Source organism: Theobroma umbraticum, unplaced genomic scaffold (assembly GCF_002168275.2).
Source record: "Theobroma umbraticum cultivar Fairchild unplaced genomic scaffold, ASM216827v3 scaffold_95.0, whole genome shotgun sequence".
NCBI classification, from domain to species: domain Eukaryota; kingdom Viridiplantae; phylum Streptophyta; class Magnoliopsida; order Malvales; family Malvaceae; genus Theobroma; species Theobroma umbraticum.
The window spans coordinates 4232322-4300724 of NW_018397257.1; the positions used below are offsets into that span (position 1 = coordinate 4232322).

The 68403-nt window shown below is 32.6% G+C and overlaps 4 protein-coding genes and 2 pseudogenes across 5 annotated transcripts; 3 read left to right on the forward strand and 3 right to left on the reverse strand.

Moving 5' to 3' along the window:
* Positions 1 to 21147: 21147 nt before the first annotated feature.
* Positions 21148 to 22112, forward strand: LOC110412848 (metalloendoproteinase 3-MMP pseudogene; annotated as a pseudogene).
* A 1757-nt stretch (positions 22113 to 23869) lies between these two features.
* On the forward strand, positions 23870 to 24479 carry LOC110412463 (histone H3.2-like; annotated as a pseudogene).
* A 120-nt stretch (positions 24480 to 24599) lies between these two features.
* Positions 24600 to 27700, forward strand: LOC110412462 (G2/mitotic-specific cyclin S13-7-like). Its single transcript, XM_021422996.2, is given in 11 exon segments — positions 24600 to 24940; positions 25493 to 25619; positions 25706 to 25760; positions 25863 to 26186; positions 26297 to 26425; positions 26523 to 26771; positions 26877 to 27038; positions 27168 to 27174; positions 27177 to 27330; positions 27332 to 27346; positions 27441 to 27700. Coding segments are annotated over 11 exon segments (1401 nt in total). The 5' UTR covers positions 24600 to 24903; the 3' UTR covers positions 27583 to 27700.
* A 93-nt stretch (positions 27701 to 27793) lies between these two features.
* Positions 27794 to 42463, reverse strand: LOC110412461 (Transducin/WD40 repeat-like superfamily protein). Of its 2 annotated transcripts, XM_021422994.1 has the most exons (18): positions 42228 to 42463; positions 42040 to 42139; positions 41871 to 41924; positions 41704 to 41756; positions 40669 to 40702; positions 39600 to 39690; positions 38314 to 38405; positions 37319 to 37393; positions 35890 to 35981; positions 34390 to 34519; positions 32799 to 32888; positions 31955 to 32020; positions 31556 to 31647; positions 30452 to 30517; positions 30264 to 30330; positions 29708 to 29796; positions 29198 to 29324; positions 27794 to 28340 (listed from the first exon to the last, which is right to left on the reverse strand). In XM_021422994.1, the coding sequence occupies exons 1-18, from the start codon at positions 42404 to 42406 to the stop codon at positions 28296 to 28298; spliced, it is 1542 nt and encodes a 513-aa protein (XP_021278669.1). In that variant the 5' UTR covers positions 42407 to 42463; the 3' UTR covers positions 27794 to 28295. The 2 variants fall into 2 exon arrangements, with proteins under 2 accessions (XP_021278669.1, XP_021278670.1); XM_021422995.1 differs by lacking the exon at positions 27794 to 28340 and having other exon boundaries at positions 30259 to 30330.
* A 372-nt stretch (positions 42464 to 42835) lies between these two features.
* Positions 42836 to 43522, reverse strand: LOC110412467 (histone H3.2). The gene has a single exon (XM_021422999.2). It carries the CDS (start codon positions 43419 to 43421, stop codon positions 43011 to 43013), a length of 411 nt encoding a protein of 136 aa, XP_021278674.1. The 5' UTR covers positions 43422 to 43522; the 3' UTR covers positions 42836 to 43010.
* Positions 43523 to 47489: 3967 nt separating this feature from the next.
* Positions 47490 to 59078, reverse strand: LOC110412466 (uncharacterized). The gene is made up of 4 exons (XM_021422998.2): positions 58261 to 59078; positions 55874 to 56157; positions 49000 to 49227; positions 47490 to 48361 (listed from the first exon to the last, which is right to left on the reverse strand). The coding sequence occupies exons 1-4, from the start codon at positions 58682 to 58684 to the stop codon at positions 47852 to 47854; spliced, it is 1446 nt and encodes a 481-aa protein (XP_021278673.1). The 5' UTR covers positions 58685 to 59078; the 3' UTR covers positions 47490 to 47851.
* Positions 59079 to 68403: the final 9325 nt, after the last annotated feature.

The following is a 68403-nucleotide window of genomic DNA, read 5'->3' on the forward strand; positions in this document are numbered from 1 at the left end:
GGTCATCATCACTTGACGAATCCTCAACTTATATTATACGTTCATTGGAATTTAATGACATTTCTACTGAAAAGAAGACCAAGCTTCATTTCACATAGAAAAACAAAGTATGTTTCCTTAATTCTCCATATATTTGTAATAAGAAAGGTTTACAAAGAAAGTAGCATTGCCCCCCAAACTTTTCTTAATAAAGAGAAAAGACTTCATTATTCATTATGTTTTAAAATTATTTTTTGCTAATTAAAAGTGACTAATTCTTAGATAAAAATGAGTTTTAGTTGCGTCAGTTTATCAAAATTAAATATAGGTTGAAAATGTAGGTTCATTCATTAGGGGGATCATATTTTGAAACCCAAAATGATTCATGGGGAAGGTATACACTCTTCTGAGTTATGACTCAAAAGATGAGAAAAAACCCAGTTCAATTTTTTTAACCCTAATTTTTTTAAATAAGTTAAAGTTTATATGGTTAATGATCATAAGACAGACAGATACAGTACAATCGTACATATAGTATTTATTGAGAACTTTTTAGTAAAAGATCTTGTCATTTTTATATAACAATTTAGACTTGATTTACTGATTGTTATTGTTTCTTTAAAAAGGATAAAGTTTAAGACCAAATTAGTCTCCACCTTAGAATTCCTAATATATAAGATGCAACAGCAAAAAAATAAAAAATAAAAAATGGCATAATATTTAAAAGGGCCCTTAAACTATTAAAAAAACCTAAATAAATCTTTATACTTTTATTGCATTCAATCAAGTTTTTGTACTTTCATTATGAGCTAGATAAGCTCTTATGTTTTTATTTTGAGTCAAATAAACCCTTATTAATAATGAGTGACTTAGTTAGAATTTTATTTGTTATTCTATATTGCATGGCACTAGCATAGTTTATTAACATATAATAATTGATGATGATATAATATATTAACGTATCATAATTGATTATGACATTACATGCTAATTTTGTAGAGTAACGTGAGCATGTGGCATTTTTCATCATCCACATCAATCCTATGTTTGTACGATATGGATATAAAATGGTAAGTATTATTTTGACTAATGATAATTAGTTAATCATTAGTTATAAAGATTTATTTGATGCAAAATAAAAATATATGGACTAATAAAAAAAGAAAAACTTATTTAAATTTTTTAAAATAGTTTAAGAGCTTATTTGAGCAGTATGCCTAAAAATTTTAATTTGTCATAATATATACTGAAATTGATTGTTTTATTTATTACATAGGGAATAATTTATGTCCAAATTGGTGTTAATATATTTTAGTTATTTTCTTTCTTTAATTCATAAATTATTTCCCTTTTTATTATCTACTTTTACTTTATAGCAATTTTGGAAAAGCAAAAAAACCAAATATGAACAAACGAAAAACAAACTACCAAAGCAAACCTGACTTAGTTTTTGCTTCCAATTTACGGTCAAATTTGACAAAGGCATAGCGAATATGTGTCACTCTCAGGGCTAGACTCATTGTGTCATCGGTCTTTCATGACTATCCAAATTTCTAGAAGGCAACAATACGTGAAAAGCATTTGCTGATGACATTTCAACTCTATTATATAGTCCAAGAATTTCTTGTACATGGACTATCTTTTAATAAAGTAGCCATTAAATCCATCAATTTTCTCTTATTGGTATTCAGACCTAGTGAGGCAATTCGTTTCTTCAAAAGAGGGCGACAGGGGGCCGGAAAATTAAATCGAACAAGAAATAACTGCAAAAATAGAACTCTTTCTTTTGAAATTGATTGGACTTCCTGCATAACAATTAACACAGCTTCCCAGACCATTTTTTTTTTTCCTTTTGATGAAATAAAAAGAATTACAAGGAGAGGGAAACAAATATACATTAGCAAAACTACTTGGATAGGTTGTTTTTTTCGGGGTCATGCGCCTTTCAAAATATAGACATGTGTTGGAAGAGAGGGCAGGAAGTCCATCAAAGGATGTACATACACATACATAATGGTCAATTACCCAATAGGTCCCTCTACTATATTATTTTTGTCAATTTAATCCTTCTACCTCAAAACTGGTTAATTTCGCTCCTCTATTTTGAAATCTTGTGTGATTAAGTCTTTTTCTTTAACACCGCCCAATTTTTCCATTATTGTTGTTGACTTTTCAGAATTTGCTGAGCTGATGTGGCAGACTTTAAAAAAAAATTTTACTCCACATCGTAGGCACTAAATTAAACAAGTTTCAAAAATATCTGCTAATGCTCAATTTTACAATAACTGGTCCAACTTCGAAGTTAATGTTGATAACTATTCAATTTATCTATCTATTTATATGTAAAAAAATTTTATTAATAAAAACCAAATATTTTTTGTTCATTTGAGTTTATATTATCATTCCAAATAAATATTATTGATTATATTTTCAATAACAATAATAAATTAATAATGATAAAATATATCTCATACATTTATAAGAATTTTAATTCCATTGAATTGCTCTCATTAGAAAGTGATTTACTTGACTCAATATTATGTTTTTAATATATATCTAAATTGTACTCATTTTAAATATTGTTATTATTGGAAGATAAATAAAAATTTAATACTAATATATATAAAAGTATGGATATCTACAAAAAACAAGTTGATTATAATTTTTCAATTATAACAATAAATTAATAGTAATGAGATTTATTTGGTGTATAGATATATAAGAATCCAAATGAACTTAAAACAATAAATTAGTAGAAATTAAGATTTATTTGCTTATTCCTTTGAAACAAAGATCTTGCAACAAATGCTAGCAGGAAAAACAACAATAAATTAAGAGCGAAGAATGTATTATGCAAAAGTTGTTTTAATTGTACAAAAGTCTAGCATTATATATATCGTTCATGGAAAATGCATCCAACATTAGGCATATCACCGTATTTAGAACCAAAAAAAAGATTTTAATTTGCTAATAAAATAAATAAACAATGATTAAAGAAACACAAGAATAAAATTAAAAATTAAGGTTTAAATAAGATAACATATGATTAAATGATACTATTCATGAAACAGGTGTTATCGAGGTGCTATTCCTTTCTCGTGCGTAACCATACTCCCAAAACCAACTCAAAACTCACAGACCAGATTATTGTTCTTTAGATGAATCTAAAATTAATTTAGGATATCGTCAAATAGAATAAATTTAGTAGGTGGCAAATCACACCTACATAAAAAAGATCGGTAGTGATTGCTTAAATTTTCATGTCGCACATAACGATAGTAGCCATTTTGTTGCAATACATGGTCAAATGAGCCTTAAGGTAATTGGTTCCATCATACTTCTCAAAGTTTGGCACCTTAAACTTTAATAACATGGTCACATCCAAAACCAAGCAAAGCTTTTTGCATCTAATAATTCATGATTATCTAACCTTTCGAAAGCTTTTATCCTTTCTTCCACATGTTCATTCTTTTCTTGTAACTTCATAACTCTATTTTCCTTATTCATGGATACCATAATGTGCCCTAACTTAGATATCTGGTCTTTCATTTCCATTTGAGCTCATCCAATTTGATCCATCCGAGATGCATGTTCTTTTCCAATTTTTGGTATTGCCACTAACCTTTACAGAAAATGAAAAAATATGATTCGATGGACAACTTAAACCCTATTAAAGATTTTACTCATCTTGATCCTTTTTATAAAGAATGCTTTACTCCCAAAGAGCAATAATTGTTGACAACAACACTAACCTTTCCATCAACAGAATTGATGTGCCCCTTGGTCATGAACGAATAATGAGATATCATGGGATGAAAGAATGCATGAATAGGTGAGCTCGAGGATAAAGTGTGCAGAATGAAATTGCAAGATAACTTATCATAAGGATTGAAAGGATTCCAAAGCATGACTTAATGATTCAATTCTTGAAAGGTCAATTAAACCATGGTAGCAATCTATAACATTCAAAGTGTAATCTTAAAAGACATTTATTTTCACATAATTGATCACAAAAGCAATCTCACAACATCTAAAAGAAATTGAAGACCATCATGGCTAGACATTAAGTGCTTTAGAGCTTTAAATCTCAAAAAGCCTTTATTGAAAAAAATCAAAACCCATTAAAATCAACCATTCATATATCTAGACACCTAATTGCGCTCCCTGTCACCATACTTGACCATTTTTGCCACATCAAACCACTTGGCATCTATTAATTTTTGTACCTGATACTTGAAGGCGTCATAATTTTTTATGGAATGTCTCATAGCTCCACCAAGATAATCACATCTTGTGTTTGAATGGTACCACTTCAAGTATGGAGGTGCAAAGGTTCTAGACGTACCGGGACAATAAGATGATCATACACCAATTGATAAAAAAGTTAGGTAACAAGAGTGGGGTAAAACTATTTTTTCTTTTTGGGTTGTTTTTTAGGGGTGCCTAGGTTAGGAGTAGGGGTGGTTGACAATGGTGTGTATGATTGGGTTTGGGGAACTAGCTAAAAAGGCGATTGATAAAGGGTTGGGTGGACATACGAATTTAGAAACAAATCAATGTTCATGGGTTGAAAAGTTGGTTGAAAAGTGGTAGGTTTGAGATATATGTTTGGTTGCACTCCACTATTTGAAAATTGTGTGGGACCTAGAGATCCTTTCTTAAGCATGAAACACTTTAATTCAATTATCATTGTATTCGACTCATCCATTCAACAACCATATCCTCAAAACTCCAACATCAATAGGGCCTCTTTCTCTACTCCTATGATCCAATCACAAGCTATTAACCAAATAAGCTCACAGGCAGAACCTTTTAACCAAATTATGTAATTTCCTGAGATTCAATCTCCCATCTACTCGGCCCACACATTGAACGACCCATCAAAATGTGGCTTCTAGGATTCATCTTCACCTTCTTCCCCTACTAAGGTTCCAATTTCTTCTGACATTGAAAATTTAAACCCCTATTTAATTTTCCAATAATCAGAAAAAGAAGACCAATACGTGCTCAATCTTTTGAAAAATATTTCAAGGAAAGTTACTTTCTTTGAAGACATCTTAGGAGTTATCAGAGGGGCCATTAAAAGAGGTAGGAATGGGGGTAGGAAATCAAGAAAAAAAGGGGCCAATATCTCTTTATTAGATGGTGATTGTAGAAAAAGAAACTCCCACATTTTGATTGAATCAGAAAAAACTTGGGATATTGGCAAACAAATTAGTTTCTCCCTTTGGTGCTTTGAACAGGATATCTTGAAAAACTTAGAAAGAATGGAGGTTCCTCACTCTTAAAGATTACGCTTAGTATTAGACCTCCATAAGATTTGTTTTTTCATCCTGGTTCTTTTTTCTTTTTTTATCACTTACTTTTCTTTTATGTTTTTACACAAAATACAAGAACCGACAATACCATCCCTCCGTGGTTAAGCAACTGCTTCAGGAATTTTTTTTTTGAGCTCTATTTCAACTTTTAGCATCTTTATCCATTTCACTAGTTTTCTTTGCGGGTTTTTATGGAGGCTTTTTAACCCACCTCACCTAGCAAAGTTTTACTCAATTACTGGTCTCACCCTATTGACTTGTCACTATAAGACTATTATGCAATTACTTTCCTGAAACTCACGTGGAGTTGGTTGTGTCCAAAAACTGAGCACTCTCTGAAAACGAGTTCAGTCCAGCAATGCTGACTTTTTTTTAATCCAGGAAACCAAGTTATTTGATATTTTGAGTAGGCTTATTGAAAGAATTTGGGGCAGTGATGATGTTGACTGATCTTTTAGTCCACATCAAGACGATCAAGGGGCATTTTTTCTTTTTGGGATTCTAAGTCTTTTACTCAATCATCAGTGATTATTAGAAAAAATTTTATCATCCACATTGGCGTCTGGCTTTCTTTCAATCTCCACCATGCTATCATCAATGTTTACGCCTTTTACAACAAGGATGACAAACGATCTTTATGGGAGGACATGCTCTCATTTAAAACCCAACTTTCTTTTGCATGGTGCATTGTCAGTGATTTCAACATGGTAAGGTGCACTGAGGAGAGGCAGGGATGTATCACATCTGGAATAGGTATTGATGATTTTAATGATTTTATTAATTTATCTGAACTTACTGATTTGCCTCTAATTGGTAAGAGATTCACATGGTATGGCACGAATTCAAAACGTAGTCGCTTGGATTGTTTTTTGCACTCATCTGAATAGTTGTTTTATTTTTGTAACCCGTGTTAAAAAAGACTTAAACATTCCCTCTTTGACCACTGCCTCATTCTTTGATTTTCGAAATATGTGAACTGGGGTCCAAGGCCATTCAGATTCATTGATTGTTGGCTCTCAGTGCTTGGTTTCAAAGATATGGTCGCTAAAAAATGGTCCTCTATTCTTGTTAATGGAACTTTTGGTTTTTGTTTGAAGGTCAAGCTGAAAAAGCTTAAATCCCATCTTAAGCATTAGAACAAGGTCTCTTTTGGTAACATTGATGATACTATTAAAGAGCTAGAAAATAAAATAGAGGAATTTGATATTATTTGCAATCTAAGGGATCTCATGGAAAATAAATGCATAGCTAAAAGACAAGTCTCTAGTAGCTATGGTCATCTTTTAGGCAACTCGAATCAATTTGGCACCAAAAGTTGAGAATTCAATGGCTGAGGGAAGGTGATAAAAAAACATGTTTTTTCAGTGCAAGGCCAAGGCCTGCTCTCATCACAACTACATCATAGGAATCACAATTGATGGTTCATGGATCTTTCACCCGGCAGAGGTACGACAAGCTACTTTTGAACACTTTTGAAACTTTTTTACTAGCAATCAATGGTTTCATCTGGGTGTTGATGGCTTTCAATTCAAAAAGATCAACTTTCATGATGCTTAAAACTTGGAGGCTCCAATTACTATGGACGAACTCAAATCAACTATATGGAGTTATGATGGCTCAAAAGCCCTCAGCCCCGACAGATTCAACCTTAACTTCTTTAAGCACTATTGGTCCTTTATTAAATTCGAGTTGTTTGATTTAATCTCTGATTTCATGAATCATGGCAAGCTCGATAAGGGTCTTAACTCATCATTCATTGCATTGATTCCCAAGATCCTAAACCCAATTGCCCTTACAAAGTATAAGCCTATTAGCCTCATCAATTTCCTTTACAAAATCCTTGCCAAGCTGCTAGCCAATAAGCTTAAGATCGTAATATTTAAAATCGTCTGTGATCATCAAAGCGGCTTTGTACAAGGCTACCAAATTACAGATGCATAATGTTGGCCAACAAAGTCATCCATAGCATGAAGCACTTTCTTTACAATGAAAAAAGTATCATCCTCAAACTTGATTTTGAAAAAGCTTTGAATTCTGTTGATTGGAATTATCTGCTCTTTGTTATGCGTGATATTGGATTTGGTTGTAGATGGTGTAATTGGATTTTTGAGTATATCTCCACTATCTGACTCTTTGTGTAAGTCAATGAATCAGCAACCCCTGAGTTCCTCATAAAGCGAAGGCTTCGCCAAGGTGATCCTATTTCTCCACTTCTTATTATCAGTTGAAGCTCTTCACTTATCTCTTGCGAAGGCAGAATCTCTTGGGTTATTTTGGGGCATTTCAATCACATCCTCTGGCCTTTCTCTCTCTCACCTGCAATTTGCAGTTGACACTATCATTTTAATGTGTACCGACACCCAAGGAACTTTTAATCTAAAACAAATCTTACACTGTTTTGAGTTAGCTTCGGGCTTTCATATTAATTTCCAAAAATCTTCTGTTTATCTGGTTGGTATCTCAGATTCTTTGGGTAATAAGCTATCAGTTTTTTTGCATTTCAAAGTAAGCTCTCTCCTTTTTTCATACCTTGGTATTCCAGTTGATGCCAACCCTAAGAAAGCATCTATTTAGGATCAAATCATTAACAGATTCAAGAAAAAGCTTGCTCTATGGCAGAGAAAATACCTATCTCTTAGAGATAGAGTCACACTTATTAATTTTGTACTTAACTCACTACCACTTTGTTATCTTTTAGTCTTCAAAGCGCCTAAAGGTGTTCTTTGAAAATTGGAGCAATTAAGATGATCTTTTTTATGAGGTGGAACATTAGACAAACGAACGATCTCAAAAGTTAAATAGATCACAGTCTGTAAGCCAAAGTGATATAGAGGGCTAGGAATCACCAATCTATCACATAAAAACCTTGCTTTACTAGCCAGGTGGTGGTGGCGTTATGGGACGGACAAAAATGCATTGTGGAGAAGACTGATAATGGAAAAATATGGCATAGGACAACCTCATTAAACACCTTCATCATCCAGCATAGCAAGAATGTTTTTGGTATGGAGGAGTATTATCCAACTACTATCTATTGAAGGGATGCAAAATCTGATTGGTTTTTATGCCTGCCATTGGATTGTAGGTAATGATGAGACTATTTTTTTCTGGTTTGACAAGTAGATTAAAGACATTTCCCTTGCATCTAAATTCCTTAGACTCTTCTCTTTAGCTGTCGACAAAGACATGAAAGTCCTTGACGCTTGTCAGAATGGAGTATGGTCAATCAACTTTAGGCACAAGTTATATAGCTAGGAGAAAAAGGACTTGGACCTGATTTTAAACTCTCTTTCCTCTATTTTGCTTATGCCATTGAGAGACGATAAGCTTGTCTAGATACATGACTCGAAAAGTTCTTTTTTAGTCAAAACTTTTTGTTTTCTACTAGATTCCACAAGTGATTCCAATAGTGTTTAGTTTTGCTTCATTTGAAAATTGGCTATTCCTCTAAAGATCAAATGCTTTCTATGGCTGGCGATCCTCAACTCTATCCCTATGAAAGTTTTCCTCTCTTCATGTGGGGTCCATTTCTTCCCTGACCTGCTCGTTGTGTGTGGTGTGGCCAAGTCGAGGAGTGTTGTTTGCACATCCTTTTTATCTACCCGTTTAGTTAGACAGTTTAGGGATATGTTCTTAAATGATGGGTAATCTCTTATTGCTCTCCCTGTTCTTTATCCTCTTTCATGCAAGCTTGGGAAGGTTGGCCTCTTAGGGACAATCTCTATAAGAGATGGTTGATTGTTTGTGCTACTTCACTATGGTTTCTTTGGCTAGCACGCAATGAGACAGTCTTCAACTCTAAGGTATAGGATGGCCTCCAAATTTTTTTTCCTCATCAAATTACGCTCAATGTTTTGGATACAAGCTTGTGAAGGTGTCGATGCCATTAATGATTTGGGATGGTGGACCGACCTACATCTCTCTTTAAGGAAGATATCGCCATATCACCACCGTGTGGGCATTTGTCCAACCCCCACTGGTGAATTCAAATTTAATGTCGATGGCTCAGCCAAAGGCAAGCCAGGACTTGCTGGTTGTGGTGGCGTCCTTTCAGATTCTGATGGTAATGTAGTTGGCTTATTCTTCTGCCCTCTTGGCTTATATGACTCCAACTTCACAAAGCTAATGACCATCTTAAAGGCTTTAAAACTCTTTGCTTATACTCTTTCCACAATACATATTGGAATGATAACAAAATTGAATATGATTGTTGGTTCCAATAAAAGTAAAGATTGGTAGTTAGACTTTGGAGCTATAATTCATGTATGCAATGACAGAAATTTGTTCAAGACTTACATGGAAGTTAAGAAATCAAAAAATGTTCTAATGGGAAATCATGTTACAAAAATGTTGAAGGAAAAGGGATCGTCGAGCTAAATTTCACTCCTAGATAGAAACTAACATTGCTCAATGTATTTCATATTCCTAAAATTTGGAAGTTTTTGCTAGTTTGTTTACAAAGAAAGGATTTAAAGTTGTAGTAGAATATGACAATGTCATAGTAACCAAAGATGGTATATTTGAAGGAAAATGATACTTTTGTGATGGTATGTGCAAGTTCAACATTGAACATAGATCCCGATTCCATTTACTCACTAGCATTAGTGTTTCTTGTGGAAGGGAATAGAACCAAAGTGTATAAAAAGATACCTATTTTATTAAACATTGAAGATAATTCAACAACATTCAAAGAAATATAATAGAACATGAATAGTATTTAGCAAGAAGCAATAAATGATAAAATAGATTCAATCTTCTCAAATAGAACATGGGATTTGGTTGATCTTCCTCCTGAATTAAAACTCATAAGTTGTAAATGGGTATTAAGAAAGAAATATAACATAGATGATTCGATGTAAATCTTTAAGGCTAGACAAGTTGCTAAAGGGATGACCAAAACCTTTTAGCAACAAGTTTAGCCTTAAAAGTTTAATGCAAAAAGAAAGCATTGATTATTTTGATACTTACACTCCTGTGGCAAGAAAAACATCCATAAGAGCGCTTTTGGCTTTGGCATCCTTTTATAAATTACATGTAGATAGCATTTGGTATGAGGAAAATAGGAGCACATTCTCTGTAATATACTCAATTAAATTACATTACAGTATTTGTTCTGCAACAAACCACTATAATGTAATATTACAAAGCAATCACATTACAGTCAATGAATATAATGTGATTGGAACCCAAAACTAATGCAATCAGATTACATTGCACTCTATAATGTTATTAAAGATATTTTTATCGTTCAATTTTGTTACTTTGTTAAAAACATTTTGTAATGTTATAAATTGTTTTTAATATAGATTTAAAGAATGTCTTTTTATTATTATCAGTAATCATGACTATCAATAAAATTTATATTGTTTTTTAAAAGGAAAAAATAAAATAAATTATATAATATAGAAAATTATATTAAGAAATGAAAATAAAATATATAAGATTATAATAAAAAATTAAAAAAATATATGACATTAAAAATATATTTAAAAGATGATATTATATAAAAATTAACAATAAAAAATACAAGTATATTAAACTTGCATTTTAATAAATAGGGATGATTCTAGAAATTGACATTACATTCTTAGTAAAGTACTTGTAACTCAAACGCTACAATGTTATTTTCCGTATATTTTAATTATTACTTTACTTATATACCAAACACTACAATGTTATCTTCTCTGTGATCACATTACTTACAATCATATTACTTGTAATCACATTACATTATAACGTACCAAATGTCACCGTACATCAAATGGATGTTAAAACTAACTTCTTAAGTGGAGATCTAAGTGAAGAAATATATATGGAGCAACCTCAAGGTTTTATACTTCTTGGAAATGAGAGAAAGTTTGTAAACTAATCGAATCTCTTTATGGACTTAAACAAGTGCCAAAGCAATGACATGAAAAATTTGATAGTACTATACTATCAAACGGATTTATACATAGTAATGTAGATAAGTGCATTTACTCTAAATTTATAAAAGACTATGGTGTAATTATATGCCTTTATATGGATGAAAAATATGCTTGGAATTGTTGAAACCAATAAATATTTGACTTCAGTTTTCAAAATGAAAGATTTTAATGAAATTAATACAATCTTGGGAGTTAAAGTTGAAAGAGATAAAAATTTGATTTTGTTGAATTAGTCACATTACATAAAGAAAATTCTCCATAAATTTAGTCATTTGGAAATCAAAGAGTTTAATATTTCTTATGATTCTAGTATAAGTAGCATAATGTATGTTGAAAATTGTACCAGACTGAATATAGCCTTTACCGTTTGTAAACTTTCAAAGTTTACCATTAAACCTAGCAAAAATCATTGAAAGAATATTATTAAAGTATTTGGATATTTAAAGAAACCCAAAAACTTGAAAATTATTATGGTGGTTTTCCTAATACTTTAGAAGGATTTTCTAATACTAGTTCGATAACTAATATTGATGACAATAAATCTATATTATGATGGATTTTATCTTAGAAAGTGGTGTTCTTCGACATCTAAGAAGCAAACTTGAACTACGCGTTCTATAATAGAATAAGAATATTTAGCATTGGCAGCTGTTGGAAAGGAAGTGAAATGGTTGAGACATTTATTATTAGATATAAAGTTGTGGCCACCAACAATGCTAGCGATTTCCATATATTGTGATAGTGGGGCTACAATATGTGTAGCCTACAATAAGATTTATAATAGAAAGTTTAGACACATAACTCCACAACATGCCTATGTAAGAGAATTAATCTCAAATGGCATTGTAACAATAGTTTACATTAAATAGAGCAAGAATTTGGTGACCCACTTACCAAAGCATTCCCAAGAGAAGCTGTAAAATCAACATCTAGTGCAATAGAGATAAAACCCTTGACTTAAATGCATTAGCAATGGAAACCTAACTTTGAGTTAACAAAATTAACAATAGAAGCTCAATGGGTAATAACAAGTTACTATATGTTGTTATTTTGCATTAAATTTTAATATTAAATAGCTTCATTCTAGGATGTTTAGTGTGATTGTTGCAATGAAAGGATGAGCAAAAAGTTCTTAATGGAAAAGTTAATTTCATGTAGTAACAAAGGCATAATGACAAAATCCACCTATATGAATATTGAAATGGTATCGCTTTAAACAAAAGTTAAAAAGGTTTATGATTGTAAATATTCATGAAACCAAGATAAGCACAAGGCCATATAAGTGGTAAAGCAGTTAGCAAAATCTCAAAGTGATTAAATAATGCTATGTGTTTGATATTTTCAATAATAACATAAGGAATTCTAGTTAAATCCATGTGATACTAATAACTTCATCTTTAATTTAAAATCTTACACTAATAGAAAATTCAAATATTTGATAAACTTTCTATTATGCATAATATTACTAATATTACAAATTAGTGGGAGATTATTAGATAGTATGTATACATGGGTTTATTGGAGTCCCACATTGGAAAGTGTTGAATAAAGGTTTATATAGTGGTTCAAACCATTCAAGACCAAATTGCTATATACTAGTGACTATATGTGTGGTATATATATTATTTATTTATATACATATTTATAATTAAAGGACTTGATCGGACTTGGTGCTTGGGCTTGAAATTCAAATAAACCTTTTACTAATTTTGGAAATAATTTTACTTAATTTTATTATTTTCAGAATTAATTATTAGATGCAACTATTAAAATAAACAGAATCTTTTCAGTGTTGTTAACAAAGACAATAGTTGAAATACACGGATTCAATGTTTATAAAAAAGAGCATACTTCCAAAATAGACTCTCATTTTTAAAAGAATTTCGCAATAGACTTATTATATCTTGAAAAGTCTTTATCTGCAAATCCCAATAGTGTAGGCAACAATTCTTTAAACATAGTGTGTTACAATATGCCTCAAGGCTTTTTACTTCTTTTCTTATACTACTTTTCTAACATTTCCATGGTGCCAAATGCAGTTGGTTGGTCTAGCTGACCACGTTATTTGAAATTATGTTTTATAATTAACAATCTAATATCTACTTAAGGAGAAATTAAGATAAGATAAAGAGTTCATTTGATAATCAAAAAATAACTTCTTGGGGGAAATTTTTTTTCTATGTAAAATATTTTATAGAAAATTTTAATGTTTTCTATTGTTTGAATAAACAGTCGAAAACATTTTCAATTGTTTGAATCATCTTGTGGAAAATATTTTCCACCATCATTGATAAAGTTATTTAGGTTATAAGATGATAAATACGAGTTGATTACAAAACAATTGTGACATTTGGTTTTCACTAATTTAGGATTAAAATTAGGAATGGAAATGAAAATGAGCAAAATCAATAATAATATTTCCTAAAGCATTTAACCACACATCTGTGATAAAAGTAAGCTTTATTTTTCAAAAAAATTTCCATATCTTCTCTTTTTACCATAACACTATAAAAATATCAATATTCATTAATTGTTCAAGATATCTAAAACCTATTGTAAATGTATATTCATCAAATGACAATCATTGAAATACTTTTTATTATAATTATTAGTAAGATTTATTCAATTTATAAATAGAAATTTTAATTACATTGGATGATTTCATTGAAATATATATATATATACATATATTAATTTCAATAGTATTGAACAATTTAAATATTAATATTTTAAGTTAACTATTAATATTTTTAAATTTTTAAATTTTTAAGTTAAATATTAATATTTATCAAAGTTATACTCCTAAGTTTAATATAAGAGGTTTTTTTTTTGTCCTTTGAAAATGTTTTACGCTATTAACAGATGTAAGACATTTTACATGGCTAATAGGTATTCTTCCTATTGACCCGTAAAATGTTTTACATCTGAAATAAATTTTCTGTCTTCCAAACAAGTATAAGTTTTGAAATCATTTTTCCAAAAATATTTTACATCAAAACAAATGGAACCAAAGTAAAATGTTTAGAAGCATATGTCCCAATTAATTTTTCTTAAATTATTGTCAACTATATTACTAATATATGGATTACCTTTTGTTTTTAAAGTTATTATTATCTAGTCTAAATACTTTATTTTGTTATTTCTTAAGAGTGAAATAAACGAAGACATCAATGCACTAAAAGATACATTCACTGGACAACTTATATCTCAAAGTATTAGGCCGAATAAAGCACTAGCTCTTTCACATTTTCCTATAAAAAGTATTTTTGTGATTTTACCCAAATAAGCAAATACCTAAGTGTCAATTAATTCATAATTGTTCTGAAATAAATATGAAAAAATAACTATAAGAGAAATATAAGAGAAAATATTTAGAGTAAAAGAAAGCATTTAGAGGGAGTACGAAGATCTTATTCAAGTATGTATTTGCAAATGAAGTGAAGGGGCTTAATAGGCTAATAACCACTTATCTAGATTGAATTTACAAGATGAAGATAACACTTATGGATTAGATGGATTAAATTCTAATCCAATCTAATTTACATCAAATCTAGATATAGATAATATAAATGGATATTTACAAAAATATTCATAACACTCTCCTTTAAATATCCATTTTATTAAGAATATGCCTCGTTAAAACCTTACAAGAAAGAAACCTCATAGGAAAAAAATCAAAATGAAGGAAAAAGAGTACATAATCTTTTCAAGAGTACACTTTTCAAATACTATCTTATTGAAAACCTTATCAAGAAAAACCCAGTGGGAAAAATCTTGATGAAGGAAAAGAATACAATGCATATTTTACTCCTTCTGATGACTGCATTATAGAGATCTTTAAGATGATGCAATCTAATTTTTTATACCAACTTTTCAAATGTTGTAGTAAGCAGGGCTTTAGTGAACAAATCTACTAGATTGTCACTTGATTGAATTTGTTGAACACTAATTTCACCTTTTTCTTGGAGATCATGAGTCAAGAAGAATTTTGGCGAACTATGTGTTTTGTTCAATCACCTTGAATATACCTTTCCTTTAATTGTGCTATGCAAGCAGTATTATCCTCATATAACATTATTGAAATTTCTTTCTTAGTTGACAAATCACACTTTTCTCGAATATATTGAGTTACAGATCTTAACCAGACACATTCATGACTTGCTCATGAGTTGATAAAATTTCTGCATGGTTAAAAGAAGTAGCAACTATAGTTTGCTTCATATAATGCCATGAAATAGATATACCTTCATATGTGAACAAGTAACCTATCTAGGATCGAGCTTTGTGTGGATCAAATGAATATTCTGTATTTGCATAACTAATTAAATTCGATTTTTATGCATTTGAATAATACAAGCCTATATCCATTTTTCCTCGAAGATATCAAAGTATATGTTTAATTCAATTCCAATATCTTCGAGTTAGAGAAAAACTATATCTTGCTAATAAATTCACAGTAATTGATATATCAAGTTATGTACTGCTAGCAAGATACATTAGTGCTTCAATTACACTAAGATACGATACTTTAGGACCAAGAAGTTTTTCATCATCTCACGAGATCGAAAAAAGTCTTTTTTTTTTTTTACATCTAGTGACTTTACAATCATTGGTGAATTCAATGGATATGCTTTCTTCACATAAAATTGTTTTAGCATTTTTTGCAATATAATTAGATTGATGGACAAAAATTCTATTTGTCAAGTGTTCAATCTAAAGACCCAAACAAAACTTTATTTTTCCAAAGTCTTTCATCTTAAATTCTCTTTTTAAGTAATCCACAGTTTATGATAACTCTTCAGGAGTTTCAATAATGTTCAAGTCATCAACATAAACAGCAATTATAATAACTTCATATCTAAACCCTTTTATAAAATACATGGGTTTAAAGGATTATTTTATAGTCTTTTTTCAACAAATGTGCACTAAGGGGATTGTACCACATGTGTCTAGATTGCTCTAATCCATGAAAAGATTTATTTAATTTAATCGAGAAAATTTCTCGAGAATTCAAATTTTTGTGCTTCAAGCAATTTAAATCTTTCAGGGCTTTTCATATAGGTATCGATATCAAATGAGCTATATAAATAGGTTGCCGCTACATTCATTAAATGCATTTCAATCTTCTTATATATTGCCAGACTAGTTAATATAGAATTGTAATTGCATCCACCATAGAGAATATATTACTTCATATTTAATACTAGATCTTTGGGTAAAACCTTGTAAGACAAGCCATGGTTTATATCTCATAATCTCAATTTTCTCATTTTATATTTGCACAAATACCCATTCATATTCCATTAGTTGAACACTATTTGGTGTATGGACTACAAGTTCAAAAACTTCACGTTTTGCAAATAAATTCAATTCCTCATTAATTGTGTCTTTTCACATTGACCAATCATTTCTTTGTCTACATTTTTCAACAAATGTAGGTTCAAGATTCTTATTTTTCTTTCATAATATTGAGCTCTATATTATATACAAAATATCGTCGACATTTATTTACTAGTTCCATCTTTTCTCATCATGACATAATTTATTAAGATATCTTAATTTTCACTAAATTTAGGTGCCTGAATTTCTTTTAAAATGTTTGTCAATTATGTTAAGGGTCTTTTCTAGAGTTTCTACTTCTTCTTCTTGACCATCTTCAATATTTTTCTCCTTTTCTTTTTTGAAAATTTTATATTTGAATCGTTTGGTCTCCACACTTCTGGCATGCCTTATCCTATAAAGACATTAATGCTAATAGGAGCATTTGCAGATGGTAGATCAGATTTAATTATTCTTTTAGGTTAATAAATACATCTGGTAACGAATTTACTATATTTTGCAAAAGAATTATCTTTTGAACTTCAAGTTCATATTGATTTGTACGAAAATCAAAACTAGATTATGAAAATTCATTATAAGAAATTTTCTTTTATAATTGTTTATTTTTCTCCCCCTAATGTTAGAGATATTATTTCATTAATATGACAAATGACAAACTTTGTTATGAATAAATCTCTTACTGATAATTGTAAATATTAATTACAAATGCAGATTCGTATCTAACATATATTCATAACCTCTTTTGAGGACCCATCTTTGTGCATTGTGGTGGAACAATTGAAACATATACCGCACATCCAAAAATTCTTAGATGGGAAATATTTGGTTCCTAGCCATAAATCAATTGTATATGGAGAATTTATAATAACTCATTTGGCCTGATGCATACAAATGTTATTGCATCTAAAATGGCATACCCCCAAATAGATATTGAGAGTTTGAATTTCATAAATAATGACCTTGCAATCAGTAGAAAGTGTTTAATAAATAATTCTACTAGACCATTTTGTGTATAAATATAAGTAGCAGGCTGTTTAATAGTTATTCCAACTAATATGCAATATTAAAGGTTTGAGATGCAAATCTACCAGCATTGTCAAGACAAATAATCTTGATTATATAACTAGGAAAATGTTCTTGCAAACAAATGGTTGCAAATGCCAAATTACAAGCTAATAATAAGCATACATGTGACCATCTTGTGGATGCATTGATTAAAGCCGTAAAATATCCAAATGGTTCACATGGTGGATACATGAATCCGCATATAACCTTGAATATTATTCAAAAATGTAGGAAATTGAGTCTTAACTTTAGCTGGTGATAGTCTTATTAATTATTTACGTTCAGAACAAGCAGCATATTAAATTCATTAAATTAAAAAATCTTCTGGTTTTTCAATAAATAATCATATAAATTTTCAATCAATTTTTTTGTATAAGAATTGATCCAGGATGATCCAACTGGTCATGCCAAACATTAAAATCATTAGTAAACTTCTAGTTTACTATAAGTTTCAATTATTCTAATATTTGTATAATTTAATTTTGAGAACAAAGTGAGTAATTTTTTTCAACACACACTTTCTATCTGAGATAATAGATGTAATATAGAGGTATTAAGTGTCTCTTCCATTTGTTATCTCAATATGATATCTATTTAAATAAATATCTTTAAAACTTAATAAACTTCTTTAAGACTTAATAGAAAATAATACATCCTCTATTACTTTATTCTTCAAGTTAGTAAAATATTAGCTCTTCTAGAGCCTTTCAATTAATTTTGTACTACTAAATATTGAATTGACATTAATTTTTTTTGTCAAGTGGGAAAAATATTTCTTGTCTTTAAACGTAGTGTGTGTTGTGGTAATGTTTGCCAAACATATATTTATATCATAGATCTTGGATCTAACAAGATAAATATCCATCTTTTCTTCAATAAAATAAAATATATAATAAAAAGTTTACAAGTTAACATGAAATAACATTAAATATATAATTAAAACATATAATAAGAACATATCATTTAAAAATATAATAAGAACATATTAAAACATCTTCATAATATAATTATATTAAAATATACCAATTACTATTAAGTTCATTCTCAGATATTCCCATTATCAATTAAATGATCAATTCCTCTTTTAGGACAAGAAAATCAACAATCGATATTTCTGTTACTAATTATATAATCAATTCCTCTTTCAGAGCGGACAAATATCTTGAGGTGCTATATCAACTTGGCCATGATTAAAATTATCATAAGATTTTTTAATTTTTAGTGATGCTTGATAAACTTTAAAACGTATAACAAGTACATGACCAATGGTTTTTATGCCACATTAACAACAATATGTTTTTAATATTCCTTTTATTCTTTTTGTTTTTGTCTTTTCATTATTTATCCACTTCTAGTGGGTTACAAGTATTCATCCACTTCTAGTGGGTTAGTGGATTAAGGTATTCATCCACTTTTGGTGCATTGAAAGTATTTGTCCACTTGTCGTAGGTTACAAGTATACATCCACTTTTGGTAAATGATCCATATATGATGGGTTATCCACTTTTAGTAGCTTATCCATTTTTTAGTAGATTACTGCATTTATCCACTTCTGGTGGTAAATTATTTATCTACTTCTAATGGTAAAATTATCTATATACTTCTAGTGATAAAATTATTCTTAGATTTTGATGATAAAATTTATTTTTCACTTCTGATGGTAAAATTATAATTAAAATAGTGATATTGTATATTATTATAATGACCTCTTCCATATCTATAATCATAATTATTAAATGATGTGGCATTCACTTCAGGGAATAGATAGATTCATGACAATGACCATAATTATTAAATGATATTACATGCACTTCAAAGAATAGACAAATTTATAATTTTATTATTAGTAGCTCATTTGTCACATTCACTTCAGGGAATGGACATTATGATTTTTCATTAATAGTTATATAATAGCAAGAGATAAAATATAATATATACTACATGATAGCAAAATTCATATTAAAGTTGATTTTTAAGGAATACTAAAGAAATATCAAGTCACTTACTTGATTTTATAAAATCAGAAATAGAAAAAAAAAACAACCTTTGTGAGAGAAAGAAAATAAAATAATACTAACACTTACCTGATTGCTAAAACCAGAAATCGAGATCCAATTATTGAAATTGTTTTGAAGCTTGAAGATGATGAAAACAAAATAATTTCAAAACTTGAGAGATCAAAGAAGATTGAAGATTGTGCTGATAACGTGTTATGAAATAAATCTAAAAGAATAACTATAAGAGAAAATATTTAGAGGGAAAGAAAGTATTTAGAAGGAGTAAGAAGATCTTATTCAAGTATGTATTTACAAATGAAGTGAAGGAGTCGATTTATAAGCTAATAACTCCTTATGTAGATTGAATTTATAAGATGAAGATAACACTTAAGAATTAGATAGACTAAATTTTAATCTAATCTAATTTACATTAAATTTAGATATAGATAATATAAATGGATATTTATAAAAATATTCATAACAATAATCAAAATAATCTAAATCTTTTTTGTTATACAACTTTGAACCCTCACATATATTAATCTCTAAATTTGACAAAAGAAATAAGTTTCTCAAAATAATACCGAAATGTTAAATTTTGATATTTTAACTTGAAGCTTTTATACGGATCTTGAAATTGTGGAATAAAAAAAAAAAAAACTACTTTCCATCCTATAAATCCAAGTCTCTTGAGACTATTAAGCAGCTTGATCCACTCGATGAATTTCGCATTGATTGTGCTGAATGACCTGATTATGTGTGTGTTTGTTTTTTTCTTAAAACCATTTGCATCTGAAAAACTGCGCCAACAAATTGTGATAAAACTATGCAGTTGTACGTTAAATAAAATGGCACTGCCATTAATGTTGTTTTCCTGTAGAAATAAAATTTCTGATGTTGTCCCTAGATTTACCAGATAGCATAGCCTTTAGTCTTATATTTATTTTCGGATCCCCATATGAAGTTTCCACTTTTATTTTTTTAACTTTGCAAAGCATATTGATCTAATTATGATTAACAACAATTTCTACAATATTACTTGACTTTCTTTATATGCCTAATTTAACAAAGCAGGTCAAAAAATTGTTTCTAATTTCAAGTCTGGAGGGCTAATGCTTGGTTTTTTGTTGACCTTTCTTAATACAGACACATTAACATCTTCCATGTTTTTTTAAAAAATGAAATGAACCTCCGCCTTCTTCAATGGTTTATTCCATTGAAATGCCGTTAAATTCCAATTGGTGTATATTATCAGTTGAGAATTCGTCAACTCAAGAATTATGTATGTGCTACTTCCAGGAAAAACATGATTAATCATCGGAAAAAAATAGAGAGAAACATATGATGACCTTTTCTTTCCAAATTAAAAGTTGTCTTCTTTTGCAGGACCTAGTAATTGAAGTCCTATTACAAACAAAGACTGACTCAAGATTTCGGTTCAGACTTCATACTTTTCCCATTATTACACCTATAAATAGACAACAAATATGCGCTAATGTCACACCCACCAAAGAGCTTAATTTCTCACCAGCCATTACATAATCGTCCATCATGGCATCCAAAGCTTTTCCATTCTTCTCATTCACCCTCCTCCTTTTACTTCCCCTGTTGTTTCAGGCTGTTTTAGCTTACTCAAATGAAAAAAAGCCATCCCCATTTGAGTTTCTCCAGCATCTGCAAGGATGTCATAAGGGAGAGAAGGTTAAAGACATACATAAACTGAAAAAGTATCTCGAAAGTTTCGGTTACTTGAGCTATAGCAAGAACGAAACTCATGCCAACGATGATGATTTCGATGATTTCTTGGAGTCTGCCATCAAAACTTACCAGCTCAACTACAATTTAAAGACGACTGGGACTTTGGATTCCAAAACTGTATCAAAGATGATGTCGTCTCGTTGTGCGGTAGCAGATATCATCAATGGGACTACCGGGATGCGTTCCGGCAAGAAAAGGCAGCACCCTGCCGGCTCTAAATCTTTTCATACAGTTGCGCACTACGCCTTCTTCCCAGGAAACCCCAAATGGCCAGAGTCTAAGTCCCATCTCACCTACGCATTTCTTCCAGGGACCCGAGCTGATGCCATGAACCCTGTTGCAAGAGCTTTCCAAACATGGGCTGCAAATACACACTTTAGCTTTTCTCGGACTGAGGACTTTGCAAATGCTGACATCACAATTAGTTTCGAAAGTCGGGATCATGCAGATGGAAACCCTTTCGATGGCCCTGATGGAACCTTAGCTCATGCTTTCGCGCCATCTGATGGGAGATTCCACTATGATGCAGATGAACAATGGTCTGTAAGTGTAACCCCTGGCGCATATCACTTGGAGACTATTGCATTGCATGAAATCGGACACCTTCTTGGTCTGCACCACAGCTCAGTTGAGGGGGCCATAATGTATCCCACCTTTACGGCCGGAGAAAGCAAGGGTTTGCATGGGGATGATATTCAAGGAATCAGGGCTTTATACAACAAGTGAGGAGCCAGACCTAGCAAGTGAAATTAATTTGCTCATCAATATTGAAAAATGTTGCATTTTACGGTATGCTAAGATACAGCTACAGGACAAATTTTTTATATTCATTCGTTTGGTTTCAAATCATTTAGAAATTATAGTCCATTCATGTATGGGAATAAATTAATTAGAGATGGTGATGTTTCTATTTTCCAGTTACATCAGTGTAAAGTTTGTTAATTTTAGACAATTTTATAAGTTTCTACAGGAATAATAATCTATGAAATCAGTCATTAAATTTAACGATATCTGAATGCTGGTCATGCACAAAAATTTTAAAACCAATCTGATATCTATGAAGAAATCATTTTTTACATTTATTTTATATTGAATAGTTGAAACTTTTATACTGTCAAAATCTATTTTAAAACTAATTAAAAAATTTAGATGCATGATTTATATATATAAACAAAAACACGAATCTAACGGTTGAATTAACAAACTTATTGAGGGAGGGTGTGTAGGCTTGACACCAGTTAAAGTCGATCTCTCCTTTTATATTAGTATTATTTTACTTACTAGTTGTTTCAATTGGCGAAACGAAAAGAAGAGAAAATAGACACTATATTTTTTCCACATGTTTAAATCATGTATTATTGACATCAATGAACTAAAAACAGTGAAACCAAAAAAAAAACAAAAAGAAAAAGAAAAATCTGGTAAAAGAAAATGAAAGGTAAAAAAGATGACATGGCTTTAACTGCCACATGGATTGCCACTTATAATGTTGTTGGCCGTATGACCACATTTAACCAAGTTAATATTGATATATTAGCCGATTTTTTTTTATCGAACAAAATTGATGATAAGTTAGAATCTTAAAAAAAATTAATCAAAATGAGATTGTATCATATTTTTAAATGATACATTTGATGAAAATAATATCTTAAATTAGATATTTATTTATTTATTTTATGTACAACAATTCAGAAGCTTACTAATGAGATGACCACTTCAGATATTATCACAATACCTAGATTTGTTGTGATGACTTTTTCTCGTGGCAGTATTATTAACGTAATTGTATTAAAAAAAATCAAACCTCCATAAGTATATGCTGCGGTTCAAAATTTTTTGAAGAAACTTTTATATGACCACCTTAAATATATATATATATATATATATATATATATCACAATAACTATTTCTTTGCCTTCACATTTGTGGAGATAGTAAAAACTATATATTCTTGTACAGTTTGCTATTTTGGGTTAAATTTTAATGAATGATGATAGAATAATAAGAATAACTATATAATATTTTCTTTTTTTAATGAGAAAATAGATTCATTAAAATTTAAATAAATTTTACGCAATGTAAGAGCAAATAAAATCTATTTATAGTTTATCTCAAGCAAATAATTCAACAATTATAAAGATTAATTATGTAAAAGAAATTGAAGTTAAGTTTTAAATTAAATAATAAATACAATTAACTGAAGTTTTAACCAAAAAAGAAAACAGAGTCCGTGGCTCGCTAGCTTTACGGATTATTAGCCGTCGATTCCATAAACGTCAATGGTCCACACTCCGCACCGCCCTTTCTTAAAAGAACAGATTCTATTGGTCCATTTACGCTGCACGCGGATTTCGAACCCTATTGATTCACAACCGTTGATAAGCAACGGTCTAGATTCACTCGTTTAAAAATCCTTCAAAAAGAAGCGGCAATTTTAAAGTTTCCCGCCTCCCACGAATTGTTTTGGTTATAAGTGGCCCGCAATTCCTCCCACCCTCTCCATCAGTTTTCTCGTCTGTGCCTAATTACTTTCTTTTATTGCTTTCCCGAGAAACAAACAAAGAAAATACCTTTTCGAAATGGCTCGCACAAAACAGACAGCCAGGAAATCAACGGGAGGCAAGGCTCCACGTAAGCAACTGGCGACAAAAGCGGCTCGCAAATCAGCTCCAGCCACCGGGGGAGTGAAGAAGCCAACCCGTTTCAGGCCTGGACAGTGGCGTTGAGAGAAATCAGAAAGTATCAGAAGAGCACGGAGCTGTTAATCCGCAAGCTTCCATTTCAAAGGCTGGTGAGGGAAATCGCTCAAGATTTCAAGACGGATCTGAGGTTCCAAAGTAGCGCTGTCGCGGCTCTCCAAGAAGCTGCCGAGGCTATTTGGTGGGCTCTTCGAAGACACCAATCTCTGCGCTATTCATGCAAGAGAGTCACCATTATGCCTAAGGATATTCAGCTTGCTCGGAGAATCAGAGGAGAGAGAGCTTAAAAATTGTTTCATTTTCATTTCGTGTGTCATTGTTCCGTTTCCATCTTTGTAATTGTGGGTTTTGCTATATAAATTTCTGGTTTAATCTGACTAAAATTATTCTCTCTCAGCATTTTTGGTTTAAAAATGAATCTGCATAAAGCCTTTGGGGCACTACAACGATTGTATTCCTTTTTGGGTAGATGAGTTATGTCTGGGCCACATTTTGCATAACTTAAAAGCCTTCTGTGCCTCTGTTTTGAGGTACATGAATGACTCTACTCCTATTTCTAGCCAAAGGAATATATAGAGTTTGATACAGTGGCGTAAAGTTGGGCAGGGGGCTTAGCATAGCCCGGAGTCCCAGGACCCAATTGAGGCGAACATGGAGTCAGGGAATAATCTAAATTGTCAAGATTTTAAATGAAAACAAAAATACGACCGTTACGCAATTAAGAAGATCAGTAGTAAAGGATTCCCAAAAAGCAGCATCATTGAATCAAACAAAGAGAAGACAGAAAAAAGGAAGAGAAAGATTTCATCTTTACTGGGAGATGGACAACAAAGTTGCTGCTCCTCAGCACCCCAGAGGTAAATATATCTGCTTTTCGATCAGAATGGACCTATTTTTTCATTTTAATCTTGGGATTATATCTTGTAACCAATTTGTGATTTTTTTTTTTAGAATCCTGATCTTTTATTTGTTTGGATCATGTCATTGGCATATGTTTGTTTAGTTTCCTCTTGTTTTGGTGTGTTTTATAGATGAAAACGGGGTTCTTGATTCATTGCAAACATATGATTGTTCTTGAATTTTTAAGTGTAAATAGCCTTTCATTCCATTTTCTGGGTTCTCCTTTTTCTTTCTTCTTTTCTGATATTTCGGGGTTTTATTTAATGCATCAATTTCCTCATGGACTTTTGTTTTTCCCCTTTTTTTTTCCTTTTTGATACTATTCATGGGATTTTCTGGGTTTATATCAAATTTGTTTTATTGTTCTCTTTATGAATGTCATCTGGGCTTGCTTTGATATGGTTTCTTCCTTGATCCTTTTCTTTTTATATATTTTGCCCCATTTCTTGGTTCTTTGTTGGTCCTTTGACTACTGTCCAAGTTCCTAAAAATTTTGGCCACCGTTTCAGGGGGAGGCAAGGTGAAGAATGAAGTAGCGAAAGGAAATCGGCGAGCTCTGTGTGATATTGGAAATCTTGACACTCTACAACTCATTGAAGGGAAGCCCCCTACCAATATTACCCGACCAATTACAAGGTCCCTCTCTCTCCTCCTCCGCCCCCACCCCCCTCTTCTCACTGCATCTTGTGTTTTTCTAACCTGTTTTCTTTTTGCTTTTGCAGGGGCTTTCGTGCAAAACTGTTGGCAAATGCACAAGCAGCAGCACTAGAGAATAAGGTAATTTCCCTTCTGTCACTTTTTTCTCAATTATGTTTTTTCAGTATTGAATGATTACCAGCTCTATTGCATTGAAAATCTATTAGTACCCTTAATTTGCAGAACTCAGTTGTAGCAGCAGCTGGTGATGGGTTACCAGTTAATGGCAAAGGCAGCAATGTGAAAAAGGTAGCTAAAGCTAACAAGAAGTTATCTAATAAGCCAAACCCTAATACCACAATTGCTAATAGCTCTGATGATGAAGAAGAAATGGTTGAGAAAAGAGGTGGAAAGCAGGCATCTAATAAGCCAAAACCAGAGACTGCCATCCTGATAAATTCAAATGATGAGGGAAATGTCAATCCGGTTAGTGAAAAAAGCTTGCATCAAAGGTCCTTTAGGAAGAATGTTAAGACACTCACTTCAATTCTTAGTGCCCGAAGCAGGGTAATTTAGATGTTTTCTTTTTCAACTGTAGCTCCATGTTATTGTTTTTAGATCAATTGAAAGATATTTTATTTGTTCTTTTTTGTAACTGATTTTGGCTTATGCTTCAGGCTGCTTGTGCTGTGGTAGCAAATGAGTTAAAGGATCATGTTGTTAATATTGATGCCACTGAGGTGAATGATGAATTAGCAGTTGTAGAATATGTTGATGACCTCTACAAGTTCTATAAGTCCACAGAAGTATGTTGTCTTAATCATTTATTTTCCCCATCTCTCTTCTCCATGTCCCTCCTATTTTATTTCATTCATTATCTCGTAATTGGTAAAATGGCTGCAGAATGATACCCAAGTCCTGGATTACCTCTGCTCACAGCCACTCATAAACGTACAGATGAGAAAAATTCTAGTGGACTGGCTGATTCAAGTTCACAACTCATTTCAACTTATGAGTGAAAGCCTCTATTTGACCATTAATATACTTGACCGATATCTCTCGAAGAAGGTTGTATCGAGGTATGAACTTCAGTTGGTTGGTCTGGGTGCAATGCTCATCGCTTGCAAATATGAAGAAATCTGGCCTCCACAGGTAGAGGTCTTCTCTCTTGTTTGTATAATTAGTGTTGAAAAATTTGATGGTGTTTCAATCTCCACTCATTTGAAGTGATTCTGAACATTATTATCAAATTCGCAGGTTAAGGACTTGGTCTGCATATCAGACAATGCTTATGTTGAGGAACAGGTACTTGCAATGGAGAAAGCAATCTTGGGGACGCTAGAGTGGTATTTAACAGTACCTACACCATATGTGTTCCTTGTTCGATATATCAAGGTTTCTGTTTCACCTTATATGGAGGTAGTTTTTTTTTTTTTCTTTTTGGCTCAGTTAGAGGTATTACATATAATTTTGTTGAAGCACTTCTCTAATTTGTTTTCATTTCTGTAATACTGGTACGTATATCTTGTGCTTTTTGGCCTTATTTAGATGGAGAACATGGTGTTTTCTTGGCTGAACTCGGCATTGTGCATTATAACACTCTTGTTTTGTACCCCCAATCTATGATTGCTGCTGGAGCTGTTTATGCAGCACGTTGTACTCTTAATAGGAGCCCTTTCTGGAGTGAAACTTTGAAGCACCATACAGGCTACTGAGGAACAACTAATGTATGGTCTTTCTTCCTTTTATTCCTAGATGTTTTGTTTTACTCTATGTGAGTGGCTGTTCAGATAAGCTGGCATACATACATACATGTTGCAGGAATTGTGCAAAGCTTTTGGTTGCTTTTCACCAGATGGCTGCAAAAGAGGAGCTTATGGGGATTTATTCAAAATTCGGAAGTCTAGGTAGAGATTGTGTTGCTCTCTTACCTCCGGCCAAAACTCTATTGGCCTCAGCATGAACACCCCCTGGCAGGCGTGTCACACAAAAATCATTATCCAATAGACTTGTGTTTAACTAGATTACTGTTCTTTACTGGCAAATTGAGAGTATTGAATGCAAAACTTACTTCTGCTTCTGCTTCTCGTCTCAATTTAGGGTATAGAAGTTGTAGTGAAGGTTGTGTAATTACTTTTTCCACCAAAATTCTCGAGTTACAAGGAGGAAGACAAGTCACCCAAGCAAGGTCTCATTATAATTACTTAAATACATGAAATGAAGTCTAAACTCTGAAGGCATGTTTGCTTAGCTTGTAATGGCTAGTCCCAAACTAATTTGGAGTACATTGATACCAACACAGCATCTTTGGGAAGATCAAAACTGTACAGACAGGAATCCTGGTGAATCTAATCTACTCTATAACTAAAGAAGAGGTACTTCCAATCTATTCATTATACAATTATACAAATAAAGTGCCAGAACATGATTGACAATAATACAGCAGAGCTTGTCTTTTACAACAAACCTGTTAATGAAGAATCCTCCATACAGCAAAATCATTCCATGCACTTGATCTCAAGATCCTATATTTGAAACTGATACACTCCGATCAAGTGGTACTGAGTTACCAGCTTCAATGCTTTTTTGCCTCGGGACTCTTAGGCATGCTGTAGGGAAAAAACCGTGTTTCCTACTTTCAGATGGCCTTTCCTGTCGCTTACACAAATTTCTGCCTCAGAATGACTGGCGTGGTTGAGAGACGACAAGCAAAGATGAATGCTGAAATCAATAATTCATTCAAACTCAGACTTTGGACAGGAAAAAGTGAATGAGGCCTTTCAATAAGAACTTTAAAATCCAAAGCTAATGATGATATAAGGCTACAATCATTTCAATACATATTATGACGAAACACGGCATAAACTATGTCACTATGTTGACCACCAAAAAATAAAAATTGCCAACTATATTGTATCCAAGCATGTAGTGAAAGGTTTCAGAAACCAACTAAAACAACTGAAGGTTGTAGGCTCTTCAGTATCATAGAACTTTAAAATTTGTTTTCATATACATCCGGCATCTAAATGATCCACAATCTCGGTAATAAAAGACTATTTCTGTTTGTAAATGTTTCACTACTTGATTTTAAATTAAAATAAATCATGACCATAATGATTTTGATTTGTATAAATTGATACTCACTGTGGGAAGAAAAGTTCTTGCTTGTTTCAGAAAGAAGATGCAATGTTACTTTAGAGTATGACAAACAACAATAGCAAAAGAAGAGTCCATACAGTTACATGTGCTTGCTTACTCTCTGATTAGGACATCGGTACAAGTCTATTCTCTTTTAAACTTTTAACTTTGAATACTGAAAGTTAGTTGGGTTGGCTGTAATGGTTATAAAAATTGCCCTCGTCAATGTCCTATGTGCATAACTATTTTCTGTCCAATGAGCTTATATGCACAAGCTCCTGGTCAGGCACAAGTTCTTGTGCTTGGAAAATTGGCACCTATAAATGATGCCTACCCTTTTTCAAAATGCATATTAGTAACTTATAAGAGGGAAAGGAAGAAGTTAGAGAATTGAAAGAAACTATACCCATCATCTAATGGAATCAGAATAAAACACTAACCTTTGTCCCAGCTACAATGGTACCATTAAGGGGATGACTTGCACATGTGGTTACACCTTCAGATAATGGAACAAAAACATTTTGCTTTCTTTGATAGTTCATCTCGGACAAACTCTGCTGATCCCCCCTAGAACAAGAAAAGATACACAAAGGAAAAAAGGATATTTGAAAAAGAAAATCAACACCTGGAAGCAACATGCAGTCACCCTCATATGAGCGGTGTCTTGTACATGAAAGTAAATGCCATGACTATAAAATATCTAATGCAGCCATCAAAAAGAGATTACAACACAACACCAAGGACAGCACTCCAAAAACTAAGCAGCATTTATTGCTACAAAAACAAAACAGTTTGTTTTGTTTCATTCTTACTCACACAAGAACAGTACTAAGATTTGACAAGTTTTCACCTAACAAAGCAAATGTAAACCAGGTTGTCCATCCAAAATAACCAATTCAACCTCCAGAGAGCCTGATGGGTAATGTAAGAATGTGTAAGGAGTCTCTTACTTGTAGTCCACATGGCTGGGAGAGCTGGTATCTGGATAAAAATCTAAAATATGAATGCCACAGTCAGATGATGATCCGACCACGTAAATCTGCAGCAGACATAATCTAGTCTGAGATAAGACTTTTTTTATGAGTAAAACAGTACACTGCTCCAAGGGAGAAGTATGACTCTTTGAGACCCTGTTGTGAAAAAAAAACAAACCCAGAAATGGCTATCTGATGCAGATGCTGCTAAGGGTTGAATGATGCTGTTAATGGAGACAGTACTGCATGCATTGTCCCATACGCAAGGTAACAATCATAGAATATAAGTTGTCAAAAGTACAAAAGTGAAGGATTATATGACAATGATTTAGCTGATTGTTGCACAATGATCAGAAGTTATGTTTCCTTTAATGTGACCAATAATTTCCCCTCCAAGTAAATTGACACACATGCCCAGGTTATCCTGAGTTTTGCAACCAATTGTGAATAGTAGACTTGTGGACTGGGCTATTTCTGTAATATCATATAAAAAAAAGTTGAACAAGGAAATCCAGTGAAAAAAAAACCTTACAGAAGATGTTGGCAGCCATGATGGCTTTCTCAAGTATAGTAGATCAGCTGATATGCTGGCTCCATTTCTAACAAATTCAAATTAAAAAGAAAAGAACAAGAACAAATAAATGTAAAGCTACTATACAAAGTTGCCAATACCCCTATAAATACATGATGAAACTGTAAATATATTCAACTTTTACTTACAACCAAGCTGGAGGAGGGCAATGAACGTGTGTAACTCTTAAATTATAAATATCCAAAACACCTGACCTACAAGAAATGAGGAAATAAACACAAGAAAACATCAAAGTTGGGGCTTCCAATCTTCTTGGCCTCTAATGCGAGTTGCCTTATTGGCAAATGAACATTTTAATCATGATAAAAATAACAAAGGAGATTGAATCCATGGCCCAATAATATTTAGTTATAATTTCTGCAATCAACATTTTAATACAAATGAATCCTGAAGATATTTGGATTTCATACAGCACTTCTCGCAAAGTGACCTGAAGAAATTGCTGATGCTTGGTTGGGATTTGTATAAAAGGTTCTAGTGATAAAAAGAGGTAGTGTTGCAAATATGCTAAAAAAGATAGTGCTAGAGGCAGAGAGGAAAACTAGAGTAGTCTCTACAATACTAAGTGTCATAACAAGTGTAGATAAACAAAGGGTAGAGAATAAGTAAACGGCAGAATAAGGCTACGAATAGGGCAGAGAATGGCTAAGTAGAAAAAATTTAAGAGAGAGAGAGAGCTAAGACTGAAAGTCTATTTGCCATGTCTAAAGATCTAGTTCTGCCAAAACAAATTGTCAAGGCTCTATGTATAGAGCAGAAAGAAACAATTACTCAACAACAAGCTTTAAAGAACATAATGAGTAACAGTATTAAAATGAGCTTTAATATACAAATGGGTAACAATGATTAAAACCCCATTCTGTGGCCATTGAGAGTAGCGGGCTTTTCTAACACCAGGCCATTAATGATGTAATGAGACTTGATCCTGAGTAAAAGGTAAGAGGGTGCTTCCCATAAAACAACTCTGGAAGAAATAATAAATTAGTAGCCAAAATCAAGCATCTACAGGATTCAAAACCTAAAACGGAAGTCACTCTTTAGCAAATGGTTATTTATTGAGGGTGGAAGCTTTGGCAAAATATGTGCACAATCAGTAGATTCATGATCAACACCAATGAATAGGTAGGCAAATGCATTCCATATCATGACTGCTATATATTTTCTTTTCTTTGATTATTAATCACTGATGAAAAAATTCACAGGCAATAAATTGGTATCATTCCACAACCTACCATCCATCATCTAGGTGGAATGCCAATTGATATGGACAAGAAGGATCAAGATCAATGGAGTGTATTTCCTTCGGAGCAATATCTGATTGTGCCTGAAAAGAGAAGGGAACAAGTCATTAAGAGCACATTATGGAAAGCAACAACATTGATTATGTTTTTACTATAACATGAAAGTATGCTGCCCTGGATTTCATATTCCATAAACTAAGAACCCTTCACATCTGCAAGTTTTTACATAAAGATATGAAAATGCACTTTCATGAACAGGTAGACTCAAGAGGATATCGGCATACATAAATATTGGTAGTTCATAGGCAACGAAATCATCCACCTTAAAGCCCTTCAGAAAAGAAAGTCATTTCCCTAGGGAAAGAAAGTGGCCAAGTTCATCATGAATACCTTTAAAGATCCAATCTTTGCCAGCATTGTTGCTAACTTCAAAGATATTAGAGGTGGATGACCTGCCTGAATGAGTCAAACATTACAAATGTCACTGCATGTATCATTAAGATACAACTTTATCAACTACGAAAGCTATATTAACCATATGCATAAAGATAAGTCATCAAACAAATGGATCCTGACAATGACAAAAGGTGTCTAAGATTGCTGCTAGCACCATTTGGACTGTTTGTCCTTAGCAGGGTTGTTAGTCCCAGCAACAGTCTGACGTACTTTTGCCAACATGCAACATATTACAAGCGGGGTACAAACAAAGATTTCATCCTGTGGGGGTGGCTAATGAATTTCATTACATGTCTCCCTTATATAAAATCTTGGGGATCATACATAACTCAAAGTAAATGCATAAGTAAAAGCTGAATAACCAATATTTATTATGCATCCTGATCACAATTAAGTCCTGAAATTGTTCCATATTCTGAATTCAGTATTCTCTGTCATATGTTAATAGATGGGGTTCGTTTTGCCTTATGGAAGAACTATGCATTCAGCTATGTACCATAAAAGTAAAAGATCTAATAGCTTTGTAAAAACAGGAACATTAATTTGAAAAGCTTTAAAAATCTAAAAGTACAATCACAAACTTGCGAATGCAAAATATATATTTTGAAATTTAGATTTATCTAAATGTAAATTATTAGAGGGGCTGGTTTACTTTTTAAAAGTAAATAACCATATTTAACTAATTTAAATTGTAACTCTCTACATGTTAATTCTTAAATAAGTTTCCTGTTCTGGTGGTGTGTATTCCTAGACAAAAATTAGAACGTCAATGTCTTACCTCATTATGACATTGAAAAGCAGAAGATGTTCTTCCTCCACGAAGATCCCACATATATATATTCCCATCCTTACTAGCACCAAAAATTGTCTGCAATAAATGAACTTATCAAGGTTAAGGATTATTCAAAAGCTTAAAAAGAAACAATTACTAACAATAAAATGCATAGCATCTATAAAAGAATCCAAATACACCTGCACATTCCTTCTATTGAGTGCATTTTCAATAACTTTAATAACTTTTCTATACTGCTAAGACCACACTATTTGTTGCCAACAATGCCTTAAGCCAAGCAAAATTACAAAAATATAATATAAGAACTTCAGTAAATCAAATACCAAATAACATAGATTTCTTAACAAAACTAGAAGTGTTCCATTGCGATACTATAAGTGCCATTTTTTCTATTTAAATGCGTAAACATTTTCTCTAACTTTATAAACACCTATGCTGTAAGTTTTAAACTAAAAATTATTATTTATTGAAAATAAAACATATAATTTGTTTAAATAAACATACAACTGTATTATATTTACAAAAGAATAAACACCAATAGGTTTTAGAATTGATTTCAACATCTATAAATTCACATTAATCCTAGTTGATGTCATTAATTTGCATTAATTATATTATAGATTGATATGTTCATTGTTCTAAATTTTGTATATTATGTTAATAGTTATGCATTTCAAATAATATAACATATAACTATGGATTTCGTTTTATTGATTATACTAATCATTTATAGATTTCTTTTCCTTCCATTCAAATCAATTATATATCATAATAATGAGTTTTCATATTTAATAGTATTGTTATAATATTTCATGCTATTTATCCTTCAATTTTGCTTTTTCTTTTTAATTTACTTATTCCCCTCAAACTTTTTTTGTTCTCTCCTTTTTTTCCAATCTTTTTTCCTTTTCCCTTTCTTTTTTCCAGCCAGCAAGGGGAGAAAGTCTGACTACTATCCACACCAATGCATCATGGTGTTAGAAGGGATTCCAGTCTCAACATGCAACAGCATTCTGTGAAATGCCCATTGAGCCCCTACATTTGTTTGCAAGCATCAAGAATACCCTTATGGAGTTCCAACAACATACTTGAGTCTGGAGGACTACCATGCATCAGGTTGGGAATAGTTGGACCTCAATTTTTTATGTATCACATAGATGTAAAGATATATGCCATAGAAGATTCATTTGTGAGTCTGTTGATTCTATTTAACTAAATTGAAATTTAGACAAGTAATGCACGCATGAAAAGATATTATTCTTAATTGGCAGAAAAGTTTCCACAATAACTTGGTGCCCTTAGCTGAATCTTGTTCAAATTTATTAGACTCGAAGCCTGACTAGTAAAGCCAAGCCTCAATTCAATATTTTAATGCACCTTTAATACAAGTTTGAACAAATGAATACCAAACTCTACTCTCTCACCACTTCAATATGTAGTTCAGTAACATGTAACATAAAACAAGTCTCATGCTCATCTCATAAAAGAAAAAGCAAAGATGACATGCAAATAATTTTTTCCTACAGATTCAGATAAGTAACTTAATAAATATAAGAGAGGTCTTCAATTTATTAACCTGATTTTCCACATGCGGTTGGATAGTATTGAGGGTGCTACAGGAACCAGTTATAAGCTCAAGGCAAGGAAGAACACTTTTTCTTCTATCCCATATATTGACTATGCCATGAGTGTCAGAAGCAATCAACCTACAGCGACAACCATCAGGAAGAAAAGAATATAACTGGCAGCTGAAGACAAACCTCATGAAAATTTAAATCGATTCAACAAAATGTCATCAACCAACGTATATGACCAGTATATAAAAAAGATTCCAAAACTAGCCACTGGAAAGTTCAATACTGAACCAAAAATTAATAACAGCTACTAGAATAAATTTAAGAAATAACATAATAGTTAACTTGGCATTAGAGCAAGAAAAATTACTTCAAATCCTTTTGAATTATAGTAATTCCAAAGCTTAAACAAAGACTAACAGCAACAATGTGGCTGAATTATCAATTAGTTTGTTACTTGACCTGTCAGGAACCACTATCTTATCATCTGTAACTCCAGGCAATTATGGATCTGAGCACTCTAAAGGTATATTAGGGTATAAGTCACAGCAAAGATGGCTAAACAAGTAAATAAAAGGACAAAGGGCTCAATAACTAGATTGTTTCTCACCATCAAGTTTCTGAAAATAGTTTCCAACATGTATCTGTACCAAACGTTTATGTGCTAGTTCAAAATCTGAAAAAGGGATCAATAACTTGCTGTTTCTCACAACAATGGCTCTTCCCAATATTGAATACTTTAGGTATTTTTCTTCGATTTTTGGTTAGTGTTGAAAAGAACATTATAAATACTACCAATTATTTAGAATGGCCTAATAAATAGGATGATTCACAACAATAGTTTTCCTTGCTTCTAGTCTAGTGGTATACCTTGTCTTCATCTTCATGTGCAAAACTAACAATATATGGAAATTTGAAAAAAAAAAAAAAAAACTCACATGTCAATATTTTAGCAATAGCATACAAGTGAAGCAAACACTCTAGACTAATAGCTTTCACCTCAAACTAGGCATCTTATGGATACCAGTGTAGAGTTAAGCAGTTCTTGTAGAAAACACAAAAACATCAAGTTTTCCTTTTAGAAGGAATTTCAAAGCATAACTTTAACATGAAGAAACCAGATATGCAGAGGAAAGGCATAAAGAATGTTCCAGGCAAACCTCTAATGAACTATTAAGCTTTTTGTGCCACAGCAGAACAAAAAATAATAATCTTAAATGCAGTTCTCAGGTTGACATCAGGTCACTCAAAATTATTTCCAAAATTTATGATGTTTGGTGTTCCTTTCTACTTTGTTAACCAAAGTGGTTTCTCAATATGGAAGGGTCAATTTTACTAACTCAATATTACAACTCTACGTCAATACCCAAGTTCAGGTTCTTCACGATATGCCTGAACAGTTACTATATTTTTTTTCATAATTTCGTATTTATTTTTCATCTTTCAAAAAATCCACATCCAATAATGGGGGGGGGGAATTTTTTTCTCAGCTTTTGACAAACCTTGAATCATCAGTTGCCGTAAAAGCTATATCACATAGACCCTTATAGACTTCAGAACCAAGAACAGAGAGAGTGCGTCTTGTTCTTAACACCTGGATTAACAGCGAACAAAATTATCATGGTACATTAAAATGAGGATGCTACCAGATATAAGGAAACTAAAATAATTCCCTGATGGTTAACTTTTGAACAAAAGAATAAAACTGACGACTTTACTGATTTATTTGGATCAGTTTATCACATACTTGGAAATTATATGACTAATAAAAACTATTTGAAGTCTCTTAATTACATATCCTAATACAGGATCAGATGGGAGCTTAAGAGGGGATGATCATAAAAAATTTCAGATCAAATACATGTATTTGAACATTAAAAGAATTCACATTAAGTGCATTAAAAGTAGCTACCGCAGAACTCTGCAGTGCCAGAAGTGAATAGATGCAGAACAGAGGTCCAAATTTGAGACAAGCAAGGAAGCAAGAGATTATTAATATCAACCTGTCGAAATTAAGCAAGGAAATCAAATTAACTATAGTTGAATTTAAACTCCATTATACTTTATCAGGCTTAAACTCCAAATCTCTAAATGCAGTCACTCATAATTCCATTAAGACAACCCATTGGAAATATCAACCTGACGTGGACGACTTCCTCTTTTATTCTTCGTCTCATGAATAAATGCCAGATAATGGGTCCGTGTCTGTCAGATATATTATTCCAAACTAAGTGGCTTATAACTAACTTCAATAATTATATAATTGTTCTCTCACACCCTACCCTGTCAATGCCGTACATTCAAAACTCCTTTTGAGACCAATAGCTTTTTCAATATCTCTCACCCTAAAGCTAGTAAGAACTCAAAAGTTCTCTTTACCTTAGAAAATATATCCATTCATATTTAAGCAATTTCCCATAAATTCAGGTCAAATTGTACACCAAACCACCAAATGTCAATATGGTGACATATCAGGGGGTAGAAGAAATTTTGTGCTGATGCAAAAGCAATGTAATAGTATGGTTATGGGTCAACAATGGGAGCAGGGGATCATAGTCCTTAGAATCTTGTTAAAAGTTGCTTTCTAAATGAAACTACAGTAATTTCACCTAAACACTTCAAGTCTCTCTGCAAGTCCCCAAAGCCAATCTTCTTTCTCTCTCCAGATATGCATGAACACCTCATTATAGAACATACCAGAAATTCTGCTCCTGCTATTCAATGCCCTAGCTGGTCTTTGTAGATAATAATGAATATAGTAGTAGATTTTGGTATTTATATATATCAGTGTGATTAACATGCTAAAACTATTTTCGACCATAATAGATAGAAATGAATCTATGATTATTTAATCCACAGAGGAGTTTGGTAATAACACATTGAATAAAGATACTTTTCATATATGACAGGAAAACCAAAAGGGAAACTTACCTCAACTGGTTTAGAAGAGACATAACCAATATCAAAGATCAGTACTTCATTGCTTTTCACAGAAGTACAAGCCACCTAGAAAAGTAAACAACCATGTCAAAGGTTAGAAGTCCAAGATAAAAAATGATATTAACCCAGTTACAACCACTTTACGCACCATCCATCAGAGAATTCAAAATTTAATTAATGCTATATAAACCAGACACATAAAGTAATTAGATCAGTGCTGTTGAAATAAAAAACAGTGACATAAAATAGAGGAAAACAGAACTCTAAACTCTTGACCAGCCATACATGAATAATAGCCTGGACAATCCAAGTACGAAATTTGAGTTTCTTTGGACAAAAAAAAAGGCACGTCTCAATGTTTGGAAACATTATGCGTCTAGAGGTGAACATGAGTAAATGCAGATCTAACTCATATCAGTGAAATTTAATAATCCAAAAATATTCCACTCCACTTAATCCATATGTACATGCTATATTTCTTAAATAATTCAAACAGTGGTTTTCACTTATGTATTCCTGAAGCCAAGAAACCTTAATAAGCAAGCTACTAAGTTTCCACAGCCAGATCTATGCATGCCGTAGAACCCTAGATGTTAGAAATTGATTAGTACAAAAAGCTACATAATAATAATAAAAATAAATAAATAAATAAATAAAAACCAAGGCAAACATTTACAGCATAAAGCAGAACAAAACTAAAGAGTAAAACAGAAATAGTTATTGCCACACTAGTTGGAAATGTCATCATCAGCAAAACTACCATAAACATTATTTGTTAGTTATATACTGAATTTTGACCAATGACATTAAGTAAACTCCATAGTTATAATACCACCCATAAGCTGGAGTCAAATATATACAAGAACATTATGCTAACCATTTCCTTGAACATATGGCAAGTGCAAATTACAGTGAAGTAAAATGTCATTTGACCATCTACAACATCTAGACGTCTAATAGTTTGAGGATAAGTAACTGAACTGAACCTCATCCTGGTTAGCAAGATTCCACCGAACAACATCAAGTTGTTGCCGCAAGTAGAGGTGCAATAAGTGCTTACTTTCATCTTCAGTTAAGCCTATTCCAAAGAAGTAACAAACAAGTGAGATAGATTGGCAAGAATACATGATAGCTGAACCTAAGTATGAATCCAGATAGGAAATAATAAAGAAAAAGAAAACAGACGAACAAGGAAACAATAAAATAAAACATGCTTATACTCTTCAAAAGTGTCCAGATAGGAAAAACTGAAATGAGTACCTTTCACATGAAATTCAAAATCTAAAGAAGAGTGATTAATAAGCGAGTTCTCATTTTGCCCACCAAGTTCATTAGCATCCTTATCCAAGATCACAAAGGTTGAGATACAGTGAAACAATCATCTTTGTAACTAACAGACCTACTAATCAACTAACAATGACCATCATAGATGTTGAGAATATTATCAAAAGATATTGCGGATGCAGTATGTTCTTTTATTGCACCCAACACTCTGAGCAGGAACTAAACATAAGTAACCACATGGCAAGTATGCAGAAGGGCTGCCAAAATGAGTTCTGACTGTAAAACAGGCTGGTTTAGACAATGACACCCTGAACCCCATACCAATTTCCTGGGTGGCATAATTACCAGATGAATGAAAGAAAATAACTGTATAACCAACGATTCAAGAAGATGAGGCTTAAGTGGCAGATTTACATCATGACAAACTGACACCTAAACCAAATCCCTGGATGGCACATTATTACCAAATAAGCCACTACTTAACCATATAGAGTAACTATGTAGACCTTATCCTCTGCCCTTTCATAACTGTACCCTACCCCTAACATGGAAAGACGTGCACATCAGACCATGGTTTCAGATATTCAGTCCAATCATGAGCAAATTACCTAAGAATAAAAAGCCACCATGTTTAAATAGGTATGCCACTTGAACAATATTGTCTGATGTTTCTCTCCTAATGCACAAAACCATTCTTTAACTGCAGGAATTTTATTTAGGTTTTCTACATACATGCATGTGTTACCCACAAATGTCAGGACATTGTCAGAAGAGTGTATTAATGATGCAATTTTCAATTTAACTTGTGCACAAAAATCAGGCATAATGTACATTATAGTTATATGTAAGCATAGCAAATATGATAGAGACCTGAGTCAAAAAAAAGCATCTGTTTTGCTATGCCAACATATACATGTGCTGAAGATTTACACAAAGGCAAGGGGAGTGGGGGAGGGAGGCAAAGCAAACCTTTAGTTGATTAACTTACGTGGCAGTGAATCATTACTCTGGCAATATAGAGTCTCAAAGTCATGCACCGTTAAGCACCCTGATTTTGTCACAGACACTAAGTAAATTCCCTGGAGACAATTATATGGGGAAAAAATTAGGGGTGGTTAAAGAGGGAAGAGAAAGAAGGACAAAAAGAATAGTAGGAATTGCAATGGAAAGGAGAGGGTGAGGTAGGGGAAGAAAATTAAGAAATAGCAAGTATCTCCTATTCATACTGGTTAATTCGCATTTAGTCACATCAACTGCAACAGAATACATAAAACTCAAATTAGTTCGCCTATTTAGTAGCATGGTGCATAGGCCTTATAGACACAATGGTTTCTAGTATGCTTGCAGATATCACATTAACATTTGGACATGATATTTCTGCAATTAACACCCATTCTACATACCAGCCCAATGAAAAATCTTCATGCCTGTGACTATGCCCTTGAAGAGCCGTTTCAATTTGAGAAGGTGTTGTGGTATGATCATGCGTTTTTCTGCCCAGGGGGACACTCCAATAGTTAGAACTTGAAAATTCAAACTGGAGGCCTTAAGTTCGGATCTTGGAGATGGAAGGGTGAACTTTACAGGATGAGAAAGAGCTAGCTCCCCATGTGTAGCCAAGTAACAAGTACCCAAAAAAATGGTCACCTGTTTTTACCTTAAAATGCAACTATTATTTTGTAGGAAGTTCAAATAAGTGTCTGGCTTCTCATAAAATCAAATTTTGACTTCAAAACGTGGCAAGATAATTTCTAAATATGTTCAGCCTATTCTGAAACCAAAGTTTAAATAGTTTAGCTATGGTCATACTCAACCCTACTTCGAGTTGAACCATAAGTCCAAAATATGTCATTCTTACTCATCCAAATCAATATAATATATATATTTATATATATATATATATATATATATATCATTCTTAAATGACTAGCTTTACAATTACAAGAAATATGTATAAACCAAAAAAAAAACATTAAGAAACACAATTAGCAGGGTAAATTTATCATCAAAAGATTTCAGAAGCTATAATTTAATAAGATATTAATGGGAGGTATCACCTTGTTGTCAAAGTCAACTGCAGATATTCCTTGCCTGAAAAGAGAATCATATTAAACTATCTCTTGAAATGAAACAAGAGGTATGAATAAATAATATCTGAGAGAGAGGATATCAAAGACTTCACCAAACAACAATTTTTCATATTCAAAAGAATCTAGAAAATGCACAATTGAATGCTAAAACAAATAGGATGATAATAGAAATTCTCAAGAAAACTACTTGTAGTAAGTAGTAACTAGTAATTGTAGAAGGAATTAACATTGGAGAGAGAGGCCAAATCAAATTATCTCTGATCTTCACTTGGAACAAAAATAAATAATTAAAGAATTAAGAATTAAATTGAAATATTTAGCAAACAGCTCCAGTCTAAAGGAAAAGGCTGTAGTTTTTCAGTCATTCGCAGTCAATACCATAACTTGAAAAAAAAAAATTCTAAACATCTAAAATTTTATTCACTCAAAAATTGAGATTGTAACTGTTTAAAAGATATACTAAATGGCATTTGCTCAAAATTCCAATCATTGTGCCCAACTCTTATCAATGCAGCTAGAAAGGTGTGACGGATCCAAACACTAGCTCATGCCACTGACATTTAGCATCCAACAGGTAAAAATTAATTATTTTTTGTTATACAGGTCTATTATTGCCTTTTTCTAACAACAAATAACAATAGAACAGTATCACCATCATGACAAAAAAGAAGGTTTGAAAATCAATTTGCAGGTGTCGTTATTTCTTCTTCTTTTTTCAGATAAAAATTGTGATAATAGTTAGCTCTCTCTAGCAGATGGGTTATGTACAACGAGTGCTGATACACAAATTATAGTAGTGATACAGATCGCTGTCAAAATAGAGCTTAGTGAGGAAATTACATTGCACAAAGATATTTCTTGAGTAAAATATGACAAATAATAGCCAATGACAAACTATTACAGAGATAATAATCAGAATTCAGAAGTGATAATTGTAACCAAGTTACATAAATATTCACTAGAAAGAGTAAGGGAGAAAAAAGAGAGATAAGAACCACTAACATTCTGAATGGAAGTTGACGACCAGAATTCACAGCATTGTTTATCCGATTAATCTACAAAACAGATGTCTAAAGTTAATGCAACAGATTAAATAGAGTATGGAAAGCTGGGAGAGAGTTTTCCAAAAAAAAAAAATTGTAACTGTCCCTAAAGAATTTGATGCATACATGGGTTTGACACGGCTTTCCATCAATGTGATAAAAATGCGGAAATGCCCCAATCTAAGCCATCACAAAACAAAAATCAGTAATTGAACAAAATCAACCTTAAAAATTAATAACAATGAAAGTAAAATTTAAATTAAAAAAAGAGAAAGGCAGAAGAAATTTGAAAGACCTCGGAATAAGAATGCATGAGGAGGCCAGAGAGGTTGTGGCGGTACTTAGGATCGAACTTTCCGTTCAATTCGAGTATGCTTCTTTGCCATGGACGACATCTTTGGATTCAAAAGAACATCTTGAATTGCATCAATCATTCAACCCAAAATTTCAGAGAAGTAGAGATTGAGAGAAACAAAGAGATACCTTGGTTTGGGTTTAGGGCTTTCAGTTGAGGGTTTGGAAGGAACCAAGAATTTGTCCATTAGAGCAAACACAACAGAGACAGCTAATCGAAGCAATTTCTTTTTTGTGGAGATTTGCACTTTATTATTTTGTGGCATTTCCCCTTTCCCGCCTTGGGGATTTTGTGCTACAACTCGCATTTTTTGCTTACCGCGCAAAGTTGGGTGGGCTCGATTCGGGTCAGGGTGCGAGGTAGAGGATTGGGCCTTTGGACGAATTAAACAAGCCCCAGGCACTAACAGAAACTTTGAAGCCACGATACCCGGCCGAACTTATCGTTGCATTTCAGGACTGATTTTTCTCTTCTTCAACTAAAAATTTTATCATCTAATCGCGATAAGAGATTACAATAATCAAACCAAAGTTAGACCAAAATTCTCGAGGAATCACGATCAAAATCGATCAATCTATTGAAATTCGAAACCCTGCTGTGCTAACGAAATGAAGCCCCTCTTTCGCGTTTTCCACTGCCAATTTGGTCCAACTCAAAAGCCGATAAACACAATATGCCACCGAAAATACGAAGTGGAACCCAAATATTGTAAGAGAGTAAGACAGGCCATCGAAAATTTAAACTAATCCAAGTACTCTGATTAGATTTCTCAAACTTACATTTCAACAATTCAAGAACGAAAATCCTAAAACAAGAGATCTATACGTAAAGAAACCTAAACAAAGATGTTCTAGAAACAGATCTTTCAACGAGACCGGAAAGAAGAGAAACATCTTTTTACTACTACATTATTAGGCTCTCTCTCCCCTGATCCTCCTAGCCAGCTGGATATCCTTTGGCATGATTGTGACCCTCTTAGCATGAATAGCGCAGAGATTGGTGTCCTCAAAGAGCCCCACCAGATAGGCTTCAGCTGCTTCCTGGAGAGCGGCAACGGCGCTGCTTTGGAACCTTAAATCCGTCTTGAAATCTTGAGCGATTTCCCTCACCAGCCTTTGGAATGGAAGCTTCCGAATCAACAGCTCCGTGCTCTTCTGGTACTTCCTGATCTCTCTCAACGCCACTGTTCCAGGCCTGAAACGGTGAGGCTTCTTCACTCCTCCGGTAGCCGGAGCTGATTTCCTGGCGGCTTTGGTTGCCAGCTGCTTACGTGGCGCCTTGCCTCCCGTTGATTTCCTCGCTGTCTGCTTTGTACGTGCCATCGTTATCTGGCTGCAAAGATGAAGAAGATGATCGAAACTGTGTTTGTCTACCGAGAAAGTTGAGGAAACTGATGATTCGAGTAATGAGCGGTGACGAGGGGAAGTGAATTTGGGTGTATATATTGAGAAAGTTGAGAGAAAGAGCGCGGGAACTTCGAAATTTTTCAGTGACTAATCTGGACGGTCGGATTATATATATTATTCATCGACGGTTGTCAATTCTTGTCAGAGTGGGCGATCCGTGTGCTGGTGGAAATGAACCAATAAGATATCAATATCAAAGCGCCCCTTAGAAGTACATAGATTTGGGAACAGAAGATGTGGGCTGTAGATTGATGAAAAATCTACGGCTAATACTCTGAAGAAGGAACTCACACGGATCATGATCCGTGACAGTAATTACTCTTTTCTTGTTCATTCAGCATGCTTTATGCAGTGTTTTATTTCAATAGTAGTAAGCATAATATAAAACCCTAAAATTTTGAAACAATGACCCAAAGTTAGCATTTGTATTTTACAATACAATGTGATTATAAGTAAATGGCATTTAGTATTTTACAATACAATGTGATTATAAATAATATAATTGCAAGTAATATACTTACAAACAATATGATTGTAAAATATATAACATTACAGTAGTTAATATATAAGCAAAGTAATGATTAAAATGTAAGAAAGATAACATTGTGACGTTTAACTTACAAACATTTTACTGAAAATGTAATGTTAATTTTCAAAATTACTTCTATTTATTAAAATACAAGTTTAAGATAGTTGTATTTTTTATTGTTAATTTTTATATAATATCATCTTTTAAATATATTTTTAATGTTATATTTTTATTTTTATTTTTATTATAATTTTGCATGTTTTATTTTTATTTCTTAATATAATTTTCTATATTATATATTTTATTTTAATTTTTTTTTCTTTTAAAAGATAATATAAATTTTATTGACAATCACCATGATTGCTAAGAATAATAAAAAGATATCTTCGAAATCTATATTAAAAAATAAATTATAACATTATAAAATATTTTAATAAAATGACAAAATTAAAGGGTAAAAATGTTTTTAATAACATTGCAAGATACAATATAATTTGATTGCATTAATTTTAAACTACAATCCCGTTACATCCATTATCTGTAAGATGATTGCATTTCAATTTTACAATGCAGTAGTTTAATTGATTTGTTTTACAATAAACTACTATAATGTAATTTAATTAGGTACATCGCAGGAAATGTGCTTCCACTTCCCTCATAGTAAATGCTGTCGCAATATGATTATAATTAATGTAATTGTAATGTGTGGTATGTAAACAAAGTAATAATTAAAATATAGAGAAGATAACATTACAGTGTTTGATTTTCAAGTAATTTGGTAGAAATATAATATCAATTTTCATTATTACCTCATTTATTAATATATAAGTTTACTATACTAGTATTTTTTATTGTTAATTTTTAGATAATATCATCTCATAAATATATTTTTATTGTCATATGTTTTATTTTCATTTCTATTATCTTATATTGTTTATTTTTATTTTTTAATATAATTTTTTATATTATATATTTTATTTTATTTTATTTTATTTAAAAGATAATATAAATTTTATTAATAATCACCATCTACCATCCAACAGAAAATGGCTAATGAGAGTAACAAAGAGTCATCCCTTGAAATTTATATAAAAAAATAAATTATAATATTACAAAATATATTTAACAAAGTAATAAGGTTGAAAGGTAAAAATGTCTTTAATAACATTGAACAGTATAATGCAATCTAATTGCATTAATTTTAGATTGCAATCATAGTATATCTAATTGTAATAGCATTTTATTTATTGGTTGTAATATGATTGTATTACTATCTTGCATTACAGTGATTTATTGTAAAACAAATATTGTAATATAATTTAATTTAATTAGGCAAATTATAGAGAATGTGCATCCAATTTCATCATGCCTAACACTACCTAAGTCCAAATTGAGATAATCTATGACGCAGCTATAATTGAAAGTTAAGGGGCCAATCAATATACATTAAGTTAAAATATCTTTTAAAAATAATTTAATATTATTTTATTATTTATATATTTTAAAATAAATTAAATTAACTAAAATATTTTCTCAACTATTCAAATAACATTCACCATAGAAATACTAATGTAAGAAAATATAATCTTATTGATTGAACGATTAGTACTTGTTTTTCCAACCATAAAAACATTTAAAATTTTATCCCTCTTTTTCCAAGTTATAACTTATGGAAATTGAAGCTGTATTTATATAAAAAAAAATGCAAACAAACCATGTTAAAATAAAAAAAACATCGAAATGAATTTTGGAGAAGCCAAACTCAATTTGTTATAAAAGAGCATTGTTAAAAGCAACAAGTTTAAAAATAGAATAAGTAAAAAAATATTCAAAAAATTTTTCTCATAAATAAAGCACTTATGAATTAAATGAACAGTTTAAAAGTTAGTTATTTTATAGAAATAAAATAAGATAAAAATAACTAATTAGACCTGAACTTGTTAATAGTAAATTCTTTTATCTGAGCTTGAAAGAGTGGATACTGTGGAACTTATCAAATGACGTATCCTTGATAATGTAACATGGAGTTTTATTTTTGTGCATACAATATGGTTTGTATGGTTTTGGCATAACTTGGTTGTTTATGATAAGTCTTTTATCTGGCCAAGTAATGCAGAAAGCAGATCTGGACAAAAGTTAAGGAGGCATGGGACAAAATAGGCTGTGAACAACAAAGAGTTAAGCACGAGGTGGTGATTGCATGGGAAAAGCCGTGGCCATCATATTGTTAAAACTCAATAGTAGATGCAGAGCGAAGCCAACCGGGGAAGTAGCTGGTAGAGGTGTAATCTGTGATGATAAAGGAACTGGACTGTTGGCTTCAATATAAAGTTGGAGTCTTCTTTTCATTGACAACCTAGTTATGGGCACTCTACCAAGGTTAAAACTTTGTTAGGAAAGTGGCTCCCTATATCTCACATTTATTATGAAGCAAATCAATGAGCCAACCGAATGGCCACCCATATGACGATTTATCTTTGGGGTTACAATAGATGTGAATCCCCCCCCCCCCCCCCCTACTAGTTTAATTTCCTTGTTATTAGTTGAGACTTCAAGTATTGCATGGCCTAGGCTGATATTGTTAGATTGTTCTAACCCTTTTTATATATAAAAAAAAAAGTATAAGACTTTTATTTATGTTTCAATAATTTTTTCTTCACCTATGATTGATATAAGACATCCTTAAAGAAACTTGAATCTAAGCAATTAGAAACAAAAAAGGCTAAAGAAGTTGTTAAGTCATACTTAGACATTTAAAATGTGTTACAATTAATGGCATACTTACAGTACCTAGAACTTACTTCAAATGTAACTACTAAGTTTAATTAGTAAGAATGACTTTCAATAAAAGGAAGAGTTTGGAGACAAAATTAAAAGGTTAAAACGAATGAATAACTTCGACAAGATTAAAAGATATATTTATATACATATCTATATATTATAATTGTAGTACTATTTACTATTTCTGTGTTTTTAAAAAGTTTGATTTTTTGACTATATTTTTCGTCTGAATTTTAGATTATTTAATAATATTTGAAGATTAAATATAAATGTGCTTAGAATATTAATTTTGGTATGTTTACAAATATTTAAATAGGCGAAACTCTCTTTTGCATTGCACAAGGCACAAGCTAGCTAGTTGACATATATGATTTACCCATGGAGTTTAAAGATTTTACATCTAATCTATATATATAAAGAATAATAGAAGTATTTTTATGAATACAAATATTATGGTGGAAAAAGCATGAGATTTGAATTTCTTTTTATGTTTTTAATGGAGAGATGGAATCTCATTTTTAACAGAAATGAGAAGAACAAGACCAAAAACATGACAAGCAAGCAGGAGGCTTTTGATTTTTTTTAATTTAATTATATACAAAAAAGGATTTTTGATAATGGGATTATTTAATTAGTCTTTAAACCTTATTTATTGAAATAATAAGAACTATATTTTCATTGAAAATTAATAACCTATCTTATAACACACTCAAACTAGCCCCACCCGAACCAAAGTAGCTCATTTACACCCCAAATGCTTGGTATAAAAACAAATAAGGAAATGCCAACAAACATAAAAAAATTGTAAGTGCCACAAAGTTCCTGTATCCTATACGCACCCACCCACAAAGAAAGAGTACACCCAAAAACCATGTATCCATTACTATCCTTTGTTACCTCTGTGTATAACTTTATTCTAGATTTTCTTGCTCAAGCTACTTGATTGAAACTAGCTTTTGCTCAAAGGACTCGCCTACTTGTAAAATTTTTATATATACACTAATGAAACAGAGAATCAGCATACGAGATACAAAAATCACACCCAATTGTTTGGCAGTGAAAAATCATGAAATCTAAAGGACACCTCCCCAGCTGTATCTCGCTGTAGTCTAACCTCTGGCTGCTCGCCTGTGACTATGCTCTCATTTGGTTCTTCAGGTGGCAGAGGCAGTATTTGATTTTCATTAGGTTGGTGTGTTAATCTAACTTCAGGTGGCAATGGTAACACTGATGGAGAAGGAATCCGAAGCCTGGCACTGCCAAAACCTCGAGAAACCAATGACTGATCCCACAAAAAGACATGCATAAGAATTGGCACGTTTGCATGCCGGTGTAGCGAGAGCTTCTGGCTTAGGGAAACAGTATCAAAGCATCGAACAGCTCCTGTTGAAGAAACCATCCATGGAAGAACCTTCTGGTTTGACAATCTTGAGACAACCAGGAGCCTAGATGCACTCACTGATTCTTTGTAAAGATTGCTGAGTCCTGATCTCGTCGAAGGCACATTTTCATCACCATCCATAACGGAAGAAATATAGATGAATCCCTGTTATTACAGCCAAAACAATAAGCATATAATGTATAAACTTCTTCATATTATCCTTTAACTATAGGATACAGCATATGCAGAACTCCCATAGTATAATCTCTTCAAAGCTATTTCCGTTTTAACTCTTGGTTTTTATTTTCATAAATCTAGTTCATAATAATATAATGCTTCATGTGCCTTTGTAAATAAGGACATATGCCAATTTGTGATTATAGCTGTAAGTTTACTAGTTTTCCTTTTCAAGTATTTTAATTATTCAGCAAAACTATGAGTTCCTGTTACTTCCTATCATATTCTTGCATTAATAATGTGAAATTCATCTTTTAAGCAAAATTAAGCTCAACGAATAGTATGATAAGAAATAAGGATGAAAATGCACCAAACTTAAAAATTATGAACAGTTATCATGTTTTCATTTGGATCTAGATCAACAAAAAATGTCTTTCTTTCTTCTTTCTATTTTGCTAAACTATTGATCAAAGTTTTTGCTTATCCCGTTTTTTATAATTTTTAAAGTTATAAATTAGTATCAAGATGTTATATATGAAAAATATATTAGTAATTTATTTGTATCCCCTTCAAATGAAATCCTAGTTTCACCCTAGAATAGAGTCATGGAGATTCAGATAGTAGACCTCTTCTGTGCGGCTAATGGCAAACCCAAGCTTTGTATCATCTTCTTTTAGTTTGATCTCAATTGGAATTTCTCCTGCAAGCGGAGCATACCATAGACGAACTGCTCGAACAACTCCTATGTCAACCCCATGGTAGTCCTCAAAACCATACAGACTTGCATTAGCTAGGTTTGATAAATCAGATAATGACCCAGTATTTACAGTAGATGAGGCTGTCTCTCCTGAGATCTGCTCCAAAAATTAAAGAAAAAAAAAATCAGTTTCAATAGTCACATGAACATGTACAGTCTTTGCTAAATAGTCCACCTGAGAGAGTGTTACTCCTAGATAGAAGATGCATATGATATTTATCATTTGTGACATATCTCAGAGTTAAATATGTGTTTGGCCACTAATGTCCATGGGACATCACATGAATGAAGCCTCTCTACAGCGTTAAAAGTTATATACCATCCATTTAACATCTAGTTTACAAGGTACTATAGCACATTTGGCAACCTTCACGTTTGGTAATTATACCAATGGCAATTTTTCATAATTTATGCATGACAAGAAGGTATGATGATGAAATATGCAAAGAATCCAATTGAGAGATTAAACTACTTAATTAGGAATATACTTTGTTACTTTCTTGTATTTTATGGAGTTAATTGAATTGTTTGTAGATGCAAGGATAATACATAAATTCAGTAAGAATATTAAATTAGTAGGAATTCTTCTTTACACATTGTTCTATGCATTAAAACGGCAAATACTGTTTTGTATTATAGGGATAATGGAATAGCTATTTTCTAGAAATAGAATAAGAAGGGAATTGCAGGGAATTATGTATACATATTGAATACGTAGAATCTATGCTGTGTGTCATGAGCCAACCTTACTTAAGAGATTAAGTCTTTTATACCTGTAAGGGAAGTGTCCCACTTTCAAACAATGTAATGTCTACTAGTGACACCTCCATAAAAACTTGTTAAGTCTTTAGAGGAGAAACCTTTAAGAAAAGGAATGTCCTCATTTCAAGCGTTGTAATGTCTACTAGTAAGATTCTTGTAAAATCTTGTAATCTCTTTATAGGGTGAGCAGTCGGTGGATTGTTGGGCTGTCTCACTGGTAAAAGTATGTTTGTAAAGAATCATCTAAGGCTGCCCCTATGGCCCGATGATGATGAGTCTTGGACCCTTTGTAATCAGTTTCATAATTAATAAAATATTTTTTCTTTTGATGACTAAGTGGTTGCATATATGGCATTCGGTTTGCCTTTTGATTCAGATATGAGTTTTTGTAATCTTATTTGTTGTTATGGTTAATGTTGGAACAGATACAACTGAGTATTAGTTGACTTGTGTGCAAGCGTCCACTTAAGTGCCGCACGGACTATTGTGTACTTAGATGAAAAAGTGTAGTTCATGACAATTGATATTAAAGCACGAGCGAGACATGCTGATCTAAAATGCAAAAATAGTGAACACCCGAAGTACACCAAAGAACCATTAGAGAATGGATGAGCTAAAGGCCGCGATGGCCGCAATGAAAACTCAAATGGTTCTGCACTAGCGGATAGACGAAATTGAGACAATCCAACAAGAACTGTCCGAGATGATTAATACCCTAAGTGATAAGACCAAGAAGGCATTGAGCACTCTCCAAGGTGAGACTGAAAAACTGAAAGCTCAAGTAAATTTTTTAGTTGTTGCTGCAGTAATGCCAATGGGAGTTCCAGAGATTGAGGGAAAAGGGCCAAAGTGCCGAAACCCAAGGATATGAAGGGTTCGAGATGCTAAGGAGTTGGCGAACTTCTTCTTTGATATGAAACAATATTTTTAAGTTGTGCACAGAGTCTAAAGAGGACAAAGTGGCGATGATTTCAATGTATCTTACTGGAAACGCTAAGTTATGGTGGCATTCCCAATTTGTCGATAGTGAGTGTCGTATCAACACTTGCAAGGACCTAAAGTAGGAATTGAAAAATCAATTTTTTCCCGAGAATGTGGAGTATATGGCGCAATGAAAGCTGTGGGAGTTATCTCAAATAGGATCAGTGCGAGTCGTGAGGAACTTCTCTTTTATAATGCTAGATATAAAGGATATGACTGAGAAAGAAAAACTATTTTACTTTCTTGAAGGTCTGAAACCATGGGCAAAGGCAAAATTACAGTGACAGAAGGTACAGGATGTGGCTTCGACAATGGCGGTTGCTGAGCACCTTACTGACTATAGTGAAAATCCCAACAAAAGGAAGGACCCTCCATCTAGGATTAGTAGCTCTAACTCAAATAATGGGGCAAAATTCTCAAGAGTAAGTAGATCCTCAAGTGAGGGAGGCGAGAGGAGACCACCTGCTAGAGAATCACCCCAATCGAGGACAAACAAGCCATGAAATTTCAAGCCACGATTGTCGATATCTTATTTTCTATGTAAAGAGCCCCACCGAGTAACTGACTGTCCTCATCAAGCAGCTTTCAGTGCCATATGTACTGCCAATGTAGAGACACATCCACCCAACACCATAGTCGAAGAAGCAGAAGAAAAGCCAACACGAATGGGTTCTATTTGTTTCCTTAGCGCCTTGCAAGCTCAATTAGAAAAGATAAATAAGGAGCCCTAATGAGGCTTAATGTATATTGAGGTGTTGTTGGATGAGAGAAGTACCAAAGCCATGCTCGACATGGGGGCCTCAAACACTTTCATCACCTTGAAAGAGCCAAAAGATGTGACCTTAAAATTGATAAGGATTTTGGATAGATGAAAACAATTAATTCGTTAACTTCAGCAATAATGGGAAATGCTAAAGACGCAAAGATTAAGATTGGCTCTTGGGAAAGAAAGGTAAACTTGACTGTAGCCACTATAGATGATTTTGATTTTGTCTTATGCTTGAATTTTATGACAAAAGCTCAAGTTATCCCTTTCCCTGCTGCAAGTTGTTTAATGTTTTTCGATGAACGGCCATGCGTGGTACCGACTACAATTCTTTTTAAGAATGGGAAGAATATGATTTAAGCTATACAATTTAAGAAAGGGATTAAGAAAGGTGAGCCCTTCTACATAACCATGCCCATCTACAAGGATGAAGATAACAAAAACTCGATACTAGATAATAATTTCAAGTTATGATGCTAGATCAACTACCAAGGATTGTACCACCTCACCGAGTTGTCGATCATGAGATAGAACTACTTCCAAGAGCAAAACCACCGATGAAAAGGCCATACCGGATGGCTCCCCCCAAGTTGGCGAAGCTAAGAATATAATTAGACGAGTTGATTCAAGTCGGATTCATCCGACCATCGAAAACACTTTTTAAAGCCCCAGTACTTTTTTAAAAAAAGCAAGATGAAAGTTTACAATTATACGTGGATTACCGAGCTTTGAATAAAGTCATAATTAAGAATAAATATCTTATCCCTTTTATAGCATATCTTTTTGACCAACTCAGTGGTGCAAAGTATTTCTCCAAACTACATTTGAGGTTGGATTACCATTAAGTTAGAGTGATCGAGGGAGATAAGCCACAAACTACCTGTGTAACACGGAATGGTGCATTTCAATTTCTAGTTATGCCTTTTGGACTAACCAATGTTCCTTCTACCTTTTGCACATTAATAAACCAGGTGTTCCATGATTATTTGGACAAGTTCATGGTGTTCTACTTAGATGATATTGTGGTGTACAGCTCGACCTTGAAGGAACATCAAGGGCATTTGCGGTAGGTCTTCCAAAGGTTACGCGACCATCAGCTACATGTGAAAAGGGAAAAATGTGCATTCGCACAGACTATAATCCATTTTCTTGGTCATATAGTGGAGCAAGGACACATCCGAATGGACATGTAGAAGGTCAAGACTATCAAAGAATGGGCCACCCCTAAGAATATGACGGAGCTTTGTTCTTTCTTAAGACTAGCCAACTATTATCGGAGATTTGTAAAAGGATATTCAAAGAGAACAGCAGCGCTGACAGAATTGCTAAAAAGGGGACAAAAATGGATTTGGATGCAACAATGCCAAGAAGCTTTTGAAAGTTTGAAGGACACGATGATGACGGATCTTGTGTTATTGTTTTCGGATATTGGAAAGCCTTTTGAAGTGTAGACAGATGCATTAGACATTACCCTTGGAAGAGTGTTGTTGCAAGAAAACATCCGGTGGCATTTGAAAGTCGCAAGTTGAATGAGGCTGAGAAGAGATACACAACATAAGAGAAAGAACTACTTACAGTGTTTCATTATCTACGGACCTGACGACACTATTTGCTAGGTTCACCATTCATAGTTAAGACTAACAATACAGCCGTAAGTCACTTTTTCACTCAACCAAAACTTACAGCTAAGCAGGCGAGGTGGCAAAAATTTCTGGCAAAGTTTGATTTCTATTTCGAGCATAAGGCGAGAAAAGCGAACCGAGTAACAGATGCCCTCAGCAAGAAGGTTGAATTTGCAACTCTAAGGATGATCACGCCAATGTCAGCCAGCAGAGTGACCACAGACATTCGTAATCTGATTGAAAAAAATTTACATCAAGACCCCCAAGCAATGACTATTAAAAAATTGGTGGAGAGTGAAAAATTGAAATACTTTGGGGCGAAGAATGGACTTCTACTAACAAAAAGATCCGCATATTTGTTCCACGAGTAAGAGAGCTTAGATAGAAATTAATACAGGAATGTCACGACACTCCTTGGGCAGGACATCTGGGCTGGCAGTGGATAATAGCATTATTAAAACAAGGTTACTATTGACTGCAGATGTGACAAGATGTGATAGATTATACGAAGATGTGCCTCATTTGCCAACAAGATAAAGTAGACAGGTAGAGACTGATTGAATTGCTTGAACCTTTATCAGTGTCGACCAAGCCTTGGGAAAGTATTTCTTTAGACTTTATAGTAGGACTTCCCAAAGTGGGAGATATGACAACAATCTTGATAGTAGTGGATCGATTTTTCAAGTATGCAACGTTTATGCAATGTTTATTCCGGTACAAAAGTTTGGTTCTGTAGAAAAAATGCTCACGTAGTTTTTAAACATGTGATAAAATATTAAGGTGTTCCGAAAAGCATTTTCAGTAACAAAAATCCAAGGTTTACTAGCTTTCTTTGGAAAGAGCTGTTCAAGCTATTGGGGTTAGAATTCAACGTGTCTTTCAGTTATCACCTATAGACAAATAGTCAAACAGAACGTTTCAATGAATTATTGGAAGAATACCTGCAACACTTTGTACAGGCGAACCAGAAAAATTGACCTAACTTACTGGATGTAGCCTATGTTTCAACTCGTAAAAGAGCTCAACCACCAATAAAACCCCTTTTGAGGTTGTCATTAGACAACAACATAGACTCCCTCATACCTTAGTGGAGTTGTATACTAGGAAAAGCCCACGTGCGTTTAACTTTGCCAAAGAATGGAAGCAAAACATTGAGATTACTAGAGCTTATTTAAAGAAAGCTTCCAGCCAGATGAAAACGTAGGCATATAAAGGTCGAAAAGAGCAATAATTTCAAGTGGAAGACCTGGTGTTGGTGAAGTTGGTACCTGTACAACTTCGATTCCTGAGAAAGAGAGATCGAAGACTAGTGAGGAAGTATAAAGGCCCAATACCCGTGGTAGCTAGGATGGGGAGGACCTCCTATAGGATTGATCCACCCAAGTGGATAAAGGTACATCTCGTGTTTCACCTCTGCAATCTGAAGCCATTCCATGCAGATCCAAAAGATGCAAGCAAAAGTCAAGCCACAAGAGCTACCATCAGCACTAAGCCACCATCATAGCGCTGAGTGGAGGAGATTTTGACATGAAGGATGACTACCATTAATCGACAACCGACATAGGAATATTTGGTGAAATGGGCAAATTTGAGACCAGATGAGATCACTTGGGAGAAAGAAGCTGACCTCTAAGCCTTTCAGCAAAAGATTGATGAGTTTTAAGACAACCAGTCTACGAAGACGTCGACAGATTGAGTGGGAGAAGATGTCATGAGCCAACCTTGCTTAGGAAATAAGTCTTTTACACCTATAAGGGAAGTGTCCCACTTTCAAACAATGTAATGTTTACTAGTGATACCTCTATAAAAACTTGTTTAAGTCTGTAGAGGGGAAACCCTTTAGAAAAAGAATATCCTCATTTTAAGCATTGTAATGTCTACCGGTAGGATTCTTGTAAAATCTTGTAATCTCTTTATAAAGGGTCAACAGTCGATTAATTATTGGGCTGCCTCACTAGTAAAGGTATGTTCGTAAAGAATCATCTTAGGCTACTCTTATGGCTTGATCATGATAAGTCTTGGACCTTTTATAATCAGTTTCATAATTAATAAAATATTTTTTCTTTTTAGTGACTAAGTGGTTGCATATATGACATTCGGTATGCCTTTTGATTCGGATATGAGTTCTTGTAACCTTATTTGTTGTTATGGTTAATGTTGAAACAGATACAACCAAGTATTAACTGACTTGTGTGAAAGCATCCACTCAAGTGTTGCACGGACTATCGCGTATTTAGATGAAAAAACGTAGTTCATGACACTGTGCACATTTGGTTCACTGGGAACAGCTATTCTGTCCCATGCCATGTACTATCCTCTCTTTCACCTAATACTTGTACGACAAAAAAAGATACTACAATTGCAAATAACATCAGGTATCTTTCGCTTAGGTCAACCATCGGCTATTGGGGACAGAAGAAGAGCTCCACATAGTTATTAATGCATCATGTTGCTTTTTTTTGTTTTTTAATAATCTATAACATGTCCTTTAGAACACTGTAAATACTAAATTGGCAAGCAATTTAGTGGTGAAACAACACTATGTTGTCCCTATTGAAGATATTGACTCACTTCAGCTTGTATTGTAAAGCTTTTGAGGCTATGGACTGTACCTTAGTAAGCAGAGATTCTGTCTGGATATTCATGAAAACAATGGGGACCCCAGAGCCCTGCGATGCATTAAGCCAAGCATTTGCTCGAGCAAGAGTATCCTCCAAGTCATTGTATCGAGAAGCCACTCGATCTGAAGCTTTTGGAAGGAGGAGAATAGAAAGAAAACAGCCTGAGTTTGGAACTGATAGCACCTCCTGCATCCTTCTCTCCCATGGATACGAGACATATCCATCCTGAAGCCGTGTCCTTGATAGTTCACTGACCAACCTGGAGTTCCTTGAAGCTGCAAACTCATTATTTATAATTGCATCAGAAATTAAAAAGTGTGAAGAAGATTCAAACTTTTATTTTCAACAAGTTATGGGTCAATGCAGAACACTTATTGATACTTCTTGAGAATTTCTATGCAATGATTAAAGGATACCAATTATCCAAGGGCAGAAGGGGTAAAAAAATAAAGCATTATCAATACTCCATTCATCTCCTTATTTCAGTTTTTCTATTCAAAACTATAAATCCAGCAAACCATATTACTAGATAAGTTGAAGTGACCTTTAAGTGGCATTATAGCAGGACCATGTATGCTTATTTAAAACTGAACGAAGCATACTTTGTAGGTTAATTTACATCCATAATACTATACTAGGATTTCACATATCTTATTAGCATTGATGCCAGTAGAGATAAGGAATGGTAAAAGATCCATGAAGGGATAAAGATGTAAGCTGTCCTTAACAATTACAGGATATTTAAATAGCCAGAGAACCGACCAACATCTTTTCTTTTCTGTATGGACTAACTTGTCCTATGGCATTTTACACACCACTTTAAGGAATAAGGACAAGACCCTAAGCCCAGTCAAGGACTGGGGCAATATTTAAATACAATGAATGATGAAATGCTAAAGGAGAGCAAAATATCTTAAGAAATATCACACATCATGCTGGTATCCTCTAAACCATAACAGTTTGCATCAGGAGAAAGCACCATCGAAGATGGAAAAGACAAAGGTGCTTTTTCCCCTAAGTAGAAAAGATGCTATTAAATTAATAATCAAATCATTTGTGGGCACTGGTCGTCAGCTTGAGGACATCATCATCACATCTTTCAACTAACATAAAACTACAATGGTTAAGGTTAAGGTTGCATTCCTGCAGGGTGTCCCTACTCCCAGCAATTGCAAAAAATTTATCTTCATGTTTTCTATCACTGGAAGATGTGAAATTATAAACCAAGAAGAGACCAATCGAATGTTGATAAATTCCATTTCTGAACCTGTACGGCCCTAGTTAACCATTGATCAGTGCTTTAGAAGTCCAAAGACTAGTGCAAGCCAGCAAAGATCCAACTTATTTCCAAGTTTTCCTGCCGGGAGCATATTTTTTCAAGCTGTAATCCCTCCAGTGTGAACTCGAAGAGCCCACCAATGGAACCCAGGTGTGAAAAGTGATAAGTGGATGTTGAAAAGTGGTTGAACGACCAAAGGTTGTAAATGAAGCAAAGCAAGATTATAGGTGAAATAGCACAACAAAAGAAACATCATTCCATTCGTATCACGCAGTTGAGAAAAACAAAATCCATGAGAATGAGAAGTTCACCAGAAATGATAGAAACTAGGTTGACTATCAAAACCCCAAAAAGCTAAAGTTTCCATTAGAGAGGAAGGGCCTTTGTGAAACCCAACAAAAACTTGATCCACACCACTACCATGTCAAGAAATTTCAGTTCATACTCACCTTTATAAAGGGGCTGACTTTCTACGCCAACCCATTTCGAAATCACGTGTGAGCATTTAAGTTATTTCAATTATACGCACTAAAAGATCCCATATTACATCAAAGCAATAAATAAATATAGCTAGGCCACCATCCACCCTTTGAATGTAACACTGGACCTAACCTAGGGAGACAAGTTAAAGGGATTGAACATTAAAATATCACACTGAAAATAAATTATAAAATTCATTTTTATATAGAAAAAATATACCAAGTGGGGCTCAAAAAAAGTGCAATGGTATGTCATTATTAGGGAAACTACTTTCCCAACAAGCAAGGGAACCCATTTGTCAGCTCAAAAAATCCGACAGCAACCTTATCTGAATCTTGTATCGAATTTAAACAAAAAAAAAAAAGAAAAAATTTGAAAATTTGTTCTGATACTTGAAAGAATTGGGGAGAAATACACAAATAGTACGCGTGTGTTCAGACAACATTTGTGTTTACCAAACAGAGGAAAAGAGAAGAGAAGAGGGAATCCAACCACAAAATCGAAAATTCAAAGTCAACGCAAAAATTCGTAATTTCTATTTAAAAAATAAAAAGATAAACGGAAAAATCAGGCCCTCTGTCGAGCCAACGAGGTGGGTAAAAAAAAAAGAAAAACTCACCCTGCAACTCGAAGCACTCGGACTCAGTCCGATCCGAGAACCCGACAGCGTAGTTAGGATCCGCTATAGACCTCAACATATAATGCTTTTTCCCGCCAGACTCGTTAGGCACGATACACGCCTGCAACTGAGCGAAGTCGTCGCTTCCTCGCCTGACTCGGACGAGAATCGACGTCTCCTTGTTCTTATAAGAGCTGTGAAGAATCTTCTGGACTCCGCTCTTCCCGCCTTTAAAAGGTGCTTTATGGGTCAGACTAGACCCCGAACTTGACCCGAATCCAATTCGAATCTCCTCGACGATATCTCCTGTTTGGAGCATATCTCCGGTCCATTCGTCGGCTTTTGAGCTCCCTTTCAGACACTCGATTGAGAGTACGGTGGGCGATCTCATGCTCTCCGATTGTAGGGTTCGGTCCATGGGCATTTTCGGGTCGAAATTAACAGAAAACCGTTATAATTTCTTAGAAACAAAAAAAAAAAACAACTCTGAATGATCACCACCTCATATTAAAGAGAAGAGAAAACATAAGAAAACTTATAAGGCTTTCTTCGAGAAGGAAAGATTTTTGAGAGAAAGAGAGGGTTTCTGAAGGTGGGGTTTGGAGAATGAAGAAGGGAGAAATGATGGAATATTCAATATTGTTTTAAAGAGAAAACATGGCTCGAAGAACAAAGAAAATGGAAGGGCGGGGGAAGTCAAGGGGGAGAACTAGAATGGAAAAGAAGTGTTGAATAGTGATAAGGTACGGAATGTTAATTTCGGGGAATGTGCACGCAGTGATTCCGAATCATGAATGGAGAAAGAAAGATTATGAGAGATGCGAGGGGTCAAAGTTTAACAGTGCAACGACGACATCAACAACACAGTTGGTGTGTGTCGTCTAGCCAGCGTGCTTCTAGATTCATAGTAGAATACAATTCAATACCTGTCTGTCAAGTAACTTGTTCTGCTTAATCACTTCCCACAGTCCAAAAAGTGACCCATCCTTGTCTTCTTCTCCTATTATCTTTCTCTTTGGAAACTACAATTTATAATTAAAAATTATCACGCCATCATCTGTTAGCCAATTATTTCATACTCTTTTTGATTTTTTCTTCAGCTTTTGTCTTTTTCAACTTTAATCGTTTTTTATTAATTAAAATTTTAAAAATACTCTTTTAAAACTTTAATAAAGTAATTTTTCGGTAATATGATTTATCAAGATTTAATTTGATTAAACAATCAAAGTCAAATTGTATTATGAAAAAATCAAATTAAGACAACAATTATGTCATAGAAGAGTGACAACTGTAACATCCTATGAATAAAAAATATAGACCTATAAATTTTAATAATTAGGTATCATATCTTAATTTATTAAATTTATTTTTGATGTAATGGAAAATAACTATATAATAATTTGTTCAAAGTAATGTTAAATATATATGACCATATCACCGATTCACCAAGGTTAACGAATTATCTAAATTGTTAAACTTTTTAATATTTAAATTCAACAAATTGTAGCATTTGTCGATTTGCTAATTGCCACAATCTCTTATATGTTACCTACCCAAAGTAAAGAAAAAGGCTACGTTTGTCATTTTGTGTATAATTTTATTTTTTATTTTGAAAAATAAGATGCAAAAAAACAATAGTATGATTTTGGATAAAAGACTAAGATAATAATAAAAAAGAAAACAAAAAAAAATCACTTTGGTCGATAAACAAAGATGAAATTAAGTTATCCTTTTTGTCTCATTTCTGACTTAATTGCTCATGTTTTTCTTTCTTGCATATTTTAAAATTTTATTTTTTTTAAAGAATATTTTTTAAACTTTGTATATTAAAAATTTTAAAATTAAATATAAAATACACCAAATTCAAAAAGTTTTTTTTTTAAATTCTCTTAAAAATCAATTAAAGACAATAAAAAGAAGAGGAGGGGAGTAATTTTTATTAATAGGGTTGAAGGTGAGGTGAATAAGATAAATTAATAAGATTATAATATAAAGTTATAAATTGAATAGGCTACCATACCCCTTTAAAATGACATGATTCCGTATATGGGAACTCAACCCTAGTTAATTTAAAAGGTAATTAAAAACAAGAGACATTGTCGGTTTATTATGTGTGTACACTTCTCAATTTTGTCAGACGCCGAATGTTTCATAGTTTGAACCTCAACCAGAAAATTTTCCCTAAAAACAAAAGAAGAAAGAGGGCAAGTGATGATGATCTTGTTGACCAAATGTGCACCCAAAGCCCGAAATACAAAAATGACGGAGATTTTATGCTAAATGATCCCAAATTCAAAAATATATATATATATATATTTTAAAATAATCATCGTCTCTGTGTGTAAATAGTATTTAAAATAATACTCTTTTTCTAAATTATTCGGCACATTACATTACTTTGCCCCAAAAAAGAAAAGAAAATTCGTATAAAATAATAGAATGATAATAAGGCGAAGCTTCTAACGATGGGACCATGATTTTAGTCAAGACAAACCGCAGTAGATCATTACCACGAGCCCAGTGACGGACAGAAGTTTCACGACGCGACCACGTGTTTTAAGTGATGTGCCAAGTTCACCACGACTATTGGTCCGTGCTTAGACGCGCTTCGGCGTTTTTAAATTGTCCAAGCTAATGACGTTACCAGGACTGACGAGCGGCTGACGTTAGGTTAAAATGGCACGAAAAATGGAGGACTTAATCCTGCAAAATTTGGGTGAAAGAGAAGAAATAAATGGGAGGCAAAAGTGTGAAAAAAATTGTTAAAGAAAAGAGGTAAAGATTAAAGCAACTCAATGCGAATGTGTAGACAAGAAAATGATTTTAATGCTAGCAGTAAATTGTTCTTATTTTTTTATCCATTTTTATTTGATTTTCTGTGTATTTTATTTTACCACCCAAAAATTGTATGAGTTCATACGAAGCCGAACGAGCAGGGAGGGGAAGAGAGAAAGAGAGAAAAGGTACTTTTGAAAAGTAAAAGAGAGAAAAGTTATCATAGAATTTTCCTCAAACTTCAAAATATCTTTTAAATTTAATGTAATTCCAACTAATAAGTGTCATGAATACAACTCTTATGTAACTTAAAATCAATATATAATAATATTAGAATTAGAATTAGACTTAGATTGATCTGTTGGAACTAAGATTTTAGCAAAACGTTAGTCACGTTACGTGACGGTGAAAAAGGTTTTGAGGGATATTTCAAGCATGGAAAAGTAGAAAAGAATCTAGCGTCTTCACCCAAAAAGGCTGTAATCATTAAAATTAATTTTTTTTTTGTGGGGGTGGGGGCGGTCAACATTTCACTGCGAACACTACACATTTTGCATTATTTGATCCTTAATGATAGAATTGACTGCACGCACGCAAGTTATTCAGCAGAATCAACTTTCAGCGGTTGGTTTTTACTCCAAAATTCAAACTCACTTTTCCTTTTCTCTGCCTCTTGATTGGAGGTACAACCAAGCAATGTCATGAATCTTATGATTGTAAACCTGATGCCGGTGGGATGGCCGCCCTTTTTTCCCATGTATGGGTCCATCAGCCTGACAAGAAAAGTCTTCATATATGAACCTGGTGCTGGTGGGATGGCTTGCCCTTTTTCCCATGTATGGGTCCATCACCCTGACAAGAAAAGTCTTCATATGTGACATACTCATTCACTTTAGTCCACATCTACTCAACTCAAACTCAATAATCTCATTGCCTTAAAACTCTCTCTTATGTCCCAGACACTAAATTTTCTTTTTTCATCTCTTGCTTTTCTGCGACACTGGAACTTAAGCTAATGCTCGAGCCTCAAGGTTAAATAGATCTTCCCAGAAAACCCAAAGTGCCTTTCAGCAAAATAATTGGAATTATGTAAGTGCGAGATGCAAAATTCTGGCCTTGAACTTAGACCACTTGATCATTTCAAAAACTTATGATATCTACACATGGCCTTGAGAAAAATTGATTGATAGAGATGACTAGTGAAATTAGTAAAAAAATAATAACTTGAGTATGGTGTCTTATTGGTTGAAAGCAGATAAGATCCTAAATCAACATATGAAGAAAGAAAAGCAAATGGCTAAAAATATAAACACGTGTAATTCACAAAAGATAGATAAGCATCGAGGAAAGAAAAATAAATAATTTCTTAAAATATCTTTTGTGGTAACTAATTACAAACTCAACCATAAAAATCAGCAAAGCTCGTAGCAGTACTTGTCTATTTACCTTGTACTTTGACAGATATGTTACTTCACATACACGACACATTTATATTTATGTATAAGCTTTTTATTTAAACTCTATCTTTTATTAAAAAAAATTAAATACCTATATTATCGTGAGGTGATAACCTTTACATAGGGTAGCAAAACGATTCCACTTAAATTAAGTTTAGTTCTTTTGAAACTTGTAACAGGTGAGTACCAGAGTGCTTTACTAGTCCATGTTAGACGACAATAAAAAATAATTTGGAAACTTTTTAACTTCAAGTGAGATCTAAACTTAGCATGTAAAAGATGGTAGGAAGCTAATTCTTATGTAGAGTCATATCAACCTCTTTCATAGAAATTCCTTGAATTACGACAAACAAAGGAACCAGTTTGTCCTTACACCTTGACGGTGGATAAAACAAATAATAATTCGTATAAATTTTTGTCAAGGTGACCTTTTTTCAAAAAAGAGAAAGTAAAAAAAAAATTTTCTTTTTTCCTTTTTTCATCCTATGAAAAGAGAAAAGGAATAAAGTTTTTAATATTCATTATTTCTTTATCTCTATTTTTAGAAGATTTTCCTCTTTACTTTTTCTTTCAAAATTTGAAGAGGGTAGTTTTTTGTCTTTTTTCCTTGAAAAACGATAAATAAGAAAACATGAAAAAAGAGTGGATTCTGTTTCCTTTATATATATATATATATATATATATATATATAAAGAGAGAGAAAAATCAAAAGATAGGTCTTTTCTTTGAGTGATGTCTTTTTATTTAAGAAAAGTAAGAGAAAAAATAATAAAGAAAAAGGTCTTTTCTTTTAACTCTTTCTGTCCTTAAAAGGAAAAGAAGGAAAGAAGAGAGATAAGTTTCTCCCTAGTAAAAAAATGAAAAATGAATGAATAGGGGAAAATAAAAATGATATTTCTTTCTTCTAAAAAGAGACAAAAAGTAAAAAATAAAAAGGAAAAAGAGATTTCTTTTTTGGACAAAATTCTATTTATGCCGGGAGCGGTTCAATAACCTTTTATTGAAATTAAAATGAGACATTTTTATTGAAATTAAAAAAATTATTAAAATTTTATTCTTTTGGCTTTTTGAGATGCAAAATTTCAAATTAAACTTTTATAATCAAGTTTTTCTAACATATTTTTAATAATTTATGATTCATTATTTTTATTACTTGTAAAAATTTATCAAGTGCTCTTTTTGAGATTGTATTAATTTTTCAATTTTTTCTTTTTTTTTTGTTAAAATTTTGAATAACCATATTCATATTTTGGATATGACATATTCAAATATTTATTATAAAGTACAAAAAATTTAGCTATTATAATTATCTTATATTTTTTAAATGACAAATATAAAATCAACAATCAAAATTTCTAATACAAATAAATCAACTATCACATAAAATAAAGATAATATAATAATATAATATAAACTCTAAATTAAAGTAAAAAATTATGCAAAAATTAGAACAATAGTACTTAATTGTTGAATGTTTATTGTAAACCTCAAATGAGGCTTACAGTTTTATGAAGATTATAACATAACAAACTTCTTACGTATTTTTTGGAGATAAATTGAAGTTAAAGAAAGAAAGAGTAAATGAGGAAAGAAGAAATCAAAATTAGATATTATAAATTAAAAAAAATTAGTTTTACATATAATTGAAAAATAGTTGTTGGAAATATTAAATACATATTATCATTAATTGATTGGAAATAAGATAAATAAATGAGAAAAAAATAACTATTGAAGACTATTAAATAGATATTACTGTTTATTGATTGGAAATAAAAGAAATAGTTGAGAGTTAATAATATTGTAGGAATTGAAAAGTGATAAAAAATGAAGATTTATTAGGCACATAATTAGAAAAGTGAGAGAACATGTCATTTTACTAATTATTTTTAACTTTTACATATTTTTAATGGGAAATAAAATAATTAGTTGAGAATTAATAGGGATTAGGAAGTGAGAAAAAATAAATATTTATTAGGCACGAGAGAATAGGTAAATATTTTATTAATTATCTTAACTTTTATATATTTTTAAAATAATTAACTATACTATTATCATTATAAAAGTATGGGGCCTTTCTAAATTTGGAGCCTAAAGCCCTTGCTTTGGTGGCCTTACCCAAGAGCCGGCCTTGATTTATGCTTTTTCCCAAAACTTTTAAAAAAAAATTAAAAGGATAATTACTTTTTCTCTTTTTCAAAAAAGGAAATTAATTTTGAATAAATTTCTCTACTTCGCATTTTACATGATTTTTCTATTGTGGTTTTCATTGTACCCACATTGCATGTCAAATTTCAATTTTAGTAAAATCTATGAGTATCTTTTTCATTTCATATCATTATTTATCATTCAAGAAGACATTATTGCATTTCATCATGCATCCATGCACATATCATATGTATTTATTAATCTCATGTCCGTTTTTGGTTATCTTTATTTAATACTAAAAGATCCTAACGATGTAGTACAATTCAAATGCAAGATGTGATTATCCTTGTGGCGTTATGGGACATTCCATCAAAGAGTGTGACGCCTTCAAGTATTGGTTACAAATATTAATAGATGTCAAATGGTTTGATCCAACAAATATGATCGAGGTTGGTTGTGGGGAGCACCATTAAGTGTTAGGATGAAAGAGGAATTGACTGTAGTATGATTTCTTTTTCTTTTTTTTTAGTAAAGGCTTTTTGAGACTATGATTTAATGTTTAACCATGACAATCCTTAAATTCTTGTGAATCTTGCAAGAATAGGTTTATGTTTGTGAATATTTATGTGGAAATGAATGTGTTTAAGATTGCACTTTTGAATTATAAAAAGTGTTGTCATGGATTAGACTAAATGTATCAATATCGACTTTTGAAGGTTTTGTTCAAACTTCTTCTAAATTTTATTTCATAATAGAAAAAAGAATTTCTAAAAAAGAATAAGATAAAAAGATGGAAAATAGTTGGTTTGAAAAATAAACGTGTTATGCAACTTAGAATTTTTCATAATCTCATCGTGCATATAAAGTTTCATTGCCATTCATGATCAACTGCTTTTGTGTTTCAAATCATTCATCATCCCTTGACTCACACATACATTTAATCATCCTATTATATATTCAAGTATCCCATCATTCATTAAGCATCCATCGATTTTGATACACATGCATTCATTCATTCACTTTTCTTGTAAATGGCATCATTAACTTTGTCGCATTCAATGAAAGAAGAGGTAGCAATATTGTTGATTTAAGAGGATAAAAGATCTCTCTCTAAGTTTTTTATGAAGAAGAAATATATTTAGAAAGATCTTTGGCAGGGTATGAAGTGTCTCTCGGTCTAATTTCTATCCATTTTGTGGAAGTGAAAAAACTCGAGGGAACTCACTTACCGTTTGTGCAATATGTGGGCTTAAGTTAGAATCATGGGAGATGAATATTTACAACCGATAGAAAACATTGAGAAACGTCAAGAAAAGATAAAGGAATAGTTGGCAAAGTTAATGGAGATGATAATTGCCAGTAAAGGGAAAGGGAATTATTGGAGGATCATCAGGCTCGCAAAGTCCTAGCCAATCGCCAGCACAAAAGAAAAATATGTCAATTATAAGGGCAAATTTTTCTGACCTAATTAATTTACTAAACTTGGAGGACTCTAAAGAGCAAGAAAAATGGAAAAAGGACTCATCAAAGTCGAAAGCAGAATTGAAAGTGCAATGAAAATATGACCTTTTAGAAGAGCACCTCAAAGCCATTAAAGAGATGGATGTCTATGAATGCATCAAACAAATGGAATTGGATTTGGTGCTTGATGTCATTATCCCACCCAAGTTCAAAGTCCTGGACTTCAAAAAGTATAATGGAACCAAATGCCCTAAGGCACATTTGGCCATGTATTGCAACAAGATGTATTGCGACCCAATGGTATTTCAAGTTGGAAAAAAAATAAGATTCGCATGTGGAGAGATTTGGCTTGAGCATTTTTGGGACAATATGCACACATGTTAAAAGCAATTCTTGATCAAATGACCCTTCAAAACAAGAAAAGTGCCCTTTTGAAAACTTCAAGGAATATGCTTATAGGTGAAAAAAAGTAACATTACAAGTTCAACCACCCCCAATTAGTAGAGAATTAAATTCTCTATTTATTGATACTTTTTCTCTTTCATCTTATGACAAATTAATGGAATGCTTCTTCAAATTTTGCAGATTTGGTGTTCTCCGTGGAAAAAATTGAAGATGGGATAAAAAAAGGGGAATATCGTAAACTATCAAGCAAATGATATCGTCAAAAAGAATAATGATGCTCTTGATAAAAAGGTTCAAGCAATGACTTTTGAAAAGAGAAACAAGAGGAAATTTTGTGACATACAAGGAGATCCTATGAGAGTTTATTTGCACCCATCACCACATGTCCATAGTTAACCTCCCTTTGCTTCTTACACTTAGTTGCCATTTGTGCCAGCTCTTTTACCCCATATGTTCACTTCAAATGATCAAGGAATCATCCAAATTACCTACAAAACAATAAGAGAAAGGAAGCTAAAATGTACCACTCACTACCAATGTCTTATACAGAGCTCATTCCTTTGTTGGTACAAAACCATAAGATTTCCATAATTCCTTCAAAGCCTAGAAAACCTCCCTACCCAAGATGGTACGACTCAAATGCTAAATGTGATTACCATGTTGGGGTTGAAGGTCATTCCATGGAGTATTGCATTATATTCAAGAACAAGGTTCAAGCTTTAATCAATGTAGACTCAATTAAATTTAAAGAACTTCTCTACAATTGTGGAAGTGAGGGGTAATAAATGCAAAGCTTAGATTTTGAAACAATTTAGTGGCTTGCCAATTTAGGGCAATCCTTAATCACTTTTCAATTTTGTACATGCATATGTTTCAAAAACATAAACTCTTAGGAATATGAACTCGTCTTTCATTCATAATCATATAATTGGAGATGAGTGAATTTGCAGTTTTAAGCATCATAAAATGTTGCCATAAGTTTAATTAAGTTTATAAATATAAGTGTTTGAAATTTGCTCAAATTTCTTTTGATTCTTATTTATTTATTTTCTTTTAAAAAAAGGAGTTATTTTTAGAACATTGGCAATTTAAAAGCAATTGCAAATAAAGTCTTGCATTGCTTGTTTCCAAAATCATGCAAGAAAAAGAAAAAAAAAAGAAAAGAAAAGAGAAGAAAAAGGTTTGTGTAAAATACATAATGAAAAGAATCTCAAAAAAATTTATGGTTACTATTTACAAATGAGCCCATCCTTATAAAACAATCTCAAACCATATCTTAAAACACGCTCAATACGTTGACCAAGTGAATAAAGGCCATTTAACAGCTTGAATAAAAAAAAAAGCAAAAGTTTTGAAATTTCATCAACCTTATCATTTGATATCAAGAGATGATGATCTTTATCTAGGTAATGATCAATGTTGTGATAAGGTAATTTGTAAATTTTATTTTTTTAAAAAAATCAAGCAAATCATGCACTCTTAGAAAGAATCTGAATTTAGTAGTTTGATAAGTATTAAGATTGGCCAAACTTCAAATACACCTAAACCACTCGATCTCTTTCAGTTAGATCTAAGATATGAACCTCTTCACCCTTTGTCTAAAACTATCATTTACCCACACTTTGGGGTAGGATGACCAAAAAAAGAAAAATTTCTCAATACCTCCAAAACACCATTTCTTGTAAGATACACTTTGTTTTTCTCCCATTTGGAAAGGATAACATTAGCAATTCATGTTAAGGAAATTCGATTGATGAAAAGACTTTGAAAGGTTGTTGTTGCTCTAAATTGTTATATAAGCCTTAATTTAAATGGTTGATTAAGGAAAGGCATCTTCAATAAATTCTTCATTTTGGAAAATTTGAATCAAGCTTTGAGTTGTGAAGGCATGAAATCAAAA

Excerpts from the sequence above, each read along its gene's own strand:
- LOC110412461 (XM_021422994.1), bottom strand. The coding sequence starts at position 42,406 with ATGCGAGTTGTAGCACAAAATCCCCAAGGCGGGAAAGGGGAAATGCCA. Across the intron at positions 30,518-31,555 it reads TTCCACCTAGATGATGGATG|GTCAGGTGTTTTGGATATTT; the intron begins GTAGGTTGTGGA and ends CATTTCTTGTAG. Across the intron at positions 29,325-29,707 it reads CCCAGCCATGTGGACTACAA|GGGGGATCAGCAGAGTTTGT; the intron begins GTAAGAGACTCC and ends TTCTTGTTCTAG.
- LOC110412467 (XM_021422999.2), bottom strand. The coding sequence starts at position 43,421 with ATGGCACGTACAAAGCAGACAGCGAGGAAATCAACGGGAGGCAAGGCG.
- LOC110412466 (XM_021422998.2), bottom strand. The coding sequence starts at position 58,684 with ATGCCCATGGACCGAACCCTACAATCGGAGAGCATGAGATCGCCCACC. Across the intron at positions 56,158-58,260 it reads CGAGTGCTTCGAGTTGCAGG|CTTCAAGGAACTCCAGGTTG; the intron begins GTGAGTTTTTCT and ends ATGAGTTTGCAG. Across the intron at positions 49,228-55,873 it reads CAGAATCTCTGCTTACTAAG|ATCTCAGGAGAGACAGCCTC; the intron begins GTACAGTCCATA and ends TTTTTGGAGCAG.